Source organism: Metopolophium dirhodum, chromosome 6, assembly GCF_019925205.1.
Source record: "Metopolophium dirhodum isolate CAU chromosome 6, ASM1992520v1, whole genome shotgun sequence".
In the NCBI taxonomy this organism is placed as follows: domain Eukaryota; kingdom Metazoa; phylum Arthropoda; class Insecta; order Hemiptera; family Aphididae; genus Metopolophium; species Metopolophium dirhodum.
The window spans coordinates 7,975,122-8,036,546 of record NC_083565.1 but is presented as its reverse complement, the minus strand read 5'-3'; the positions used below and the strand labels follow the sequence as shown (position 1 = coordinate 8,036,546).

General features: G+C 29.2%; 4 protein-coding genes across 6 annotated transcripts; 2 read left to right on the top strand and 2 right to left on the bottom strand.

The window, feature by feature from the left end:
* The first annotated feature begins 917 nt into the window (after positions 1-917).
* LOC132946792 (WD repeat-containing protein 82) lies at positions 918-7,173 on the top strand. Its single transcript, XM_061016869.1, has 3 exons — positions 918-1,802; positions 3,652-3,912; positions 3,984-7,173. The coding sequence occupies exons 1-3, from the start codon at positions 1,339-1,341 to the stop codon at positions 4,408-4,410; spliced, it is 1,152 nt and encodes a 383-aa protein (XP_060872852.1). The 5' UTR covers positions 918-1,338; the 3' UTR covers positions 4,411-7,173.
* Positions 7,174-8,060: 887 nt separating this feature from the next.
* LOC132946694 (zinc finger MYM-type protein 1-like) lies at positions 8,061-10,294 on the top strand. Its single transcript, XM_061016751.1, has 4 exons — positions 8,061-9,433; positions 9,488-9,708; positions 9,912-10,121; positions 10,170-10,294. The coding sequence occupies exons 1-4, from the start codon at positions 8,061-8,063 to the stop codon at positions 10,292-10,294; spliced, it is 1,929 nt and encodes a 642-aa protein (XP_060872734.1).
* A 4,085-nt stretch (positions 10,295-14,379) lies between these two features.
* LOC132946426 (ATP-dependent RNA helicase A-like) lies at positions 14,380-27,641 on the bottom strand. The gene is made up of 22 exons (XM_061016422.1): positions 27,220-27,641; positions 24,412-24,572; positions 24,276-24,332; positions 24,046-24,170; positions 23,929-23,975; positions 23,627-23,865; positions 23,375-23,530; positions 23,048-23,245; positions 22,768-22,981; positions 22,182-22,421; positions 20,957-21,147; positions 20,775-20,892; positions 19,446-19,537; positions 18,732-18,938; positions 18,430-18,604; positions 17,322-17,504; positions 17,079-17,251; positions 16,842-17,015; positions 15,637-15,747; positions 14,964-15,070; positions 14,687-14,893; positions 14,380-14,626 (listed from the first exon to the last, which is right to left on the bottom strand). The coding sequence occupies exons 1-22, from the start codon at positions 27,356-27,358 to the stop codon at positions 14,605-14,607; spliced, it is 3,336 nt and encodes a 1,111-aa protein (XP_060872405.1). The 5' UTR covers positions 27,359-27,641; the 3' UTR covers positions 14,380-14,604.
* Positions 27,642-38,301: 10,660 nt separating this feature from the next.
* LOC132946382 (ankyrin repeat domain-containing protein 12-like) lies at positions 38,302-59,900 on the bottom strand. 3 transcript variants are annotated; one of them, XM_061016370.1, is made up of 7 exons: positions 59,573-59,900; positions 41,940-42,096; positions 41,568-41,857; positions 39,471-40,240; positions 39,180-39,392; positions 38,836-39,090; positions 38,302-38,765 (listed from the first exon to the last, which is right to left on the bottom strand). In XM_061016370.1, the coding sequence occupies exons 1-7, from the start codon at positions 59,607-59,609 to the stop codon at positions 38,586-38,588; spliced, it is 1,902 nt and encodes a 633-aa protein (XP_060872353.1). In that variant the 5' UTR covers positions 59,610-59,900; the 3' UTR covers positions 38,302-38,585. The 3 variants fall into 3 exon arrangements, with proteins under 3 accessions (XP_060872353.1, XP_060872354.1, XP_060872352.1); XM_061016371.1 differs by lacking the exon at positions 59,573-59,900 and adding an exon at positions 45,733-45,981; XM_061016369.1 differs by lacking the exon at positions 59,573-59,900 and adding an exon at positions 44,612-45,685.
* Between the last annotated feature and the right edge of the window lie 1,525 nt (positions 59,901-61,425).

Sequence of the window (61,425 nt, the reverse complement as noted above, 5' to 3'; positions counted from 1 at the left end):
AAAGACGATTTATTGTGAATTTTCAATATTGGAATATGACCTGGCAGGAACGTAGAGTTTTCATATTGAGTACGTGTCAATGCATGGATGTTAAAACACGTAAAAATACCGAACTGTCTAACTGTCTAAAAATGTATAATGACTAGGTATAACTTTGATTTCAAGATAAAGATACTGTTATTACTTTCAAATTGTGTTATAAATTATAACTAAAAATTAGTATTCATAATATACGGCGTTATTTTTTCAATCGTTGGTGATTAATACATTTTGGTATGCTACGTAAAAAAGCCGTAACCAGAATCACGGCATTTTTGCCAAGTAAACTATTCTAAATAATTAATAACATACTTAGTATGAATATCAAAACAAGCATATCTTGGTGAAATATAAATTTTAAATAAAATTGAATAGTTCCATTGCATTCATGGAGTATATTTCCATAAGAAATTATGTATTTTAGTTTGAAAAATGTTATATTTATGAAAATAGAACTACCAAAAACCACTAAACATAAAAACTCATTTTTCTCGAAATGTCATGAAGGAAACTTACGGCATTCTTCCTTAGGACGGTACGGGTATTTAATTATCATTTGAATTTATGGACGTATAAGGAAAAAAATTGTACAAGCCAGGAATGTATCACTGCTGCCAAAAAAATATTGTCCCAGTAAACAATTCTCCAAAATTTGATTAAATGTTCTGTGTATGGTGTATCTGTAGTATTACATTATTCTGTAGTAGACGGTAGTGCGTATTTCATACAAACATACAATAATAATATACATAATAATATGTGCCATGTACATGTGGTAGTACCATATTATTCGGAGTTCACGCGCGTCTAACGCTAACGAAGGTTGGCTGCACTGGTCATCGTGCCGGGAAGACGCGACTGGCGCCCGGGCGCTACAAGCATACAGCTGCTGCGTGTGAGCCGCGCTTGGTGCGCATTGTCAGTACTCAGTTCGCCAGTTGCCGCCGTTTGGATTCCTGCATCCTCATACATCGCCCCCACCGGACACAACCAACAGACAACAGTCCGTTCCCACAAGTCACAACCGCCATAATATTGTTTACTGTTCGCGCAATACCAACTGCAACCGCCCGCGTCCCGTCGTGGCGTCGTGTTTCAAATAACTTCCAGACCGAAAGCCCCACCGCCGTCTCTTCGTCGAGGTACGAGGCACAGTCAGACGTCAATTAATTGTCGCCGGCCGCCAATTGATAACCGCTACGGCAACGACGAATATTATTGTTGTCAATAATAATCAATCGTCCCGCTCACTACCCCGTTTGTGTGGGTAATGTGTATGCGTGTGTGTGTGTGATTTGTATGCACCTATACATATTTACATCAACAGTCGACATATGCAATGATGATCAGTATACGCATCTAGCCGTCCAAAACCGTGAGTCTCTCCAGGTCGTTTTCACGTCTCCATTGATCCCGCCGTTGCAGATAAGCGTTGGCGCGCACTCTCGTCGTCTGTCATTCGTTGATTATTATATTATATTTATGGTCGCGAAGATGAAGCTGGTCGACAACGTCGTGCGCAGCTTCAAGGTGGCTAAGGTGTTCCGCGAGAACACGGATAAGATCAACAGCTTTGACTTCTCGCCTGCCGGCGATTACATCATATCATGCAGTGAAGACGACCAGATCGTCATTTACGACAGTCAGAAGGGTGAGCTGTCCAAGACCATCAACAGTAAGAAGTATGGTGTTGATCTCATACATTTCGCGCATACTAAGACTACTGCCATACACAGTTCGACCAAAGTCGACGACACCATCAGGTATAATATCCTGGCCAGCCAGCCAGCTTCTTACAGTCTGTGTCTTGCTTACTTAAGTTATATTTTTGACCAATTATTATGCTTTGCTTGATTGTATTAGGCAACGGACAATCGCTTGAGTGGTTGAATATTATTATTACCGGTCAACACCAATAGCGACTATGTCTCGTCCGTAATGTTTTAATATAGAAAATAATTTAGTAGGTGTCTGTTGTATATAAAGTATTTCACTTTGATTACCTAGTACTTATACAGTATCATCTACCTATTTAGTTTTAATCATATCTGCAAACAATGTTAGTCAGATGTGAATTAGTAACTATGTATGTGCTGTTAAAGTAAACACTATTGAAAAGCGTATACATTTTGAATGATAAACATGTATGCTTTACTAGCATAAATTCCTTACATGTTGCTGTTCCTATTGTAATCATTCAGTTTCTGCTTTGATATCTATAATAACAAACATGACCGAAAATACCAGTATTAAACTCCATGCCACGAGAGAAGTAACCCGTGTCCTGACCTAATCGCGGTCAAATCTGCGCATCCCCTACCATTTTGACATGTCGACGTTGCACAATGACGACTCAACAGTAGGCAATGTTATATAGTAATACTATTAGTATGTATAATGTTGTAGAGTGGGGGAAACGGAGCCTCAGAACGGTTTCTGCCGTCAGTCTGCATTCGCGTAGCGGGTTACTTCTCTCGTGGCACGGAGTTTAGGCCTATCATAATCAGTCATCTTATAGAACATAGTTAATAAATAATAATACTATGGTTTATATTAGGTAGGCATAATAATTCTTTATTTTTTATCAAGGTAGTTCAATCCAAAAGTTAAAGCATACTTAATAAATATGTTATAGGTAGCTTATTTTAAATCAAGGTATTGAACATAATGAGGTATTAGGTATACGATGCTGCTGGTTTTAGTTTAGGAGGAAAAGGACAAAGGGGGTTCATAGTTATTGTCAATATGATAATAATAGGTACAGTTTGTTTCTACCATACCGTCTAATTCTCAATTCAAACAAATCATTTTTTCCTAATGTAAAATATTATTAATTACAAAATAATATTATTTCTCAATTAAAATTCTAATATTATTTAATTGTGACTAATGTAATATTACCTCAAATATTACTATTATATTCAGTGTTCAAAATAATGTATTCATCTACATTACTTTTATTTAAAAAAAAAACACTTATGTTCGATTTCCTTAGATATTAACGTATTCATATTATGGTCGTTAATTATAATTAATCATTGGTACTTATTCATTGACCATTCATTACATACCCATAATAACATTTATGACTTATATTTATAAAAATACTTTGTTAGAATTTTTTATATATATTTTATAAAATCTTATAACTTTGTCTTATAAAAAAACAGGTTAAATGTATTATTAGCCTAAATCTTTTTAACTTTAGTAGTTTTAGCAAACTCTTATACAAAGGATATTTTCTATAAATATTATTTATTATAATGGTTTTTTTTTAACCTTTTGTGTCCTTTTTTTTTATCTGTCTAATTATTCCTTTCAGCTCGTAATTCATTGATAAGTTGACTGATTTAATAAATGAAAAAAAGGGGTATGTTTGTCATTAATAATTAAGGATAAATGTTAATCCTTGGATTAATATCCAAGGATATCCGTTAAGTTAGATCTAAAAGAAAAAACCATAAATTATAAAAAGGAGTTGCGATCAACTTATAATCATGTCGTAATTGAATGTGTGGCCATCCCTGCTGTAAATACTTTGAAATTTAACAATATTTCAAATAAATTGGACTAATGATTTTTTTTAAACCATCACATTTTTTTAATTTTTAGATATTTATCATTGCATGATAATAAGTACATTCGCTATTTCACGGGACATGCCAAAAAAGTTGTGTCATTATGTGTGTCCCCCATTGAGGACATGTTTGTTTCTGGATCATTGGATAAAAGTCTCAGATTATGGGATTTGAGGTCGCCAAATTGTCAAGGTTATATCAATGTTATGGGAAGACCAGTAGCAGCTTTTGATCCAGAAGGTTTAGTGTTGGCTGCTGGCATTAATTCTGAAACTCTCAAACTGTTTGACGTTAGGTAAATGTAATTTGTGTTTATTTTCATTGAATAAAATTAATAACTACCTCTGACTAACACTTTAATTTTAGATCATTTGACAAAGGGCCATTCATAACTGTGAAACTTCCTCAAGAGAAAGAATGTGACTGGACTGACCTCAAATTTAGTCAGGATGGCCGAACCATACTTATTCCTACTAATGGATCTTTAATTAGATTGATAAATGCATTTAATGGTACTCCGATTCAGACTTTTACTGGTCACCTGAATAATAAAGGCATTCCTATTGAAGCATCATTCAGTCCAGATTCTCAATACATATTCAGTGGGTCAACAGATGGTCGCATTCATGTATGGAACGCAGTTACTGGCTATAAAGTTTGTGTTCTCAATGGTGATCATCCAGGTCCAGTACATTGTGTTAAATTTAATCCTAAATACATGATGATGGCCTCCGCATGTACAAATATGGCGTTTTGGTTACCTACAGTTGATGATGTAGCCAATTTGGCATAAGTCAAATATTATTTATTTGTGTGTGCAATGTGCATTAGACTTACATTACTTAAGTACAATGTACTTATTTAAAGTTAAAACATTTTAATTATTGATTTTCCTATAATTTAAGTTAACTTATTAACTTTTATTCAATTATTTGAAAAAAATAAATCTATTTATTTTTTATTTGTAATTATTTTTAGTTATTGAGTAAACACTCATTGATGTAAAAGTCAGTTATCATTTTGTTTTATTACTCCTTTGGAATGCTTTAATGCATTCGACAAATTTTGATTTTTATACTTCATTTAAGGTTATTTATTAATTAAGTTATGAAATGTTTAGAATCAATTGATGTTTATTAGTCCTGATCTTATATATTATATTATTATATGTGTTTTATATTTAAGGTTAAGAGTTTTCTTGTAAATGTCTATTTCTTTCTAAATTACTGCTGAGCGTCATACTGTTACAACATAGGTATTAATTGATTATTGGTGATATTTTATTGAGCAAGGTCAAATTTAATAAAATAAAATATAAATGTATAATTTTTATCTCTTTGACAGATATCTTTTTAACCGAGAATCTTGAAAAGAATTTGACAGGATTATCAGTTAGCGGTTTGACATTCAGCAGTATTAGCAGTGTTTTGATACTTGCTATTTTCCAAATTGTCATATTTTTTAAAACATAATGCTCATTGACATTTATGACCAGTCAGTACCCTAACTAATGGTGCTTTAAAACATTTACTTTTAATTCAGACACATAATACCTACACTTAATTGAATCGTTTTTAAATGTATTAAAAAAATCATAATTTATTATGTTTTAAATAACTAAAAGTAAAATTGAATATTTATATGATTACTTATATCCAATGATTAACCAAAAACCTTGATTAGCAGATGATTAAAGTTTTGAATAAATTACATATTTTATTTTATTAAATAAATAACTGTTGAATTTATGATTACTTAAGAGAATGTTACCATAATATTTGTTTTCTTTCTCAGACACACGCGCGACATAGATAAAACGCATTCACGTAAAAATGTTTTTGTGATTATTAAGTAATTTTAGAGTAAAGTCGCCTACTGCAAAAGTTAAATAATTAATATGTTATACTGTCAAAATCATAATTCCCTATAATTTTTGTGATTGGTAATTTAATTCATAAGATTATTCTAAAACATAAAAATTTATTGTGTGAACACATTTTGTCTATGTCAGAGAGAAAAAACAATCAGTGCACTAACGTCTAACAACTTCATAAGTAATTTTGATGTTAAAACAAATAAAATTTGACTATGAAAAAAAACCTAGTTTGTGAATTTAATCAGTATCACACTCTGTGACTAATTTTTTTTATTATTTATAACATATATTTTAAATTATTATATTATAACAATTCATAAAATAAATAACATTTCAAATGAAATTTAATGAAATTTAAATTATCAAGTAAAAACTTTAATCATAGAGTTTGTTTTATCCTTCACTGCTTATGTCGTTTAAAATTGTAAATAATCTAAACACCATTCTAAATTGTATGTTGTATTTAATATGTATTTTGTTAAGAAGACGCCACGCATCGATTTGCTATCTGTCAGTCAGGATCTTTTATATATCATTATAAATTTAATTTTTTTAGACAACACTGAGGCTGTTAGGTAGGTTGGATGCTATTGAACCATCTACTTTTTATCTAATGTTAAACTATTGTGTATTAATTATATTAATACTTAAAAGATAATACTCTTCCCTATAAATTAAATCATAGATCGGTTTCACGGACTAAGATATATATTATATCTTAGTCCGTGGTCAGTTTATAACTATAATATACTGAGTTGCCAGTGTATTATACCCGTCGTAGATAACAAGTTGATATGTGGCTGTCCTCTGAAGTAATAAAAGTTACTATTATTTTAATATACAACTACTATTATTTATTAATTTAAAACTATTTATCAAAGTTTAAGAGTTAAAAAATTATATTGACTGCAGAAATTGTGGAACATCAGCGTTGTAATAATTAACTTGTGTTAATATTATAATAATAGTTTAGTACTTATGTTTTAATTGATATTTATTTTGTCAATTATTTATTTTAAAGATTTTACTGTATTTATTAATGCAAGAAAGGAAAATCTTCGTGTTGAATTATATTTGAATGAAAACCATTTTTTTAAAATATTTTTTTATGGTATGTTGAATTTTAAATTCTGAATAGTTTATCATTAGAAGTATAATCATTTTTAGGCCTACAATTTTATACAATACTTTAATTTTATAAGTTAATATTAAATATGTATACCAGATAATATTACCTAATTATTTAAAGGTATGGATGTTAAAGTTTATTATTTTTGAAAGTTTTTTTATTTATTTAAAACCAATTTTCTTGGATGTTGTAATTTCCCATTAAATTAAATAAAAAAATGTATACATTAATATATCATATCATGTTCTTAACATAATATAAATAATAAAATAATTTTATGTTATACAAGCAAAAAAGAACATATTTGCTAAAGCTTATAAAAGTTATAATGTAATAACTAATAATCATTTTCTTTGCTGTTCAAATTATTTTCAATGTTTTTAATTTAAAGTTGTCCTATGAATAGGCACTATTTTGATAACTCGCTGTTATTCAAATGAATACAATATTATATGTAATCAGTTGATGTAAAACTTTTCCAAATTTCCGTTGGAACGTAATATTACTGGTCGTTTATTATTAATTAATATTCACCAAAAACAAAAATAATATACATACCTATACCTTTCATGTTCTATAATTGTGAATTTTAGAATCTATAAAGATCATTATATAACTTTAGATAATATAAAGTAAAAATTAAACAATATACAATAATTACATAATAATTTGTGAAATTTGTTTGTGTAACGTAAAATACTAATATACAAAACCTATATAATCTAAGATAAGTTTTAAAAATGAGTATTGTTGAAATGTATTTATGGAAATATTATCATATTAAAAGAAAATTTATTATATTCTTTTTAATTATTTGTTTTGACGAATAGCTGTAAGATTTTGTTGATGAATTTGTCGAAAAGACTGATTAATCAAAAGTGGCGTATTTAGGTCTATGCCTGGACATAATACGCCATATTGTGAAAAATTTTATTTAGTTATTTTGTATGTACGTCAAGGAAAGACATCCACTCAGCTATTTTATTAAACTTCTAAAGTTCTACAACTGAATTATCATACCTGTATATTTAGTCTTCTAGTTTGTCATGGACCCGGGTCGGATTAGACGATTGTCTGGTATCCGTGGACTCGTGGTTGGTGGACCGTTATTTCATCGACGCGTGATTGGCGGTTGCTGATGTGTATAGGCGGGGCCCGTATTGTTGACGCCCAAATGTTGCTTACGTAGGACAAATAAGGAAAGGTTTATTGGTGCGGAGATTAATTTATCCCGCCGAAACAGTGCCGCAACTACCGGGTGTGCAAGGTGTGCATTGCACGTCGGCCCCCAAGGCCCCAAGCCCTTATAGGCCCCACATCACCTATAACAGCCAAACTGTTAACTTGTTAAAATGTTAGAAATGGCCAAAGCCAAACTTAATACGCTAATACTAGTTCTAATAAGTGTCCCATACGGCCATACCGCCATACGTATAATATGTACGGGCCATACACGATACAATTAATCGTACGAAATACCTTCTACAGAATAATAATAATAAGAAATAAGATTTTGTTATTCGGACAATGCAAACCATCAATCAAATTTCCTAGGAACCATGTTAATAGATGTTTTTCTCCTGGTTATTACTATATAACAACTAAAACAGGTATCAAAATTCCACGGCAATGGTTATGTTATTCTTTAATATTAGATAAAGCATATTGTGAGTTTTGTTGGCTTTTTGCTAACCGGCAATATGAGCATTTTAAATATGAATGGATTTCTGGCGTTGACGACTGGCAACATTTATCACAACAAATTTCTAAACATGAAAATTCTATTCAACATATAAATGCAACAGAAATTAGAAGATATTGGGAAAAAAATAAAACATTAGATACAGATTTAGAGAAACAAATATCTGAAGAAGCAGAGTATTGGAGGAATGTTCTTCGTCGAGTTATTCATGTAATTTTAACTCTTACATCTGGTAATACTGCCCTCCGAGGAAACGAAGGGAAGAAAGGTAATCTTCAAGAAATTGAAGGTAACTTTATGCGTACTATTAGATTACTTGCAAAATTTGATCCTTTTGTTCATAATTTATTAAATGATTCAAAAAAACATGTAAAATACTTAAGTTGGAAAATTCAAGACGAGCTTATAGAAATTTTAGCATCAGATGTACGTAATAGTATATGTGATGAGGTTAAAAAGTGTTCTTGGTTTTCAATTATACTTGATTCTACCCAAGATATAACTAAAATTGATCAAGTGAGCGTGATTATTAGGTATGTCTTTGTTGAATATGAAAATCACACATTAGATATAAGGGAATCTTTTTTAGGATTTTTTGCATTACAAAATCATGGTTCATCTGATTATGCTGAACTGTTGCTAAAAATACTGACTAAGTTTGGTTTAGATATAAAAAAATGTCGTGGTCAGGGTTATGACAGCGCTTCTGTAATAAGTGGTGCCCATTTTGGAGTACAAAAACGAATTATTAATATTGTGCCTACAGCTCTTTACGTCCATTGTTGTGCACATAATTTAAACCTAGTAATTTCTGATGCTGCTAAAACTTCACAAAAGATTGTTTCATTTTTTAGTATAGTGCAAGATGTTTTTAATTTCTTTGGGTCTAGTGCACCAAGGTGGGCATTATTAGCTCTTGGTGATGAACAAGCATGTAAAGTTTCTAAGAAAACATTAAAAAAAGTATGCCCAACAAGATGGGAAGCAAGGCATGATGCAGTATTCAGTTTACAAGAGAGGTTCATAGATGTTGTTAAGTGCTTAACTAAAATATCATTAACTACCAAGAAAACAGATGAAAGAAACTCAAGTTTAACTTTAAAAAAAAAGTTGGAATCAAGTGAATTTATTTTAATTTTATGTTTATGGGAAAATATTTTGAGAATCTTAAATGTTGTATCAAAATTATTACAAGGAGTTAATTATTCCATTGAGAAGGCTTCTACACTTATGAATCAATCAATTACTCAAATCAATGAATTAAGGAACAATTATGATGGGATATTAAGTAAATCAAAAGAATTATGTGCTAAATGGAACATAACAGTGCCATTCCATTTAGTACGTAAACAATTTGCAAATAAAAGGTTTGATGATTTTGATGGTGACTTGATATTAATGAAGAAAATTTTAAAATAAAAGTATTTTTACCTGTGTTGGATACTATACTGTTTCAATTACATAGTCGATTTGAAGGAATGGTTACTATAGTAAATAATTTTAAATTTCTATCGCCATTAACCATTATTGAACAAAATGAAGATTATATTATAAAATCATCATATGATTTTATAAATTTGTATACAGAAGATGTTTCATGTGATCTTACAAGACAATTATTATGTCTTAAGTTACATATTACAAAAATTGATAAAACTATTGTATCGGAACTTAAGACCATACAGAATTTGGCTTTTTATATAATTGATATGGATTTATCAACAAGTTTTCCTGATGTTTTAGCTGCATGTCTTATATTTTTAACCATTCCTGTTACGGTAGCATCTGCAGAAAGGAGTTTTTCTAAGCTTAAATTAATTAAAAATTATTTGCGCAATTCCATAGGTCAAGAACGGCTATGTGGAATTTCTATACTAAACATAGAAAGAAGAAGAACTTCAGATATAGATATAGAGAAAATAATTGACAACTTCGCATATGCAACAGCGAGAAAAAAACAATTCTTTTAACTTAAGTTTCAAATGTGTTAAAATTATACTATAATTTTACAAATGTTTTATGTTTATAACCATTATAAATGTAATTATACAACATTATACAACCATTATCTGTATAATTTAATAATTTCCATAATATTCCTTATAATATTAACCTTTCATAATATAAACGCCGGCTATCATATTTTATTAACAATAGGTAAATTCATTTTGAAAAAATATTTAGGCCCCCAAATTAAGATTTGCACACCAGCCCCGTAATGTGTAGTTGCGGCACTGCGCCGAAATACCTTGTTTTAAAAAACTGTAAATATCGATTCCGCTGGCAACTGTTCTTAATAGATATCAATCTATCGATTACGCTGGGCCACGGACTAAGACTGGAAACGACATGGTCGGCGAAGGTCGAGGGACGGCCACGAAAAGGTGTCACTTAGCTGATAAGAATACTGTTCTTGAAGTTTTCAGCGATACCGGTGGTTTGAATTGGCTACACAATTTGTATCTTAGTCTGTGTTAAATGCAGAGGGCGCTGTGAACTCCAGGAACACATAGCGACCCCCCCGCACTTTGCTTCTTCTACATACATTCGTGGCCGTGATAAACTGCTCGTTTCCAGTCCATTATATCTTAGTCCGTGCTCTGGGCTTATATAAATGGTAGAAATGCATTCATAAGTTTTAAACACGGTTATATACTAAGGTTGTAGCACGTCACGTTATCATATGTTGAAGCGGCAGAAATAGTGAACTAAAAGCACTAATAGTAACTACTGTACCATAGTAAGAACTGTTGTCGACCCGATTTTTATATGTAAAACATACAGCATAGGTATTGTAGTTTTGTACTTAGACATAAAAGCAGTTAAGTTCATTGAACAATTATTTTAAGTAAATATATTGAATATTAAATTGTTCATCTATGCATCTTGGTTAAAATTATTTAATTAACAGATAAGTCTGTGAATTAATTTTTATAACCCTTTCATAGGGAAACATCTCTTGAATGAAATGTGTTTAAAATGTTCCATTCTGAAAATAAATAATTTTAATTTTATAACATTTTTAACAGATTTAATCATGTTTTTATTATACATCTCAATATCCAGTTACAAATGTAATTATTTACATTTGTTTACGTCTAGATTATATTTTTTTTTTTTGGTAGACAACTGAGGTCATTAGGTTGTGGAACTGTGGGGCCTGGTACTGTAGGTTTTTGAACAAGTGTTTGTTTATTTTGGCAGAATTTTCAAGTGGGCACCCGTACTCCGTAGGTATCTGCCAATTACGGCGTTTTTGCTAAGCACCGATTGTATTTTATTACTTTGCGGCAATATTGTTTTCTTATGAACATAAAATTCTGGATAAATAATCATAGTTACGGCATTTTTGTTTAGGAAAAACACGTAAAACTATAATATAAAACGTAATACAGTATTATCTCATTTTTTTTCGATTTACGGCGTTTTTTCTTACGACGTTAGTATACCAAACCAGCGTTTTTTAAACTGTGTTCCGCGAAACTCACTAAAATTGAAATTTAGAAGTCCTGTTTGTCTGTTATTTAAAATATTTTTCTACGTTATTAATATATTATGAAATTATTATTATTATTTTTATTTTTATTTTAACATATTTTTTGGATTAAATACAGTATACACATTGCTATAATTTTTATTGCAAATAATCCTTACACACAATTACGCTAAAAATGACAATTGAAACAAAGTAGGGGTTCTAATTGTCGAGCTGTAATTACTTTATGTTGAAGGCTAAATAAAAAATTCTAAAAAGCTAAAAGTAAATAAATATAGGGGTTCCACGATACAAGCAACAAGCGGCCATAAAAAAGGGTTCCACGGATAAAAAAGTTTAAAAAACGCTGTAATATGGCCATTATATGGGAGACCGCCGTTTTCAAAATGATGTATACGTCTGCAGGAAATACTAAAAAGGAATGATCCAATCACTTCGTGCTTTTCCTGTTTCCGGTATCGACTAGAATGTATATAAAGAATTAAGAACGGGTTGATATGATTTTCTCACGTTTTTATATACTACACACGAGTACACGAGGAAATCGCAAAAAATAACCATTTAAACCATTCAAACTATGAACCCCCGCCCCCCCCCCCCACATATTTACTGCCACTAAGTGCAGTTGATCAATCGTACTCAATTATAGTTTTATATTACATTTTTATAAAAAAAATCAAGTGTAATAGAAATAATTATAAATGTGTATGTTTTGTTATGTCTACTCGTGTAATTTGTATTATAAAATAATTATTACATTTTTTATTACGATAGCGAGATGTTTTTTTTTTTAATAAAAAGGGTATTCGAAAAAAAATTGGTAAGGTGGTCCGCGATTTCCAAAAATCTTTCATCAAGGGTCCGTGATCTACAAAAGGTTAAGAACCGCTGGTCCAAAGTTCCAAACAATTTACCATAGTGACTGCGTTTAATGTTTGAAGTGGATTGATATAAGCTAAATTAAAACGTGCTATTAATATTTAACTACAGTTTAAAATAAAATTTAATTATAATGCACATTTTTACATATACCTGTAGATTTATCAATGCCCTACAATTCAAGCTCACAAACAATTATGTTGGCCCATCATTTAAAACTTATCCAAAACTAAAAGGTGCTAACTATTAAATAAAGCATATCGTCGTTCACCGCGGGAACAAACGTCCTATGTGAAAAAAGTGTAGTTTTCACTTTTCAGGAAACACAAAAAACGTTTTGAATAAAAAAAAATCACATAATTGTTATTTCATAAGCGATTTATAGTAGGTAACACAAAGGAGAATTTTTCTACGGTGGAGATAGCTCATAGGAAATTATATCAATAAATAGCTATTTTATTTCTGAATACAGCCTCCAGGGATACCAAAACCCCAAGATCATAAATTTGGCACATAGAAGGTGTTCCCGTGAACGACGATATTATATTAAGCTATTTCATACTGGATAAAATGTGTACATTTGTAAACCTTTCAGGTTTTATTATGCTTTTAACTAATTATGACCATTTTCCCTTAAAACCAGGATCGGTGATAAAAAAGAAATTCGTTTTACCAAACCCACGGACCAAGATAATATATATATTAGATCTTCGTCCGTGACCAAACCGATCACTTTGAAAAAACCGGTCACACTTTTTTGTGACCATCTCCACAATGGACGGTTACAATTGACAATCCCCTCTCCCAATAAATGGCACATTTTATTATCAATATTAATTTAACAAACAATGTTAACATGATAAAAGATAATTATTTTATATTTTTGTTGTAGCCCCCCCCCTCCGGCTTAGCTATTAATATAATATGTACTGTTTCTAATTCTTTGCATTGTGTCAACCATACAATTAATCAAAACTCATAAGGAAGTAAAATTTTAATAATTGCCATACATACATCAACAAAATAAATAATAGCACCATTGGCGCAAATAGTCCCCCCCAGTTAAAAATCTAGTAATTAGTACTAATTTTTATATTCCGTGGTACTAAGCAATATTGCCTATGTGGAGGGGGGCTTGAGTTCCCCCAAAAAATTTAGCCAATTCGCGCTTATGAATAGCACCATCAATCTACATTGGTTTAACATTACAACACATACTTTTTTATTAACCAAATTTAGTTATCCAGAAAACATACATTTTATTCAGAACAAAAAAATTCTAAGCAAAGAAATAGATTAACAACCAAAAGGTTATTTTTTGGTTTTGAACTGAGATTTTTTATATATATATTTTTTTTTTAAATTTTGATTAGACTTAAACAAATCAAGACAACACAGAATAATTTAGTTAATCTTTAGAAATGAAAAAATCATTCATCATGAAAGAATATATTTGTTTGAAGTATTTCACTCATGTACAAGTCAATAATTTTTGAGATAGTAACTTTTGTCTTTGTACACAATCAAATAAATAAATTATGCCGCAGGTTAAATCGGGTCATGTATACCACACGTAACGTTATTGGTTTTTTTTTAAGGGGCATAATATAACTTAATACTTATTTTATATTAGAATAATAGGAACATACTAATAATAGGTAGGTGCATAACATAATATAATCAAGATTATAAAAACAATTTAATAATTACTAAAATTAATAACATAATAATAAGTGAAGTACATATAAATGTATATACTTGTTTTAACAATAAGTTGCAAAAATAAAATAATAATTAAAATTAATAATCTTTGAAAAAAACAATAAAAATTGTTTTGGTTAATACATTTTTTATATTATTAGAATCTATTAGTGTTTTCTTAATATGATTCATTTTTGTTTAGTCTTATTCTTCCTTTTTATCCTCGCTAAATATGCAACAAAATTAGTTTTATTTAATCATGTAACTTATATATTATTTTTCTTACCTAGTATCAAATGTTATAGGGAGTAAATTATCCCTTCCTGCATTAAAGTTACACAAATCTCTCAACATTTTGATTAGCTTATTATCAGTTATAGAAGGTTTTTTAATCAGTTCTGGATCCTCAACAGCTCTTAAAATTAAATCTTCAATTGCTGGCCGCAAAGCGACAATTGCTGCAGCAACTTTAGCATCCATATTCAAATATATCCTGTAACAAAAAATATGATTATACATGACTTCATCACAATTTTTATAGCATAGTTTTTAATTTCACGAACCAATCATCAAGTACAATTAAACCATCAGTATAATCAACTTTCTGAGCACCAAACAGTAAGATGTGTATAGGACTCACCATAGTTGAGTTCATACATAGTACACTTATCTAAAATTATATTTAAAACAGTAATTAGTGTCAATTGTACCTATAAAAGATTTTTTGAATTACAAATTAATAATTATTAATACATTGGCATTTTTAGAAAGTATTCTACTTCCAATGATGACATTAAATGAAAATTAATAAGCCAATTAAATGGATAATTTTATGTATATAAACGGATATAGCCCATTTGTCTCCCGTTTTACAAAATGGTTAATTTCCAAACGACTCCTGATGTACAAATACGTCAATTCCCAAAACAGCTCTCATTTTTGACAACACAAATTCTTTTACACTTCAAACATACTTTAAACTGTCTCAAAAGTGGTGTAGTTAAACGTTAGTGAAATGGTTTAGTATGATTTTTTTTAATTTAATATTATGCAAAGTAAATTATGAAGATTATTTGTTACGAAGAACTAGCATTTTGGGAATTTACGTATTTATGAAACATTTTTAAACAGGAGCCGTTTAAGTTACACCGATATAAACGTGGGTTGAGGAGGTTAAGGATTAGATCCTTAGATTATGCATGTAGATATACTATTTTTTTTATCTTTACAGCTTACTTGTTGTTCAAATACAAAGAATGGCAACTGAAATTGAGCCCCTGATCCCACTAAAGGACTATTTACAGAAGATTTACCAACAACAGCAAAATCCTTTGACTTTAAATTTACCTTAATAAAAAAAAAATATGTTATAAGCTATAAAGTAATTCAACAATATAAAATAAATAAACAAAATATACAGTTAATTATTATGAATATATTTTGTCAACGTTAAAATATTTGAAAAATAGTTTCTAAAATGTCCTTTTGTAAAATGTTTATAAGTTACAGATAAAATATTTATATCTTTCAACACTAACATTTAAACATATCAATTATCAAACATATTGACCATAGGCGAAAATAGGGTGGGACTTGGGGGGGGGGGGTTAAGCCCCCTATTGTGAATTCAGCCCCCTGGATTTATTATCGTATTAATGTAATTTTTGTAAAGATAAAAATTTAAATATTTAAACGTTGTAAGTTTAATACATAAAAAAAAATTCAAAAAATCAAGGGTATACTCGTATTTTATAAAAATTGTTCTGAGATTTTGAATGTTTTGTACAGTGTATACATAATTACATATAAATGATAAACCTATTACTATTATCGGAAATAATATTAATAATTTTAGTTTTATATTTATGTTTAGCACGATAATGTAGACAATAGATATCAATTTCGTTTTAGTAGTTTGGGCTTATTTATAGTATAGAAAGACATAAATGTTGATGTGGAATCGGTCTTAAATAATTTAGCAAAAACTCAAAGACAAATTAATTTAATTTTGTAAATATTAATTAAAATAAAATTGTGTAAATTTATTATTTTATATGATTGTGATTTTTTAAATTTAATTAAGCTTTTATCTTGCAACATTACAGCTGTTAGTGATTATAACTAAAAATAATAATTCAATGATTATTTTGGATCATTTAAAGGTATGGGGACAAAGCCTCAACTTATAATTTTTAGTTAATAAATGGTAGGGCTGAATCCCCCGCTCCACTATTGGAATTCCCATTTTGCGCCTATGCATGTGACATAATTATATAGTTGAAATAATGTTTTTTCTTATTTTATAAATTGATTGTAACTTGTTAACAATATAAATATTAATAATAATTAAGAGTACACGATAAGATAAAACTTGAAATTTTAAGTAAAATAAGTTTTTATGGTTGTATTATAATTTATTATTATTATATGGTTAAGGTTACCTTACGCTTTTCCTTATGAACATAAATATTAGGATAAAATGCCATTACAAGGAGTGCTGAAACCATATCCAACTTTGGCTCATCAAAGATTCCAGTTTTACCAAAATCAAAATTTTCTGTTTTAAAACAACATTGAGGAAAACCAAACTTCAGAAACCTGTTAATTATTTGTTTCTAACAAAAAAATTAATATATTCTATTAATATATTTACAAACCGAAATATTAAATTAAATTACTTTTATATTGTGTGTTGCTTTTAATACAGAAGTAGATACATTGTTGTCTCCAAAAGCATCAGCCGCATCTGAATAATAACCATGTGTTGAGTCCCACTGCATAAAAGCATTTAAAAAAGCCAACTGATCTGAACAACGGTTGCCAGAATAATAATGCTTAGCAGTGTTTTCGCCTTAACATATATTAAAATAGACTATAGAGTAATATTGTTTTTCTTAAATACGTCATGTGGTTTGACATACTATATTCGCCCACAAATAAATCATAATTAGTTGAAGAACCAGCTGCTATTATACTCAATGATTCACCAAGCATTAGTATATTACCCAAAATCATCATTCGCCCAAGCTGTGGTTCTACAGGTAACTCTGCCAAAATAATTCCAAGATTTGTGAGGTTTCCATTCCCATCAAGACATTTCATTTCTGGAAAAATAACAAAAAAAAATTTCCTGAATAAAAAGATCTTTATTGCATGATATGGAAAGATTAAAAATGACGGAGGGGCACATGCTCTTGGGTGCAAGTTTTTTTAAAAATACATACAATTTTATGGTATAAGCTATATTATATTTTATTAGAAATAGTTTTTAACAGAAGCATGTAAGGCCATCAATAATTGTTTAAATTATTTACGAATAATATTATTATAAAAATTATTATTAGAAATTATTATAGAATATTAGTAATATTATATTACTATTATAATTATTTTGAAGTGAAATTTAGATAATTCAGTATTTTTATTATACAAATTATCATTTTTATTTAATTTTTTTAAAGGCAGGAAACCCAGGGGTAAAATCTGTCCTAGTGCATGATCAATAGAAGTTAAAATATTTTAAGTTAAATTTAGATATTTTGAGGTTTTAATCGGTGCAACCAATGCTCCAGTGTTTGTTGGTTCCCAAACGGCTTCTGCAAGCACAACACCAAGGGAGGGCTTTTGATGGGCCTGGCTTGGCCCCCTAAGTAAAATCAGTGGCCTCAAACTGGCCTTCTCAATTTTGTTTTTAAATATTAAGACGTTTAATTGTCTCAATCCAGGATGTATATTATAGGTACTTTTTTTGAATATATAAATATCCAATGTTTCAAACTGAATGTCCAAGTTTACAATATCAATTAATTTAACCAAACATAAAATAAACTTAACTATAGGTTTAACTATTAAATTAATAAAACTATTATTCAACTAAAATACATGAGACTACCTCTAGTTTCTAGTACATTATAGTAATTGTAACAAGTTGATATTTTTATGTTGATTGTTCTTATAGATATTCAAAATAATGGTGAAATAATGTGTTTTTATAAGTTTTTATTCTTAATAAATAATTTACATATTTACCTGTAAGAGTATCAATAACATTATATACAGATTTAACAGGTGGTGGATCAATAGCTTTTTTCAAAAATGTATAAATATCACCCAAATTTAATAATTTGATAGTTAACCCAATTTTATTCAAAGAACAATGGTTTAGTTCTGGCAATATGTTATCATCCATTTTTTTGAATCGTTCCTAAAAAATAAATAAATAATTTTACATTATGTCCCATACAAAATTATACTACTTCTCAATTTCCATTTGATGTTTACTAATTATTTGAAATTTAAATCAATATCCCAAGTATTTATGCCTTTGTTACCTTTGTATATAAACTAAAACAGTAACCCTCTTGAACACGGCCAGCACGTCCTCTTCTTTGTACCACATTTACTTTGGATGCCCAAACTGTTTCAAATATAGTTACATTATTAGTACACCTAACTATCTTAGATTTTCCATAATCAATAACAAACACAACATCATCTATAGTAATTGATGTTTCAGCAATATTTGTAGATAAAATAACCTGGAACATATAACTTAGTCATTATACTGTGTATTATTCAAAATCTAATCAAATTCAAGTACTCAAAAATAGAAAAACAAAAATAAATAAAAGTATAAAATTAAAATTTGAAATGATTATTATTGATGAGCAGGGCTAGGATTTATATGCAAAAGCATGTTTTTTTTGCGACTTCTGACTATTGATTTTGTCTATCTTGCTGAATAAAACAGAAAACTATGTATTACAGAATTTTTTAAGTAACAGACTTCAGACAATAAATATTCTAGTTCTAGAAAAATTAAGTGCTCTAGCTGGCTACAAATTAGATTAGAGTATCATTTGATATAAAATTTAGTCAAATTCAATTTTTCCATTATATTAAATAAAGCAAAAAACTGCTAATTTATGGTTGGTTCCATCCGATTCTACTTTTGTCAGTTTTCACTGTATATAAAAATAAATATCAAATAGACATGAAAAGAATCAGTATGTGATTATAACTTTGTTTATTTACATCTAACTTACTTTACGCTTTTCAAGTGGAACAGGCTTAAATACTTTATGTTGTTGTGCATGAGATAATGATGAATGAAGAAGCAAAATGGAACAGTTTTGAGCTAGATCAAATTTAATTCATAAACTAATGATTAGATTTAAATTAATAAATTATGTGCATGATAAATGAAATAACTAGGGCACGGATGTTGATGACTTTTGCATATTATTTTGGAACAACATAAACGACGGTGCTTTCCTAGCTTAAAATATATTTTAATAAAATACAAATGTATGTAACTAATTTTGGTTTTAAATTGTAGGTCATTTTTTTAAAATTTTATTGCATTTTTTACATATCTTTTAACAATTGAGAGAAAAATTATGAGTTATTTATTTATCATTGTTATATTTGTATTCATTATGATTACTAGGGAACAATAATCAGGTAGTTTACGTTGCCTTTCTGATGGAATTTTAAATTTGGAGATGCCTTCTCCTATCCTTTGAGGATCCCTCCTCATCATGCAAGGCAGCATGTTAAAAGATATTGTTAATTATAAGGCGAGTTACTTCATCCCACGATAACAATACCTTTTTCCCACAGGAATCACCCGCCTGGGGCTTTCCACCAGTAAGAGCTTGGCTCCATGGGTAAGCTAAACCAACTATGTGCCCCCCTGAGGTAAAAAATAAGAAAATTAAGGCATTTTAAATGTAGCTGTACCGTCATATTTTAAGTTTAAGTAGGTGAAGTATAACAACAATTGAACTATTTTGATCATCATTAGAAAGAGAAGCAATATTCAATATGGTTTCCAACATAGGAACTTCAAGAAGAAGAATATTGTTATATTTTCCACAAACCGAAAAAAAACCAACAACTCTAATATTTTTACGTATCACGTATGTTTATAAATTGTAAATCAATAAATAATTGTATTAACAGTTTTATGAGTGGTTTTTAAGTATTTAGGTAATTATAAATTAACATATACAATTTGTATTTAGCATCAACATCCGGTCACTAGAGATAACTTACTGAATAAATAAAACTTTTTACTTATATTTCTTAATACTTAGCTATTGATAGACAAAGTCAGTGGCGTATATAGGGGTGGGAGTTCAAATACCCCCCCTTCCCGAAATATATTGTTTTACACCCCCTCCAAAATTAATTTCTATATACACCACTGGTCAAAGCACTCAAATATAAATAAAAAATATAAAATGCATAAAAAAAATATTGTTAGTTGTTAATTACATCATACATAAATAAGTAGTATAAACAGCTTTCACTCAAGTTATTTTTTGATTCACTATTATTCATAGTAATACTAAAAGAAAAAAGTTATTTACCAATTGTTTCGTTCTGTTGTAAATGATTATTGAGTTCTGAAATCCAAGCCCATCCAGGTAAAAATATTAAGACAGCACCTTTTATTTTTAAACTATTTTCAATATGTGTCAACAACAGCTACAATTATAATAGTTATTAATTAGTTTTAAATGGTTACTTACAAAATACACACAGATCTTACTTCAATAATTTTTAAATGTTGACTTTCCTCACTGATCTTTGCAACTATATTTTTAACTTTTGTGGGATATTCATCAGAAACGAATAAATTACAATTAACTGTGGTTTGTATATTTTTTTTCTTTGTGATTTTTATTTCTTCTAAAGATGGTTTATAGTCTAACATTTGAACAATATCTTCTAAGAAAAAATCTACAACCAAATAAGTTGAAATAAAATTATACAATATTTAATAAAAATAAATATAGAAATAATGTATAATAAATCATTTAATAGTTAACACTTAATTAATATGAAATGCATTTTTCCATGCACAACATTGTAATAACCATAAGGTTAATATAGTGGAATAGTGGAACACTATAAATACTTTGTAACCTATGTATGCTACATAAAATTAAATTTTTAAATTTTTTTTAGTTTAAATTTCGAGATCTTAGTATATAATCTAATTATTTAATTTTAAAATAATGAGAACCAGGGTTTCCTAAGGTTGTAAGGTTACCAACAAATTATATTACAAAATACAGGCACGTAATAGTACGTGTAGAGCGTCAGTGAATAGTCTAAAAGTTTTGGATGTATAAATACTTCTGGAGCAGTTAAAGGGTTAACCCACATTGTTGACTTGTTTACGAGTAACATGGCAAATATTTTATGCTCAGGAGTTCATGTTTAGTATCATTAGTTTAAAAATGAGAATGAATCAATCTATCATGAAACTTGACGGTATAAATATTATCTGTGATTTAAGTTAGTTCTTTGTGATAATTCAGTTTTTAAGTGAGTGATGAGCATTTTTAAATTGCGCTATTTTATTCATGTAAAACTCACTAGAAAATTTACCTAATTATCGTAAAAAATGAAATAAAAACACAGATAATGTTCTTACCAGTTTCATAATAGGTCAATCCACTCTAACTTTTTCAATTAACAAACCCAAAATATGAACTTCTGAGCATAAATTGTCTATATGCACTTGTAAGACAAAACAACAAATGAGGGTTTAGTATCCTTTTAACAGTTATGATTAATGTTTATTATTTCCAGGTACAAAAATATTAATTACAATTCACAACTCATAATACAATGAAATAATAAACCTGAAATAATAAAAAATATTAAATTTAAGAAAACATTTTTAAAAAAAATGGCTTCTATTTTATAAAATGACCAAATTTACTAAATGGCTGCAAAATGTAAATTATTTAATATGTAATCTTAACCTTTAACAGGGTAGCAATTTCCTTCCACATCAATAATTGGACAGTTGTTGAAATATTTACTGAATATATTTAAATTAGCATTTGCAGACATGAGAATAACTTTAAGATCCAGATATTTTTGCACCATGTCCTTCAGAATAATCAACAACAGTTCACAGCCAGCACGCCGTTCGTGTATCTCATCCACAATAACATGTGTTACACCAAACAAACCAGTCTTTAATTTCCGTATCAAAATTTCTAAAGATAAAATAATAAATTTACTAATATGTCTTAACATACTTATAATTAGGACTAGGAACAATCTATTTTTTTTAAATATTTTTTGATAATACATATATTTGAAATCTAATTAGAAATAAAATCACTTTATGATTGTGACAATGCATATTATATTTGTAGGAAATTTTAATTTTAATGGTAAGTATAGTTTGAATATTAAAAATAAAGGTAATTTTTTTGTTTTAAAAAATACATTTAAAAAAAGTAAAATTAAAATAAAATTGTACAAGTACTCAAGTATTTTTAAGTGAATTTTAGTTTTGTACTCAAGCTTAAAATATGCAATGTGATTAATATCATTTACCAACTGTACAGAATAGAATCGCTCCAAAAGACTGTGGTACCATACTATCAAATCTAACTGTATATCCAACACTTTTCCCAATAGCTTCAGCTCTTTCAAAACTCACTCGGTTTGCGATAGAGATTGCTGATACCTTTCTTGGTTGAGTGCAGATAATGTTACAATTTGCTCCTTTATTTGCGTCAATAAACTCTTCAAGTATGAATTGACAAACCTATTTGTTTTAACAATTATGTGAAAAAATGGATATTAAAAATTCCAAGACATTAAGTTAACTGACCTGAGTGGTTTTTCCACAACCAGTACCCCCATGTACAATAATTACAGAATTGTCTTTAATTATATTCAAAATAGCATCTTTTTTTTTGAATATTGGCAAACTAGATCTGTCTTTTATCCTATTTTGAAATGTGAGTGAATGTTGTTTTTTTTCATCAAATTCTTTCTTTAACTTACAACTTATATCAAATAAAGATTTCTAAAAATATAATATATAAAATATTATAATACATTTGTGAACTAAATAATATGTTAAAAATATCTAAGTATGTTTCTCAGTAAATATAAAAACTACAAACAACAAATTAGCGAAATTGACAGCACTTACAGGATTATAAATCTTAACAGCTAACCACGGATTCCAATTTGACTGAGGAGGGCCCCATTGCACCACTTTAGAAGCATTAAATTGATATAAAGGTACAAATGGTTCAACAACTTTGTCAAGAAGCAATGTTGTATTATTTAAAATGCCAGCATAATTCTAACATAATGATTGATGATGACAAACATTACAAAATACATTGATTATTATAATAATTATATTATTTTAATAAAACTTAAATGTAATAATTATTACCTCATCAATCATTGGCTTAACCTTAAGATCTTTTAATAAGCCATATAAATCTTTCATCAGTTTTTCATTAACATTGACATTATTCAACATATTATGGATACATTTTAGTTTATCTTTTTTCACTCTATCACTTGAGTAAGGTTCAATTAGCCCTAATTTACAAAGATTATTAACTAAAGTAAGTTCGCATTTTTGCATTACTTTTTTCTTTGATTTTCCGGTTTCACGAGTAGAAATTGCTAAATTTAAAAATTATTTGATAAGACAATGGAACTTAAGTATACTTAAATTGTTTAATTTACTTTTATTTAGTTGTTCAATAAATATTGACATGCTAACAACAAAACTCCTAAAACAAATTAATATTTGATAAAACAATAGCATAAAATTAAAAAAAAATTAACTAGAAGTAAATTTACCTTCCAATAGTTACAATATTTGACTTAAGATTTGCTTTGTCATTAGATTGAATGTATTGTTGTAATCTTATATAAGCAGTATCAATAGTCCAATTACCACAAGCAACTGGTTCTAAACTATTTAGCTAAGAAAAAATATTTTGGGATTAAAAAATTATGTTTAATACTTTTATTCTTGACTATATATTAGCACAATACTACCTAATGTTTATATTCTTATATTTACCTACCTTTTTATTTTTAGTTGAATCTATTTTAGAGTCCTCGTTTTTCTTATTTTTTTTTATCTAATTAAACAAATATAATTAATCAGTAAAGTAAACAAATAAACTCATATAATATTACAAATAAAGAATTTTTTATTACCTTTGGAATAGCTGGTATTTCATTTTTATCTGCTAAATATAATAAGATATCTTTTAATGCTTTTTGTCGAGCAATTTCTTCAGTTTTTGCATTTCCAACTCCTATGAAGGTATAATTAGGTACTCTGATTTCAAATTTTACATTTTGATCTTCATTAATATCTAATAAACCAACAGATATTCAGTAGTTTATAAGCAATTCATTTACATTACAATTTATATACTTTAAAAATATAAAAGTTTTAAAAATTGTATTTCTTTTATAATTATCTAATTATTCAAAAACAAAAAACACCTTTATAAAATAACTTAATAATAAATAATTGCATTGAAGTTAGTTATAAATAAATTTAAAAATAATAATAAGAGTGCATGAAAAAAACAGTACTACATTTAAATACCTATTTACCTATAAAAATTAATTTTATTAGGTAGTAGGTTAGTAGTTACTAGTACCATTTTTTATTTCTTAAAATTTAGAAGTAACCTACAATATTAATACATAGATTTAATAATTTTACACTGCAATTATATTTTAATACAATATATCCAGGTGTAAATTGGCAAATTAGAAAATCGAGGACTTTACCTATTGAGTACTATTAATGTTATATGACAAAAACAATTTTTAGTTAGAAGCTTAAAGCTTTTATGTTTATGTTAACCCGTGTTTACCAATAAGTAAAACCTATTAATTATAATGAAGTTATCGAAGAATTGAAAAGTAAAAGTAAATTACTTCACAGGAAGCTTAGGTATTAAGTGTCGTATATTTATCATTGTATTTATCACTTAGGTGATAATCTCTAGTACAAAATATCAGCCACATAGTGAATAAGAACTAGAATTTTCTGAAGCAGTATATATGTTGTGTAATTTGGTAGGAATTTTTAACAAAATTAAAGAAAAGACGAGTAATAGGTTAGAATGGAGAATTGGAGTTGTAAACCAACCTTCGGGATGAAAAAAAATTTGGTACTTATATAAAAATTGAATTTCAATCAAGTATTTAATTAATTATAAGAACCTACTTATTTCTAACTATTTTAGATACTTAAGTGGAGAAGTGGAACAACATTTTACGGGATACTCTGTGACATTTACTAAATACATTTCACTCTGCTTCAGTGGCAAAAATAATCCCGAAATCTTAACAATACTACACTAGTACGGTATCCATTTCACTTAAAGCGTTATAAAACAAATATAAGGGGACTGAAGTCTCCTGAGAATTTCTCCTACAAGAATCTCTACTGCGCATCTAAACTTAAAATGTTAAATATTAGTTATCTACCCACTCCTTTGATATTAGATTTTTACAGTAAAAAAAATGTACTTATCTGTTGTCATTCTAAAAAGCAAGTTTTAAAAATAATAACATTAAAAAGACGTAAAAATATAATTTTTTTTCAAAAAAAACTAACTGTCAAAGAATATGTCAAAAAATGTTTTTAAAAACTTATATTATTATACTCAAGTATTATTTTTCTAGATAATGAGTGTTTTATGTTAAAAGAATAAGAAAATAAGGCAATACACTAAAAAGCAATAAAAAATAAATAAATTAATATTATGTGCATTCCAAATTATATGTGGAATTTATAGAACAATTTTTTGCATTTTTAGGGAATTTATTGCTTTGTGGTAATTTTTTAGTATTTTTGTACTTTTTTTACATATATTTGCATTTTTCTTGTTGAAAGTAACATTTTATTTTAACACGTTTGTTGTCGCAATCTACGATTATTTAATTAACTATAGGCAGAAACAATTTTAGGCCTGGACAATTAGAAAAAGTTTCCCAAAAGTAAATTAACTTATTTCAAACTGCAAAACAATATTTTTGAAGGCTTCTTCGAGAGTAAAAATTTTTAAAGAACTAGCACCTATAATAATAACAATTTATGATACATAAATTGTATAAAACGTAAATTTTAAAAATTTTAAGTCATTATTAGGTAATTTTTGGTATTTTTGTGGTAATTTTTGACGTTTATAAGTCATGTAAAAATTAATTTTTGTGTGCAGTTTATAAAAAATGTTAGGTCATTAAAAGTTCTGGACCCTAATTATAATATTAAGCACCCTATTTGTAATGCTATCTATAATCAGTGGCGGTACCGGGTACAATGGTATAATTTCAGAGGCAATTACCTTTGAGATTTTTCTTAAATAGAGGGATGGGTGGTAGCTGGTGGGTCCCCTAGTAAATGTAATAGGTATGACATACACAATAGGAAGTCAATAATGATCTGAAATATAATTAGGTGTATTATATTATAGTCAGTCACACAGAGAGCGGGCTGCCATGGTGTACGGGTATGCAGACCGGTTGTATTATTTTACAGTGCCCGTGCATGCAACCCGCTTTCTGTTTGACTGAACCCTTAATACTTGGGATATTTGTAACTTTTCTCTGTAAAATGTCCAGTTTGCCATGCCGCTGGTTATAATTAATGATAGTAAGTAAGGTAGTAGTATATTATATTTAGTGTTTAGCACTTTGGCATATTAAATATTGATGAAATCAGTGTTATTTACAATAGGTAGGTATTTTTCTCTCAGTGCATTTATCAAATAACACTTGATCTTGACGAGACCAAAAACAAAAATGAGTTATTTAGAGTTAGTCGTTAATAGAAGTTCTGTACCTAATATTTAAATATTATATTTATATTTAATATTTTAATTTAATTTACTCAACATTGTATTTATTACAAATATTAATAATAGGTAGTAGGTAGGTATCTAGGTATATAATAATAACAATATATATTTGTAATTTAGTATATTATGTGTTATAGAATACCAGTTATTTTGTACTGTGGCATTAAGTTATTTTCTGAACACCATTTCATAAAGACATCATACAGCTTGTCCACTGTCGAAGAATGTGCAGTCCTACTTCCGGTGGATAGTTTAGCCATGGCAGACTGCAAGTCCGTCATATTGAACAATATACACCTTTAAACTATAGATATGTACACTTTTGTATAGGACTAAAGTGCAATGCCGAAACAGAACGATCGAAATATGAAACGACGAACTTGGTAATTATAATATAATATTTCACCAATAATAACGTATTTCTTTGGAACCGTGATCCGATAATCAGTGGTTTGACGAAATCGAAACGAATCGATCACAATTCGTAACACCGACTGGTAGCGTACTAACACGGGATAAATTAATAACGTACTCTACTGATAATAGTAATACTACTAATATTGTGAGTATGTGACATTAGTTTTGTAGCACAGATTAATGATTATATGATTAATTTATGATTATTAATCCGTGGTATGACGTAGTCTTGTAGATATAGTTGGGAATTACCCGCAAAACGAGTAAAGTAAAACAATTTTCGAACTATATATAATATTATGAATATGATATAAGCACACTATACAGGTACCAACGTACTGACGTAAATAATGTAATTTATAGTGGACTCCGCGAAAAATGTATCGCCGTGGTTTGGAAAACGACGGCTAAATAAAATAAAATTAGAATGGCAGAAAGGCAGAATGGCCTCAAATAAAGACGATATCTGGTTAGTGGTTTGTCACTCACTACGAATATTGAATAATAAAAATAGTTAGCACTCGACAATAATACTTATTGACACAGTCTTAGATAATAATATTAATCATTAATAGGGCGCACTATAGTAGACAAAATATGGCATAAAAACATGGTTTCGTAATTCCAGGAATACAATTTATTGAAGCGATTTACAGCATAAATACCTATTAAAAAAAATTGTAGAGGAGAATTTTTTCTAGAAACGTAAGAAGCCCGATTTTCGATAATTTTATTAATTAGTTAAATAATTAATTGATAAAAAGTTTAAAAAAACGTGTTAATTTACCATGCGATATTGGACGATAGGAACAAGATATCAAAAATCGGGTGTCTTACGTTTCTATAGGAAAAATTTTCCTCGACAATTTTTGTAATAGGTATTTATACTGTTAAACGCTTCAAGAAGCCGTATTCCTGGAATTACGAAACCATGTTTTTCGGTAAGAAAACGTTTAATTACGCTCGTCATGTATTGCGCCCATTATAGGCAGGTACTGGGTGTTCATACCACCACCCCGCGCGCGATAACGGCAGTACCGCACCATAGGTCAAAACGGGTTTTCTATGGCAGCCGTAAGCCCATACATAGTTTATAAATACCCAGACAAGAAAATGATTATTATATTATTATATTTTGTGACAAATATTATTTAATTTTGTTCGGTTTTATATTTTGTATTCGTATCCGAATTTTATACCTACTAATAAAAACTATACTTTTGTTCTTCAAGTAATGCGGCTTATTGAAGCGGTTTACAACAAAACTACCTATTATAAAAATTGTAGACGAGAACTTTTTTAACAATCGTAAGGAATCCGATTTTTGATATCGTATTCCAATCGTCCAATATCACATGGTAAATTAACAAGGTTTTTAACTTTTTATCGATTAGTTATTCAACTAATTAATACAAATATCGAAATTCGGGCTTCTTGCGATTATTAAAAAAGTTCTTCTCCGCAATTTTTATAATAGGTAGTTTTGCTGTAAATCACTTCAATAAGCCGTATTACTTGAATTATCGAACTATTTGGGTAGGTATTATAAAAAATACTAATTATTACGATATCGGAATAATTAATAATTATATAAAAAAAAAATCAAAATTAATTCAAGTGTTATTCCATTTAGTGTACATTATAGTTTATTTTTAATTAAATGTCATATAATAATTCAATTATAATCGTTTGAATGAAAAAAATATTATTACAATAATTAAAATATCAACTATGGTATAGGAATATTTATGTAAGAAAAAAGTAAACAAAATTAATTCAAATGTTATAACATTTATTGTATGTATTGTACACAAATTACAAATATTTAATTATTACGATTTACGAACGAAATGTCATATTATAATCGTTTAAATTACTAAATAATTATATAATTATTAACTGTACAAATAACTATAAATTATTATATAAATATTAAAATATTAAATAAATTAAATATTAAATATACATAAATCATAATTTAAATTTCAAAGACTTACATTTAACAAATGCGTAGATACGATAAAATATGTATTTTTAAAAAATAAAGTATAACACTAGGTATAACTACCTACTATTAGTATGAAAAAATGTATAAGAGATTTAAATTTACATGTATAAAATGTAATTCTGAATTATAAAGTAAAGTTTATTGTTTTGGTGGAGCAATGGGCACAAGACAATAACCTAAATTTATATTTCTAAAGCTGAAATATTTTTTTTTATACAAAATTTTAGATTCGCGTATAATATTGAAACAACTATTATAATGATTAAATATGTGTTTGTATATATACAAATTCATACGTCTTATTTAATAATATTGAATGTAGTAATTTATCTTGTGTATTTAACTTTGAAATGATTTTTATAAAAACTTCTTTGTCGAATTTTTTTTTTTTATTTCATCTAAATTTATGGGTTTTGGATAACGTTGATTAAGTGTAATATTGCAACATGAATCATTTAAAATACTTAACTCTAAAGGTAGTGTTGCAAAAGACGATTCTACTGTTTGCTCTGTTATTAATATACGCCTTTAGAAGTATGAGCTTGACATCCATCTTTCAGAAATAATTTGTCAGAACTTTTCAATGTAATTTTACGTATAAAAGATCGATTGTTACAAATTATTGTAATTGTTGTGGGCTTTTCACACACAAAGTATCAATTATTTTTGAAAAACGATGGGTACCATAATTATTTTTTAAATTCCTTGATATAAGTATCACATTGCGTAGGTTTAGTTAAAGAATTTTTTAATATTTCTGTTACACAAATGGGATCAGTATCACTATTGTGTACAATTTCATTGAAACCACAAACAAAAATGTCGGAACTATTAAACAGTTATTGATATTTGATCAAATAAAATATTTTGACACCACATCATCTGTTAATAAGTACGTTGGATTTTCAGCGATATGTATAAACTGTCCGTGTTGGAATGTATATTGGTATAATCATAATGTAATACAATTTGAAAATTTCGCCGATACATAGTGGAATTTTTATTGAAAATATTATTCTATGGTTCATTAGGTGAAGGTCTATATGTAATATTTTGTATATTTCTTGTATATTATTTTCATTCAATTTGATAGGGATTTGTACATTTTCAGGTAAAATTTTTTGTACTTGTTTTATTTCTGACAACAACTGATCTGGTGTAATTATAAAAACATCTAATTTATTTGTTTGAACGTTTGATATCATTCTTTGTAACGCAACTAGAAAAATTAGTTAGCTGCATAATAAGAATATTATTTTTATGATATTTCAAAGATATTGAAACCTGAGTCACATAAACCTTAGGATGTCAGCGCACTACCTATTTGTTTTCTCTCTATGACCTACGCGCAACATAGACAAAACGCATTTTCGCAGAATCGTTTTTTCTATGTTTTTAAGTAATTTTAGAATAAAATCACCCATTACAAAAAATATAGAGAATAATATTTTAGTATTTTATATTTTATTGTTATTTGACCTTGTATTTAACTTTCAAAATAAACCAAAAAATGTTGTAAATTTAAATTATGTTTAAATCGTTTTAAAACAATAATTAGAGGAATCGATTCCTCTCAATTCCCTCAAAAATATTATTCTCTATCTTTTTTGTAATGAGTGATTTAACTCTGAAAAAATATTACTTAAAAACATAGAAAAAATGATTCTGCGCAAATGAATTTTGTCTATGTTGCGCGTGGACTAGAGAGAGAAACAAATAGTGCGCTGACATCCTCTTAAGAGGACGTGATACCCAAAGTGAAACGTATAAGGGCCCGTTTTACAATCGTTAAACCTAAGGTTAAACCACTGAATTCGGCTGGTAAAATCAGTGGTTTAGTCGTAACCGAGGTTTAAACTATGATTGTAAAACGGACCCTAAAACGGCTAAGACGGCTAATAGAATGCACTGTCTTAAGTGTTTTCGCGATCCGCAAAAGCACGCGACATTTAAGCCACGCTCACTACACGTAATCGGCGGTCCGCCGACGAGTCTCGTTCGGGAGCACCGTTGTCCGTTTACAATTGTATGAACATTCGTCAAAGGGCCCGTTTTACAATCATAGTTTAAACCTTGGTTGCGCTTAACCCACGGATTTTACCGGCCGAATTCGGAGGTTTAACCTTAGTTTAACGATTGTAATACGGGCGCTAAGACGTTTCGCGTCATTATACAATTCACACACGTAATAATGCTGCCGTAATATTTTAAATAACCGCGCGTACCCATAAAATAACAATCATAATAATTTAAGTCACTGCTTATCTAAATTTATGCACCAATATATAGATCGTATAAACTGCATTATAACATAGCTCGATTTGTATTTATTGCATTATTACTTATTGATATAATATAATACCGACCGTACCGAACGTTTTTCTTTAGGCGGCTGTGTATCTGTATGTTTACTTTTACGTACGTGCTTACGTCGCGACATGCGTATATATTATGATGAGTATTTTGAAATACGTTTTCTACCAAAACCTCGAATTATATCAATTACTATACTTATTACTTACTAGTTAGGTACTTGAACATTTGTTTATTTGTACAAACAATTTAATTTACAGCTACTAGTAGTTTAAACTCCCGCTATCATAATTCGTAATAAGATAACTAATGACTAAGAAATAGTGTGTAGATTTATACCTTTTTTTTAATTGTTACCTATAATTATTGATATTTTATGAAGAAAAATAGTTTAGAAATAATTGTATTTATTTTTCTTATTTACATAACAAATATTATTGGTTATTTTTTTTCTTGAATTTTTCAATATTTTGTACGATATGTGGAGATTCAATTATATCATTTTTTAATAAGCGTTTACTAAATTGAGAGTCAATTAGCTCTCTTAATAAGCATATCTAAAATAATATAAATAATCTATTAATAATCTAAAATAAAATAAGTTTGTATGTAATTGTAAAATGTAAATAAAGTAATATTATATAAACCAATAGACTAATAGGTAGTACCTATTATTATGAGTATTCAATAGATTATTGATTTGAGAATAATACTGTACAGCTTACAACTTTAGATGTGGTTCCATTTTTAACGTCTAAAAGTCGTCATTATATTTTATTACTTCCAAGTGATTCCATTTTGGAACGTATATATAAAAATAACAAATTTTACGTCCAGTCACATGTAATAATATTTATTGTCCTTGGATTTGGTAAAAATAATGACTTTCGTCTTTCAAAGTTGGTACATTATTTTTAATTTTCATATAAGGAAGCTGGAACGGAAATATACGATATCAATACAAAACAATCTTGGTGTTACACATCTATTATGTAATAAATAATAATTAATATGTGTAGGTACGACTGTATTCATTTAAGTTATTTCCAAAAAATATATTCATATTATTTTAATCCGTTAGTTATTAAAGTTTTAATAAACTAATATAGATTACCTTTTTATCCAAAAAAGCTTTTTCTAAACTACAGTAATCTTTAACAGAATAAGGACATTTTATTTCACATAGTTTATCGTCCTCTATTAAACCATCTGCAATTGAAAAATATTTGTATATATTTAGTTATATATCCAATGCTCATAAGTCATAATAGTGTAGATAAAACTGATGCTTTTCCAAGGTATATATAAATATATATTAATATAATATGTATTCACAATAAACAATGAAAACGATATAATATATTTTCAATTAAAATAAAAATGTTTCCAAACATAATTATTTTTAATTAATTATATTATTTATAAGTAGCTAGTTTATTTTTAAAGGGAGACGCAGTCTCGAAGTTTTCCCTGACGAGCCGCCCCTGGCAATTTTTTGGTAAAAATTAATGCAACCCACCTGCGAAAACGGTCTGTCAGCCTATATTACTATAAGTATGTTTCATGGTATTATATTGCTATTAGAGTAATTTATTTTAGTCATTACTCATTACTAATTAATGTATAATAAAATAAATTACTTTGATAACAATATAATATCATAAAACATACTTATAGTAATATAGGCTGACAGACTGTTTTCGCTCAGAATCATTTTTTGTATAGACATACGGTATACAATGATTTTATTATATCCATTACAGTGACCCTTTCTAGTTTCGAGACACCTATTTAGTATCTACAGCAAAGCGGTACCCACTTTTCAATTATCAACTTACGAATGTACACTATCTCTGGCGTCTTCTTCTGTTGTCATATTTTCTGACGTGGGCGTTAGTGACGAAAAAATTACATTATTATACTCACTAAAATTAATTTTAAAATTCAAAGCAATTATTCATTACATATTATCATAAAATGTTAATTTTCTTTCAAACTTACAAATTGTTACTATCCTCTATCGTTACTTGTGTACATACTAGTGCTGTGGATATAGTCGAAACATTTATTCTATTCTCACTAAAATTAATATGACTTTAAATTAATTTTAGTTGAAAATTTTTGAAAATGTATATTTTTTTAATTTACAAATTGACTTGTCTAAATGAACAGGTATTACTATTAAAGTATTAAATCTAAAAACAAAGACATAGAAAAAGAGAACGATGGTTTAGAAGGCAATTAGAGGACAGATATCAAGTATAATGTATATTTAAATATATAATTGTTAAATATTTAATACTTATATTATCCAGGGTGTATACTGTGTCAAAAATCTATGTAAATACTAATGATTGAAATGAGGTGTACCTGTATAAAATATAAACATAAATAATATTATATCGTTTTAAACAGGTACTTCACGGCTCACACGAATATAAAGTGTTGCCCGGCGTATAGTATAGGCAAAATAGGTACATTACTGCGGTGTTCATTATTGCCCATTAATTACTCGCAACGCCGTTTGCCGAGGGAATTTGGGTAATCAACCCAAAACGTTTCATACCACTCTGTACTCGTACACCGCTGTAAACGCCCTACAAACGCCCTACTTAAAAAAAAATGAGCTATAGACACTATATAGTGCATTTTATTATTAATAATTTTAAGCAACAATAAACAAAAATAACAATACTTAGGTATGTTTGTTCAATTACCAATTTTTCAGAAAGAACATGTTTTAATTTTATTAACAGTGTTTCTTACTTAAAAGAAGTTCTTACACGTAATACAAATGCACATGACGCGTGATTAGTCAAATCAATAAACGTCTATAAAATACACAATACATACAATGTATATGTGGTGATTATTGTTATATTTTAAATTATAACATTAAATATTATACGATAACTCTCTATATTTACATAATATACTAGAAAATAGAAACATTTTAAATTCAAAAGTATTACTTTTTTTAAATATTTTATATGAGAATTTTTTACCTAAGAAATTAATTTATTTTTGAAAACTGAGATATTGAATATGGCGTTTATTCAACAGTTTATTGAGATACAACTATCAGATCCGACCGTTCTTCTAAAATGTACAATATTTAAATATTAGAAAGTAGGTAAGTATTTATTTATAACAAGCTACTGTTTTGACCTGGTGATAACTGGTAAACAGGAACCTTGATTTATTTGTTACAAAAGTGTTTATTAATTATAGTATGAAGTATGGCGTGTACCTACACTGGCTATAGCTTATAAGGTGGATGGGTGGAAATAAGTATGATACGTATAACTGACTTAAGAAAATTACATACTAGACTTGGCATGCAGCGGGTACCTAAAATCTTGACGGTAATTGACAACATAAGAGACCTCATGTAGTTCATTATATAGACTCTAGAGTAAAGGCGATGTCGGGTAAAAACCAATCGGCAAATAACATAGTATCACACGAGTCGAAAAATTGAATATCATTGAATAAATTAAATAAGAGCGGTGAAATAAGATGTGACCTGGTTGTAATATTATAGTGCCAAATTTTTTTTCATAATAGTGAGCCGAACGGGTCTCAGTCTACCCCTGCTGCCTGTATAGAATGTCGTTAGTAAAACAACTTCCAGAAGATATTTTATTCTTCCGCGAAAATATCATTCTATACGGAAGACTGCTCGTTATAAGTTTCATACGGATCAGTAGATCATGATTAATAATATTATATAGGTACATATATATTATTTATGATATAGATCTACCTAATTATTTATGTACACCACGTTCACAACTCTGAAAATCTTAAGCACCGTATAAGCCGTGCCCCCTCACCCCTAAATAAATCATGGTTTTGTGTTGTAATTTAAAAATGCAACCCTGACCCAACAGACCGGTACAGCGGTGGTACACATATAGTTAAACCGGCTGACGTCATCGTGAAACACACACTGATCGCATTTTCGCCTGTTCATTATTTTCAATTATTTGAAATCACCAAACATGGCCACCCAATTATGACACAAATTATGTACAAAGCGGCAAAAATAATTGCACAGAGAGGACCCACGTATGTCGTCGCTGTTGTCGTCGTGGTCGACATTATATAATAATGCCTAAATCTGCAATTTATCAAATTGCATTTAACATGTATTTTAGACTCCAAGTGGACTAGTGGAGCGATGATCGATGATTTACCATGATATGTGTTCATCATTAATACTTCAATTTTTTCTTTCAGCATTTTTTCTAGTAGGAAACTAAATTTAGTTGTTATTTTGGGGAGTCGAAAGTATTTTTCACAATAATTTCACGTCAAGAAAAACAAAAAAGAAATACTGAGATTTTTATACAAATCAAGTTTTTGATAAATTCTAAATTGGTTTTTTTTATAATATTTTTATACACCATTCAATTTTCAACGTGTTTTGAATCTTTTGAAGCTATTTATAGGCATAAGAAAATTCCGACATTTATTAGGTTTTTTAATCAATGCGTTGATAAAAACAATTTCATTTAGTTAAAAAAACTTGAAAATATAATACAAAGTTCCTCGTAAGTTGATGGAGATTAAAAATAAAGTTGGATGTAAATCCACAATATTTTTGTTAAAAGCGTCTGAAGTAAGAATTTTGACAAAATTCGTCACAATCACGAACTTTTGCAAATTATTTTGAAATAGAAAATTATAAAACTGTTTCTATTTAAATCTAAGATTTAAAAATGTATTACAAGGTTCTTTATTAGTTTTCCTACATTTAACAACAAAAAAAAAAGTTTTATAGAATGTTAAGCTAATTTTTTTTAGCGTATGAAGTTAAAATTTTTTTGACATAGTATTTTTACCCTTAAATTAATGGATTTCGAACGATTTTATTATTTTGTTAAAATTCATAAACAAATAATCGTAGATACCTGCAATTGTCATCAAATGTTTATTTTATGATGACATTTTCAAAATATAGTAACTCGATTTGAGCTACCTATATGTAGACAATATAAATTTGTATGTTTTTTTCTAAAAATGTCAATAACATTTTTTTGGTTGTTCCAAAATTTGAAAATGTAATACAAGGTTCCTCATAAGCTGTTCTAGTACCAGTTAAAACCATTTTAAGATACACTAGTAGAGTGGCACGGTCTTTTTATAAGGATTCAAAGTTTAAAATTTCACAAAATTCATCAAAATCACAGTAATGTATAAATTTATAAAATGTTTAGTGTTTAATTTCCATAGCCAAAGATCTAAAATATAAAACAAAGTATCTCGTTAATAGTTGAGTTACATACTGGCAACAAAAAATCTAAAAAAATATATGAACACAGTTTTTCTATTGCTGTTTTAAGTTTTTAAGGGATTTAATATAGGCAACTACAATGACATTTTGGAGAATAATATTAATATGTTTAATCTTAAATATATTTAAATGTTAATTTAATGTATTTTTATTATTTTTGAATGTGGTTCCATAAAGTCACCAGGGTAGGAATTTGCCCCCCTCCTTTTCATTAGCATGCCACTGTCGGGCCGGGTATAGGCTAGTTTCGGGCTTTCATACAGTAGCTAATAGGTAATATATTTAGGTATTCCTCTAAAAAATTATATTATATAATATTAATTATTTAGTCATTGTTATTTCCCGAAAAAAATGGGTTATTTATGCCTATGATAGTAATCACAGTTATCTCAGATAACTGTGATAATATCTAGTAAGTATAAAATTATGTAAGAAGGCTATTTGTATTGAGATAAAAATGCAACTGTATTATAATGTAATGTTATTGTTTGCGAACGGTTTTTATCGGTTTTTATTTAACTGTAAAAATTTTTAAAAAAGTACTCGGTATGCTAACAAATTTTTTTTGCATTTTTAAACGTTTTTAGGGTATTATTTTTTTTAGCTCATATTTTAACCTACTTCAAGTAATATTATGAAAAAAAATTAAAATATAATATTTCCATAAATACACATATTTTATTAAGATTTTAAACAACATAAGGTAAACCGGTTTTTTAATAAAACGATTCACAAATTTATCTTGATTTCTGAAGAAAGCCAAGGTTTATTTTAGAGTTTTTAGGTCATAAATGCATTTTTTGAAAGAGAATTTTTTTCGATTTGTTTAAGAGCATTTAAATCTGAGCCCTTATCATTACAATAATATACCAATACCTATTTTAACCAAGAGACCTTTTAGATAGCTGTTAATTTTAGAGTATTTAAACATAAGACACAATTTTAAGCAGTGCCCTCATTAAATTTGTGGTGCTTATCTAAACTTAGTGCTTATTAATAAAAATTAAAAAATATTTTAGGTTAAAATTTAAAACCAAGTCTATATAAATTTAACAACAAACATAAAGATGAAAAAAATTATGTAGTATAAAATGTTAGAATTGATCATTTCTTAAGTTTTCCAAGAGACAGTTCTTAAAACATTGGTGTTTTGTTAAAATAATCATCTGGTATAAAAAAGTAAACAATTGGTTTGAGAAAACATTTATTATCACCATAAAAGTATCTGCCAAGAAATTACAAATTTTATTAAAAGAATGATAGTAACAAACAATTTTTGGGCAAGCACACAATATTGTTATTAATATATTATTGATAAAATGGCACGAAAGTGACTAACATTCCAAAGTTGTCAAGTAAAATATTTAACTTTATCCATAACAATAATAATATCAACTATAGCTTAGTCACTTAAACAAACATCACTAAACAGTTGACACTGTACCGATATGTTAATAATAACAAATTTAGGTTAGGCAGGCAAGAGATCGAAATCATCACTGACTAGAACCATCGGTACATGCTCTTCATCGATATTGGGCTCTGAGCTATAGGTACATAACTGTAATTCTTTCAACTTCCATCCCCAGTCCATTTTCTGTACGGCATGTAAACTCTCTGCCTCATTGTGATGTCTCAGTAACATTGATTCCTTTAGAGATCATAAAAATCATTAATTTAAATATTTTTTCATAGATAGTTATAATTTATGAAATTATTACCTTAATCTTTTCCCATTTATCATCTACATCTTGTAGCCATGACAAAAAAAGACGACCATTGTAACGGGATCGTGCATGTCTATCTTTCTCTTCTTCTTGCTCGGGTGTCATAATGTTATATACTTCATCGTCCTTAAGTATAGTACATACAGAAAATGGTAAAAGCTGATTAGCTAATGCACGAGCTGCCCGTCCATGAACCCTGAGTATCTCTTGTTCAACACTCAACACCAATTTTTCTTTTTCTACGATGTGCTATACAAATTATAAATGTATGGTGGTCATGACATTATATCATATTCTTTTTTTCTCTCTTTTTTTTTAAAGGTTAACAAAAAACCAACCTGTACACGAAGTCTTTGTCTCTCCTTCTCTTGTTCAACAAACAGCTTTTTCAACTGCTCATGTAAATTGGCTGGTGATGGGGTTTGTGTATTTACAACGCGGCTATTAGAGTTACCAGCTAAAACGTATGTGCACCTGTTCATAAGATAGTCTTTAAATCCAGATGGTGGTTTTGGTTGCACAGGAAACAAATTCTTACGTCTCTTATCAATCTATAAAAAATAAATATATAATAATAATAACCTATAAAAATAAAAACAGCTAAACATATAATTATTTAACCAATTTACTTGTTTTCTAATGTTTAAAAACATTTGATAGCAATTGGTAACTGGAGCAGGTTCACTGGTTGTGCCGGACGGATTAGTTTCTACAGCAGTAACATTGGCGGCAGATGAAGTATCACTAGTTTCAGATTCAGTACGGCTTGCTTTTAATTTGCGTCGTCTAGGATGTAGTTCCATACCTGACAGTTCAGCAGTCACAGTAGATTCAGACGTTGTAGTTGTAGTAGCTGCAGCAGTAGTAGTTGCCTGTTTGTCATCTCCAGAAACGATTGCGGATACATTTTCAGTCTGTTCTGAACGAGCAGCAGATGGTGACGGATTACCTGATCCTGCATCCACTGTCACAGCAGCTGGTGAAGTAGTTTGAGCCAACTGTTCATCGGGAACAATTGGAGAAGTACCACGACTTGGTGCACCACTACTGTTACTTCCGCATCTGTTAGATGACCGTAATACTCTGGTTTGAGGAGACTTTTGCTCTTCTACAGCAATTGTATCAGTGGTCGCTTTTTGAGGAGACTTCGGCGAGTTAGGCTGATTAGATGCCGGTGGTGATTCTTCAGATGGCACTACATATGGTAATGCTGTATGATGTGATCGATTACCATTCTTGCCATTTGTTCTTGTACCTGTATCAGCATCGGTAGTAGGTATCACAATTTTTAATGGAGGTACTTTAGGGCCACCTCCAGGACTGTCAGCATTAGAAGGCCCAGAACCACCAGACTTGTCCTCATCACTATCAGGTTTCGGACTAGAAGCCTCAGTTTTACCTAAAATAATTCAAACATTTAATAATTTTAGTAACTTTTTATTTAATAAAATAGGGATCTGTGATAAGTTAAATTATGACTGTCTGATCATTTTTAGGTTCCATTAACAAATCAACAATTTAGTTTAATACAACAATAATATAATAAACCACATATTATGATAATATGTTACATATTAATACATTATTATTAAATCAAAATACCAACATAATTCTACGTTTCTACATTCTATCCGTTTCTTTTAAGTACATTTTACAGATCAATAAATACTGCATGTGTATGCATAATATTCAATTTTTATATTAATATTAATTTAAATGTACACTGTATTTATTATAACTTACTAAAATCAGATATTGCATATTATTTTTTTTTTTAAATCTCAAAATTCCTATATTATTTACTAAGTTATATATATATTTTTTTTTTAACTGAACTTAAGCCTGGCGACTGTATATTAGTTGTTGTAGGGTTTATAAACTGTGGTTGGTAAGATTGGCACGGTAAAGTGTTGTTACGGTTGGTAAGCAACATGTGTATGAGTGGCAAGGTTTTTACTACCTACTACAAACCCGGGTGGTCACCCATCCAGTAACTAGTAGTAGCTGGCTTTACTTACTCTCATTGGAATTAAACGACTAATAGCAGCCAACGCATCAAGCCAAGTCACAGTTATACATTTATAATATGCAAAAATACATTTTAATAAAAAAAATATTAAGCTCTTTTTAAGTTTTTTTTTTTCAATTAGTTCAATATTTTTCTTCTGTAAAAGAAAGTCAAATCGACACAAATTATATAATTTAATTTTGCATTATGTTTTTTATAGCCATTCCTACATATTTTTTTCACAAATGATTTAAGATAATGTTGAGGTAAGTGTAACCATTTTAAGTACATCAAAATTAAGGATGAATTTTAATCATTTTAAAAGTCCAAATGTTTGATATGTAGCTCCAATTTGGGTAACAATTATATTTAATTCGAGATTTAATTGAATAAAATTTAAAAAAAAATATTATGACTCATATCATTTTATATTTAATCAAATAAGTTTATAATTAACAGATCCTACAATTGTTCAGTAATTGTGTAGTCCAAATACTAACTATTATTCAGTATTCAGTTTTAAGTACAATAATAAATCTACAGCTCTAACTACTGTAAGAAATATTATTGATTTTAAATTTAACAAATTACTATTTGATAAATTTAAGAGATTTAAAGTTGAATGCTGAAGTATCATTTTAAACCTATTGATATTACCTAACCATAAACATATAAAGTGACTTATTAAATCTTATTAAACCTAAAAAGAGTAAGTCACCTTTAGAACTTTGGCTATGATCTTCTTTGCGTTTTTTTGGTTTAACTTCTTCGTCTTCTTCAATTAGAGACCGTTTTAGGTTATCTGTTTCTTTTAATGGTTTTACAGCTGATTCGTTTGATGAGCTATTTACAGTATCAGTTGCTTCAACCGAGCCACCATCTTTGGATTCAGTTTCTTTAGAAGTACTAGCTGATGTACTCTCTGCTGGTGCACTAGTCGATACATTTGCAGATTGAGAAACCGACTGGGTGGGTGTTTCTGGTTTTTCTTCAGTCTCAACAGTTTTCCTATAAGTGAAAAAGATTGGTTGTATAATATGTTGTGTATGCTAAAAAAAAAATGTATCGTTTTCTTTTGTATAATACTTACGTATCGTTCGTCATGCTGGCGTTCTGTTCCTCAGCTATTTTCTTGTTCTTCTCATCCTGTCGAGCAGACGAACTCTTAAATTGATTATTACCCGTGTTGGTAAGTCTTAGTGTCACTCTAGGTGATGCATGTTGTTGTTTATCACTGTTCGCAGCATCTAAAATAAAAAATTAAAACTATTAATAACAGTATAGAAATTAGCAAAGTTGTCCAATAGTTTTTTAATAATTATTATTATTTAATACAATACACAATACATTATGTTATATACTACTCAGTATTCTCCAAAAATTAAAAACCAATATTTTATTTGATTAGCTATAAATTATTTAAGTACCTATTATTTTATATTTATTCAACATAGAAACTGATAAATATTGAATAGTGAAATACCTACTGAAATACCACAGACTTATAATATCAAGCAAATCAAGCAATTTGATAAAACATAAGCATAGAAATTTGATAAGAGACTAATGACATTATACAACTGATACCAATCAATTAATCACAAAAATAATAAATATACCACAAAATGATACATTAATTTACATACACTGCATGACACTGCAAGTCTGGACAAAAATATTCAAATTGTAATATCGTATACCTAGAAACCTCCAGGAGTTACTAACTGGAAGTTTTAAAATTATTTATATCTAAGATAATACCGAATAAAATCAAGTGGAAAAAATTGAAAATTTACAACATTATTATTGTTTCCTTTGACATCATCTATAAAAATATCATAAATATAAACCAACTATACGGGGCAATTCACCAACCATGCTGCTCTCCACCATTTTTTTTATTTAGTAATGAATTTTTTTGTTCTACTTAATGAGTGTCCTGTGGCTAACTTCTGTTTATCAAATGAAAATGCCCCTTTTTTAGTTTAAATTATATAGTGGACTATTTTTTTGTAAGTACTTTGGTAATTCAAGATTAGAATGAGTAGTTCCTTAGTTCTTAAAATGTTTGTACTAAGACTTAAGAGTAATAATTATTATAAATTAATAGATTGATATTATTAATGACTAACATTTTCAAATCACCAATAGCTTCTAAATCCATTAACGTGGGCCTTTTATCCTTAGAACACAAAGTAAAATAACTCAAAAACTACTCGTACATTGATTAAAATATATATTAATATATATTATATTAAATATATTTAATCAATGACTCGTACAAATTTTGATTCTGATCAGTCAAATAATTCATAAAAATTATCTACTGAATAATTTACGGTTAAAACGGGGAGTTCTCATTTGAAAAATATAAGTTTATATCTCCACAGAACACACCTTAAGTAGTAAAAAAATCTCAAGAATTTGAAAATATGGTCTTTAACTGGAGACTTCAGAACCAGAAGTAATTAAATTCCAAAAATTATATTTAAAATAACAGCATTATTAAAGAAATAAAGGGGGTGCTGCTTATGCTTGGTGAATCACTCTGTCTCTGTATATAATTTTATAAGCAAATGGTAGGTAGATATTCATAATTAAAAATTAATATCATAAAACTGTACGTTGAAACGTGAGAGTAAATTATTTCATTTCAAATTGCATTTACAAATTACAAGTAATAGGTACATATTTTTAAAGCGTCAACTTGAACACATAACATATATTTTTCTCACTATTCTCTTTGTTTGATCGCACAATTTATAAGTCATAATTGCAGAAATTATTATTGCCATAACTAATTACTAGAAAATACCAATAAAGAATAAAGATGAAATTAAGTTAGAACCTACCAACCTACATATTGATAATATGCAAATTAGGTCAACCAGAAAACTTGTACTCAATATTATAAACAAAACAATGTAAGTTAAACAAAAATCACAACTAAGTCCAATCGGAGTGTATAGTGTTGTTTTTTGAACAAAAAATAAGTCAATGTAAAAAATATCTTGGTATATATTATAATATTATATAGTACTATAACTTATTATATAATTACATACAATTTGATGGAAACTAAAAATTTGTTAAATGAGGAACCAGTTTAAAAAATAGATAAAAATATTAATCTCATCAATCAATAAGTCATAAACTAGTAACTCGATGACGACATTATTTTGTTTAGCCTCTTGAATAATAATAAAAAGTAATATCTAATAGGTACTCGGATACTTGTCAAGTTGTAATTTTGTAAATAATATTACAAATTACACTTCCCTTTAAAATACATTAATTTATTGTAGGTTCTCAGATCCAGACAAATTATTCGATATTCCTTATTTTACAAACGGTGACAAAAAACTATATTTTATTTTCAACGTAGGCATTCATCACGTTTGTGATGCACTACCAGCTACAGAATAATGAATAGGTACTAGCTAGTCTGCAAGTTTTGTGTTTCCAAACAATATCATAATATTATTATTTATGTAATTATGTATTATGTACGTTTAAATCGAAAACGATTTGCGTGATTCAGACGAAGTACGGTACTAGAGTGTTCACACCATGTCGTGAATAACACAATATTCCATTCGTTTCGTATTTGGAGTTTTTTTTTTCATTATCTAGAATCGGTTGGTGTACGGACGACGGTAAACTGTTGTGTTTACGCTTCTGAAAACTGAGATGTCGATAACCGGCAGAAAATGTCTAGATATTATTAATGATGGACAAAAATTAAAATACAAGCGCTCTAACCCCGTTCGTTTCTCAACCCGTGGCTATCTCCGCAGTCCGTCGTATAACCTCCTCCTAATGCAACGGTAACAGCTGAATGCCGTTTGCCCGCAAGTCTCGTACTGCGCTTCACCGGATTCACGGACGTCATGATGTCCGTCGTCTCAGAGGCCGGGAGACGAAACGTGCTGCCAAGTCACTGAACGCAATTCGATTCGATTTCGGAGCCGACAAGACAAGGTCCATTGGGGCAAAAATAGGGGACACAAAGGTCGACCGTCGACTGAAGACGCGTACGGTGGTAACAGCAGGGGGGGTATGGGGACCATACATTATATTGTGAAAAATGTTGGACGGTATTATAATGGTATGTTATATCTTATATATTTCATAATGATGATACACAGAGTGATCGTAATCTTATCGTCGGCGACAATCAGCCGGCCGACGCGTTTCGTTTCGCCTTACATTTCCGAAATTGTCGGGACTGGTTCAGTTGTGGAGCGCAGACATTTCCCCGTCTTCGAGGCCCACGGGAACGTTATCAGAACTATTATTTATATAATTGTATTGTGTAAATATAATAGGCGGCCGTTCGAAAAAAAAATATGGGTTTTGACGATTGTATGGAACGAATGAAGAAAAGAAAAAAATTACGATAAAACGATCACGCTGTAGACGATCATGTTGCCACACGAGTAGTGTCGAGTACAGGACCATTACACGCGGACCTTACACAAAAGGCGGTTGGCTTGGGCGGCAGGAAAACGTGACAACGTCGCTTCGACAAATCGAAATATTCTGCTCCCCACCCCCGGGTTGAAGCCGCAACAGCACAGACACCGCCACTACCCGCTGGTGTTCCGTACAACACGCGGCACGTAAACATAGGCTCTTTTTTGTGCCCAGGACGTGTGAACGTGTAGCGTGTGTGTGCGTGTGTGAACCCGTCTCGGTATCGTTTCCAATTTTGTACACGTGAAAAGAAAAAAAAACGGAACCGACAGGGAACGAACAACAAAACGATCGGGCATAATAATATTATGAAGTATGAACGTCGGAATGATAATATTATTGTTAATATTGTACAATAAATTTGTACTATTGTCAATTGCATATTAAAAGAAAAATCTAGCTCTAACCTCAGCTCATTCTGTCGTATCGGCGGGGGGTAATGCCCCGACACTGGATTTCGAAAGCTCAAAACTCGAAAAACGCGAGACGGACCTCCGAACAGCGTTTTAGGAGTGTTTAGAGTAGTAGATGTAATGCCGGAGAGACGAAAACGACGCGGCGACGACTCGTGGACCCGGACGACGCACTATCGTTGTAGCAATAGGCTGATGGTTGTACCCGGACGCGTTCGCCTACACTGGCGAGCGCGTCTCCTCGTGGTCCGCTTGCGCTGCAGAGCCACCGATCGTACGCCGTGTCGAGTTCGGCGACGGCGTTCAAGGTCAGCGGCTGCGGCAACGACTACAACTATAATATTATACCTGTACGAGCACTTGACGTTCACTGTATCGTACATGGTACATCAGATTATACGCGAGTGATAGTAACTATATCGTAGGTATTGTCTAGTATCGTAGTGCGTCGACGGTTCGGCCTTCAGCGTTTTAGATTTTCATGGGGGTGACGAAATTCCACGCAAAATAAGCATTTATTTTTGCAACTCATGCGCGCCAAAACGCAATGTTGTATGATTGGCCTTACCAAAGAAGGTTCAAGTAGGGAATAAACAACGCCGGTGTGCCTCGAAAGAACCCTTTGATATACATATAGAAGATCCACGGTGTTGAGGGAACCATCAGCTCTCATTCAAAAGAAATTCGGGATGCGTGTTGCCCAGCGGGTGGGTTTTAGGGGTCTCATACTCTCCTCATATTATATTAGTAAATTTTATGTGCGACGGTGGTTTTTTTCCCCGCGGTGATCTCTTCGGAGTTCGAGCGTACCTGTATGCAAAAACGCCAACGCGTACCTATATCCGTCGAATTGGAAATTGCACTTTTAGATAGTTTTTTTTTATTTTCACTTGTGTGTGTACAATTCCATTTTTTATAAATGAGCGCGATAAAATAAAAGTGTCAAAATTAATCATTATAATATATTTATATTTAAATACGATGATTTATAATGTACGTATGTAATAACAATTACACCGTCACTATCATAACCCGGTGGTTCGGTATCATTTCCGGCTTTTCATCATACTTTCAACTTCGTAGTGGTATTGTTGTTAGTATAATATATTTACAATTTTATTTCTGATTAGCTATATTTATATATTATGATTCATAAATTATGGACTTTCCACTTCTTCATTATAGAAACGTAATTCAGAATGCTTATCTGATTTATAGGTTAGTACCTATACCTACCTATAAGTATATTAAAAATCTATACAATAAATTTGAACTTCCGCCAATAATAACTGGTCCATAATATGACGATACAGAGATTATGATGATAAAGGACATTTAAGGTCATTCGTATACTTATTTTCTTCAAATGAGAGTTAGAATGCCAATCTATAAGTGACCATTAAGGTTACGTTTATAATATGGTTAATTATAAAATAATTATAAATATTTAAAATATTATTAATATTAAATTATTATTTTAATGAATCGAAATGATAAATAAATTAACGTTACGTCATAAGCTGTAGGGTTCATTTTTTAAAATTACATTTAATTTGATTGGAAATATTTAGGAAGTAAACGTTCATGATGACATTATGTTATTTAAATTTTAAATAAGAGAACAATTATTATAGTATATATTATATAATGTTTACTAGTTTTTCCACAAAGAAAATGTCAAATAATATATCTATTTTTTATACTATAATTTATTATTCTAAAAAGTTAACACATATAAATGGAAAAATAAAAAAGCCAAGTAAAAAAAAAATAAATATTGGCAAGCGGATGTCGCTCTGCAGTACAGTAGGTTACAAGTGCGTCACTCTATAATGGATGGTATTGAATTTGAATTCAAAGATATAATATAATTTTATGCGTAAAACGATACTGAGCGGAGACGGTTTGTCAGTGTGGATATTTTATAATATATTTATATTGTTATTACTTATACGGTATACCTAGCCGGTAAATATAATTAATATTATAAAATTACAAAAAAATAACTAAAATCGTTATTCTTGGTTATTTAATATGTAATTTCGTAAAATCATAAAATAACTATAAAAAAAAACTGCATCTTTATATTTTTGAAATTTATTGGTTACAGAATAACCTACTTAATTACGTGGAACCTTCGTTTAAGTTTTCAATCCTTAACTATAAAAGTTGAACATTTTATAAACATTTTATAAACTACAAAATCATTTTTAAATTTTAAATTTAATAAATGTTGTCAAAACTCAAACTCCAAATGCTTCTAAAAAAAAAATTGTGCATACGTTTCTTTAATATTTTTTAACTACTATTGTAATAACATATCAGGAGCCTTGTATTCAATTTTAATGCTTTTTGATCCAACGAATAAAATATTATTGACATTTATAGAAAAAAAAACTGAAAAACTGCAAACACAGTAATATGATTATTAATTAATATAATTGTTGGTAAAAATATAGTTAAGAGCGAGGATTTGATACTCTCATGTGTTATCTTCGTCTTACAAGTGCGTAACATAGCAAATCGTACGTTCAGCAGAACACGTGTAGATCTGTTAATTGACCTCTAATAAAATCTAAAAGTAAGATTATTATCTAGGAAACCTCATGGACTTTTTATTATATTTTAATTTTAAAGCAAGTTATGAGTATTTTAAAATTGAAAATTGTTTGTACATCTTAAAATACTCTTAACTCGCTTTAAAATTAAAATATAATAAAATGCCCATAAGGTTGCCTAGATAATAATTCCAATTATCGCCTCGCTCCCCCTCCCCACCCCTAAGGACGGCGACAACACATGCGGGTATCACGTCCTCTTATACCTCTATACCGCATATATTACTATAGTAAATTTAGTCTTGCCATTCATAACACAAGTTATAAAATATTAAAATATTGTCATTATAGTAAGAAAATTTAGTAAGAATATGATTCACAAGCAATATCAATTTGTTTTATCGATATATTTTAATCATTATTATTTTTTAATATTATTATATTAAAATTTAAAACACTATAGGTAAGTTATTATAAAAATACAATGGATTTTAACTGTTGTCTGATATTTGTTTTAAAATCTTAAATGGTAAGCCTGGTATAATATAGGTATAAATGATAAAATATTTTTAAAAAAACAACATGGCTTTTAGTATAGCCAAAAAACCAGTATTTCACAATTATATAGATATAATTTCAAACAATGAAATACCAAACAATAATTCGATATTAAACATTTTAAGACATACACGTCTTAAACTGTGTAAGTAAGGCACTGTAATGAATAATAATAGTATGTATGTATATTATTATATATTAGGTATTTCATAATATATAACATTTAATTTTAAGAAAACTAAAATTGATCTTAGCCATTTAATATAAATACCGAAATAATTATTCGTTAAATAAGTATGATAGAAAAAAAATTGTGACATCACCAGGTCAACAATCATTGAAAAGAATAACTATACAAATTAAAAACTCATCCACATACCAAGAGTGCTCACATGCTCAGTCATGGATCTATTATTTCTCTGTAATTTTATTTGTTTTACTATACAATTGTAAGTATTATTTATTTTTACGAATTTTCATTCTCTGAGTTTACATCCATATTTTTGATATTTTCAACTTATAACAGCGTACTAATAGGTTCATAAAATTTACAAAAAATACATAAATATCAATAAATCAATAAATATAAATAAATGCATTCATTGCCACGAAATATATAGCCAAGAAAATAAACATCGTTATGCGCTAAAAATAAAATTTGCATATAATTCTCGTATTTATGTCTATGTTTTATCATAATGTGATGATTTTTTATCAAATTTTTTATTCAGGTACTCGTATTAAAAGTAGAGGGTCCCAATCATAATACACAATAAATAATTATAAAATTACTACAAATTATAACATAATGGTTCGAATGCGAATAAAACTAAATTTAATTATTTAATTCACAATATTGTGTAACTTAATTATACAACGTCGTCACATACCTATGTACTAGTAAAATTTTAATTTCATAAAAAAAGTCACAATATATTTTAAATCATTCATATTTTCATAAGTCTTAACAAATTTCCAAACGAATTTATTTGTGTAATGTTTGGGAGGGTATGACCCCCATCCCCCTCACACGTAGATACGCCACTCATTGAGACCAAATGAAACGAAACAGACAAATACTTAAATTGTTTTATCTATGTCACATAGCCTACAGGTAGGTACCTAAACTATACTTTTTTTAAATACGTATATGTTTGCTTTGTTTTGTAATAGTAAATATATCATGTTAAATTGTCAACAATACTGTACAATTTGCAGTAAAAAAAAACTAAATTAATGATATATTTTGAACAGCTATTTTCCGAGCTACAAAAGCATACAAGTGGCAAGCATACTATATAATAATATATGCACGAAAAAACAAAAGTTTAAATTTAAATACAACCAAAAATTAATGTTAAATTGCCAAATTAAATGAGTAATATTATATTATATTAACTTATTCAAATATACATCTTTAATGCGAATCGCACAGTCAAAACACAAAATATAATAGGTAGTATCTAATAAAAAATAAAACGGTACATTTAATAAATTTTACGTCAACTCAATCAATATATTATAAATACTCTAGAAGCTATTATATTCTAAAATATATAGTCAAATAATATTTTTCATAAAATCCATAATGGCATTTGGCAGGTAGGTAACTATGACAACGGAAGTTGGCGGACGAATGGACACAGTAAAAATATAGTGTACGTGCATACCTATCATAATTTATAAACGTAGTATAATATTCTAACATATAGAAACATACAATTTATTATAACTAATTGTTTAAATCAAGTAGGTACCATTTGGGTATAAGCCTTTTAATGAAGTGTTCTTATCAAGTTTATTAGATTAGTTGAGCATACAATTTCAGAGGCGACATGAGGGGTATACAATAGCTTGGCAGTAGTCCCCAACGCGGTATTGACATGTTAATAATTGATTAATATTTAAAATAATATAAAAATAAAGGTATATCATGTTAAATATTAATCAACATATACTTTTTAAGCTTCGACATGATTCCTGTTTGTATTTAGTGCCAGCTTTATTATGCTAGGGTACTGCAGTTGTAGTTGTATCGTAAACATTATAGCCTCTAAATAATAGAACTTGATGCCCGCATGTGTTCTCCCATCTTACAAATGTATATTTGTATATACAAGTACAGTGTACACAATATTGAAAATTTGCGTTCAGCTGAATGCCTTATGTGATATTAGATTTTTATTTAAATAAACCCGCGGCAACAGTGGCCATATGGTGATATTAATATCAATTGTCAATTGACTAGATGACATTATGAAATTATTATATATTGTAATTGTATAATATAGATAATATAGAAGTATAACGATGTACAAAATATAATCATAAAAATTTAAAAGGCAATTTCAATACTAAATGACACGCGGTTGGAAGTTATACAATATACATCTATTGTGGCCCTGCTGCATCTCATCATAATATAAATGTTCATAAAAATAAAAATGTTCTATTTTTTCATGAAAGTTATAGAAACAAATGCAATCAATCAATCAATAATAAATTTATATGAGTAAATTAGTTTAATGCCTTCGTATAAAATAATGTATGATAAGTAAAACAACTACCAACTAGACGTTTTAATACTTTGTTTATATTTCTTATCTTTGTGACTATTTGTTTTGTAGAATGAGGGGGCTATCAGTTAAGGTTTTTTCGAGGGTTTTTTAAAATTGAAATTGTATTGAATATCATTAATACTGATACCTACTGATTAAATACAATTATTAATTTCGTCATTGCCCAATTTAAGTGAAAAATATATATTAGAAAGCATAAAGGTAGGTACATTTAAGTTCACTTAAAAACGTATAGGTACTATATTTATTATTTACATTTCAAACCAATAAGCAATGACACATTAAACTTTTACTTATAATATAGGTACTATTAAATTTATATATTATTAATACTGTCCCGCCCGGCGTTGCCGTGCAAAAGATTTGTATTATTTTATAAATACATTTGTCAAAAAATGTATATGCCACTAGCTGATCCCGTGCACTTCGTTTCCCGTTAAGCTTTGTTCAATTTGTTATTTAATATTCGGTGTATGGTATTCAAAATTTATCTTAACTTTTCTGTTGCCTGGAATAAAAATTCTGATTCACAGCAGTATATTATCAGGTAGGCAATCTACCTGCGGTAGATCGCGGACCTCATGTTGTTTGTACGTAACTTTATAATTTAACTCTCAAGTATCAAAGTTATATCTAGTATGTCACTGAACTCATCCTAAACGGCTGGACTAATTATGAATGCCGAGTCTGTCGAACAATATTTCCTCCTCGTCCACTAAGACGTGGCATTGTTTTACGTACGTAACTTATATATAAGTGAGTATAATACGCTCAATATTTACGTAATTGCGATACATATAATATCAAAACACAGCATACAAAAAAATTAAATGCATTGAACGAATACACTGATTTCACGGCAACCAATAATTATTATTATAATAGCTTTAAAACCCATGGCAACCATTTATAAATAAAAATTTCCACCGTAAATCTCTAAATCCCCGTTTGAGCACATCCCCTGGTTGGACCTACGGGGATGATTTGTGAATCTAAACCATCCGGGACGTCACCCAAACGCATACAAAAGAATTCATTCAAATCGGTCCAACCGTTTAGGAGGAGTTCAATCACAACATACGTACAGTAGAATTATATATATATTAAGATATTATACTAATTATAATAGTAATATTAAATATGGTATTATGTAACTAATGGCAACCATTTAAATAAAAAAAAAAACAATATTCTTTTTTTCGTGGAAAAAAAATCATATGCCAGCTACCCTTTAGTTCCACATATATAGTCTCAAGAAATCTATTGATATAACTTTTATTGAAAACGGTTCAGTATAGTTTTCGAAAAACCAACATGCATTTTTAGCTGTATAACCTAACTTCGCTCGTGACAAAATGAACAAATATAAAATATAGCGCCGAGTACGCCTATAATAGGTGTGTCTTGGTTTTAGTAATCCTCAGTTCACGAGTAAATCGGCGTCGGTGTATCTCGCTTTGTGAACTAATTGTACCGAGATGTGGACAATTCGGCTATGGCACTTGGTATAAATCGAATGTATAAAACAATTTGAAATTTTCACACAATCGGTCAAGTAGGTGCTTATAGGTTTTGAATGTATAAGCTACAAACATAAATTCAACTCTCATATTTGTACTATGATATAATTTCATTATTCGAGGCCATAAACTATTTGAATATTTGATACACGCTTTTACCTCATCCATCCGAGTAACCAATGACAACCCTATATATAAACAAAAAAATACTAATTTCTACTAAGTATTACTATTTACTATTATAATCTATAAGATATAATCAATGGAAACCATTTAAAACAAAAAAAAAATTTCAAAATCTTTGTGTGAGCTGAGTTAAAATGTGAATTTTGGAAATTCCTTCTTAGTGCACCAAGGCACCCTTCATAATGGCTATCATAAATCATAATGTAGGCTCTACGTTGATCAAAGTCAGTCAGAAAAGCACTATCTACAGTTTTTATCGTATTTTCCGATTTTCCTTTAAGTAAAAACCTTATTCAAACTATTTCGAATATTTAAACAAAAAATGTAGACAAATCGGTCAAGTCGTTTTTAAGTGATGCAATTACCAACGATCAGTATTTAATTTTAATTTATATACAGATTATTATTTACATTTTTATTATTTTTGGCAACCCAATTAATTTTTGTAAGACATATATTATACATCAAAACTTTTCCCAAGACTAGGTCAATCCATTACAGTCGCGTTATTTGGTCATGTTTATGGTGGGGGGGAAATAAAATATATTTACCCCCCCCCCCCTCACCACCAAAAAAAATTGTTATGTAAGTAGGTACATGTATACATTAAAATAAATAATTATGTACTATTTAATTAAGTTTTAAAATGTACTTTTTCGAGTAGATTCATGGAATTATATCTGCATAGACGTAAAATATTAAATGTTTTATAATACAACATTATTTGTATTGGTTCAATAACTCTATAATATGTTGTCTAATCAACAAAATATAGTGATACCGACGTTTATAAAGAAATGAGTTTTTATTTTTTATCTGTGGGTAATATATTAAACACCTGAAAAGATGATTAATCTAAAATAAATACAAAATACAAATTATGAAACATTAAAACAATTAAATAGTAAATACCATATGTTAATTGGATAGTTGATAATAGATCAATGTCAAAGGTAACAAATTATTTAATAAATAATAATTTATTTTATATCTGTAGTGGGTATGATAATTTACTAAAAAAAAAAATATGGAAACTAACTTCACTATTTGAATTTATATAAATTAAATTTTAGATATTTAATCGACGATTGACGATTTACGTCAGAATCAATAATAACTGAATAAGAAGTAACAAGACGATGACCTTCAATCTTTGGTATGTATGTGAAACGTTTACAATACATCAAAAGAAGGGTCAACAAAATACTTAGAAATTTAGTCAGATAAAAAGTAATAACATCCATAGATGGTGTATATTATCATTTAAATAAATCGGTTGTATTATAGTAGTAAATTATACTATAGTATGATGTATATTATGATTATTATGGTATACTACGTGTAATATATCTGTAAAAAACAAGATTGCTACATCAAAATTAGTTCATAAAAGTCCCAAAAATATTCAATGAAGATAACCCTAAAACTTACAAATTAAAAATAATTATTTTATCTAGTAATGATTTTATAATTGTTGATAAAAACGTGGGACTAACTCGCTCAGACAACTTTTAATCGAAATAGTATCGGAGGCCAGTTAAAAATAATAATTACCCAGGTAAATTACAAGGTAAAAAAATATTTTAAATTGTGTAAATTATATTTGCAAATGTGGGTTGTTTAAAGAGATTGATAGTTTTGAGTAGGTATCTTCGGACGCCGATACTTTACTATGGTAAGAATGTAAGATATCATAATAATATAATCCCAGATAGAATTCAATAAATGTCTGTGCAGGGCTTGGTTTGGCATGCTATAATGCTGTAACTAGCACCGGACCACCTGTCCTAACTCCTAGTTTATTTGAAAATGACAGAAATAACTCTTAAAGCTGTCATGTCAGAGTTGAATGACATTAACTACAAAAATCAAGTGAAAAACGTAAAAAAAAATATATATAATATTTCATAATGTCTATATTTTAAACTAACTTTATATTTTACTTTTACTTTGGTTTATATTTTGTAACTGCCAACTGGGTATATAAATAAATAATATAATAGGCATAGTTTATCGTGCTAAGATAGTTTAGACCTCTATGATGCACAAACAAATAGATGTAATTTACGTATAAGTACATTAAAAAACGAACAACATTAGCAAAGAAAAATCTAGTGCTCTAGAATAATTTTGGTTAGTTTTAGTTCAAAAATTAATATTATTTTATTAGTGTTACATATATGATAACCAAATGGTATAGAAACATTAGTGATTTAGTGTTTGGCATAATAAAACAGATAAATGATAATTTAGATAAACTTTATGCCTGAAAAAAATCTAATAATATGAGTATATGACGTATTATTTAAAATTACTATGGTAGTATGATTTAATATTAGGTATATACCATATAGGTACCTACTCGTATATTATACAAAATATGATTATATAATCAATATTGTGGAAATAGGTACATGTTTTAAATTTTTATCAATACAATTAAAAAAATATAAATTATAAACACAATGTCTTAAAACAGTATTTATTTAGTATAGACCTATACCTACAGGTTTTTAATAAACATATATTTATTTAATTATATGTTTAATTATCGCTTGAGAAATTTTACGAATACTTTTTAATTAAGAATGTTTATTACTTGAACAAAAAATAAAGTAATTTAACTAACTTCATTGGTATATTAAACAATATAATATTTTTGTTTTAGCAAATTTAGAGTATAATTGCTATTTGCTATTGATGGGACAGTGTTATTACAAATTTTTTAAAGACCTTTTTAAAATTATTTAATATTAAATGATTGCGATTAGGTTATATATTAAACTTGTTACTACGTACTATTTTAATGTTTAAGTTATCGATTTTATTTTGTTTGTTCTTTTATCTATCTACACGAAAAATAAATTTAATTGGTGTATAATATATACATTTTTTAGTTACATACTTAATATACAACACTTATTATTTTATGTAACCTTGTTTAGTTAGAATACTTTACTATATTTTATTTACTAATTTGTATAAATTCCGAAGTTAAATAAATATAAAAGATCGGGTATGTGAATGTTGCTCTGTTGTACAGTAGGTTACAAGTGGATCACTGTAATGGATCGTGTTACATATTTCGAATTCAATGATATATAATATTATCATTATACATTTGTACCTATACGAAAAAAAATTCTGAGTGGAGACGGTCAGCCAAGGTTATATATTTTAATATTATATTTATATTGTTATTATTACGGTACCCGGTAAGTTGAATTAATATTAATTGCATATTTAATTATTTAAATATTGTTACATCACAACAAAAACACTTTGTCGAACTCCGTGAACAAAAAATTGCTAAGTAAAAAAAAAAACCCTACGATTTCAATGATTTTCGGAAAAGGGTCATCTCCTCATTGCACAATTTATCGGATTTTTTCCAATTTATTAGGTATTAATTTATTCAGTAGATAATAAGTTAGGACTGGTTAAAAAAAACACCAACATTTACACAGTTTAAATGGGCAACTCTTGTTTCGAGATAATATACAGTATTATACACTGTCGTGCCGCCGCTATTTTACTTAGCTCGCTGGATTATAATATACTTAAGAAATACAACAAAATAACTAAAAGTTATTCTGGTAATTTCGTAATTTAAAAATCGTAATTTGGTCTATATTTGAACTTAAAATAACTATAAAAAAACTGTGTTTATGTATTTTTAAGGTTTTTCGGTTACAGAATTTACTAACGTGGATCTTTTAACATTTTTAATTAATTTTTATACTTAAAAATAAATTGTGACTGTATTTTTAATATTTTTCAACTGCCATTGTAATAATATATCAAGAGCCTTGTATTACATTTTCAAACTTTTTGACACAACAAGTACAAATTTATTGACATTTATTGAAAAAAAAACTAAAAAAATTGGAAACTGAAAATATCATAAACACCTCAAAACAAGTCAAAATATTCTGAAAATTGTATGAAGTATAGAAAATGCTAATATAAATATATAGTAAAAATTGCATGTACCTACAGTTATTTGTTTTAGAATTATACCTTACATCAAAAACCAAAATAGATTTTTCGTTAAAATTCCCGTTTTTCCTTAATTTTTTTTTGGTTTTTCCCGTCTGGGAAACTACTGGAAATTTTAAATGTTGACCTCCCAAATGCACTAACTAGATTCACTTTCGACTACTTATCGAGTACTCAGATATAAAAAAAAATATCATTGTAAAATGAATACATTCATCGCTCCGCTGGGCAACTAAAATGTATTAACTTCTTATTTGCTTTTTTGAATTTCCAATAAATCCGGGAAAAATAGTTTAAAAACTACTAATATTTACATTATGAAACGATTAAAGTAATTTATTTATAATACCAACAGAGAGTAGAGACTAATAATATAATTATCGCATTAAGTTTCAAGCAAAAATTGAAATCAAGATTGTAAACATAAAAGCATTCAATTATTCTTATACTTATTATATAATAATGTCTAACATGTTTTAAATTTAAAACTTATATCTAGTGTCTATTCAGATATTCAGATATTTATCTGAATATAAAAATTGTTTATAAACCATTTAATAATTATATTGAAAAACGATTTTGACCATTCTATTATGATTTCCAAAGTATAATCATGACCTAATTATACCGCAAACGTCATGAAATTTAATTTTCTCCACCATAAGTTTATAGTTTGTTTTACAACATTTTTCCGAAAACTATACAAAAAAACAGATATATATTATAATCTACCACAGTCTAGATGGATTTACATTAGTCTGCGATATATTTCTAATCTGTAGAGGTTTCATACGGCCATATTACCTTTTTTACTTCCCTCGAAAAAGTATACCTATACCTAACCATAGAAAAATCATTTAATACCTACAGTTTTTCCTTCACTCCACCCAGGATGTAAAATTGAAAATACCATATTATTATACCACATTGCCAAAGTCATTTATTGTTTCATTGCACATTCGAATTAATGACATATTGACACTGTTAAATTGTTTATTATTACAAATATAAATAAGGTCTAAATAATTATACATTTAATTTGTTGACTGCGATAGTGTGGTATTATAATATTTTAATATGTACCTAATGCATTTTAATTAAAATTGTTTACTATTTTGAAAGCAACTGTGAACTGACTAATAATAGAATATTCCGATTAAATTGTGTGTCTAGAGTCTAATCTCTTTTCTACGGTCTAGACTCTAGACTGACTATCGACAATTTAATACACAGGGAGAATTTATTTGTTTTATTTACCAGTATTTTGTATATTTTTAGTGTCTACGGGCTACGAGTATATTTATAGTAATATAATATTAATACACGCATTGAGTAGTGTGCTCTGTATATTTACCGTTAAATGCCAGCAAAATATGTTTCATGGAACAAATATTTTATAACTCAAGGTTAAAAGAATTATTCAGAGGCAAGGGAAAATTATTTCCAGGTCGACAACGAACAATTTTTATAAATTTCACCTCAAAATAATAACATGTTCTAACTTCTAATAATATTAGGTAATGACTTAATAGTAATTAGGTCTGTTAAAAACCAAATCCTACACATTAATAAAACCAAAAAAAACATTACTTTCCAAATAAATTATAGGACGTTTATGAAATGAAATTCATTCATAATTCGCATACACTGCAAAACAAACTATAATATTTGTCAAACAGTATTCAAACGAGATTGTTTTGACAACATTCAAATTTGTTTCGTCATTCGAATAAAATTTGTTTTTGTGCATACGACGTAATAAGCAACTGAATAATGTATAATCAATCAAGATGGTAGCCGTTTTTTCAAGATGAATCAATTCGTTTCTAAAAGCCACCTGGTTTCGGGAACACAGCTGGACGGCGATACTAACAACTATGGTTTAGAGAAATTCGTATTTCGCCGGAATCATACTGCAATGTATATTATGCAACAAGACGACACAAACAACAAAGTGCAAACATAATGATATCGATAATATAATAACGGGCATTATATTACGCCGTTGCGACTAGGAATTCGAATACCTGCGTGATGATATTATGAGCAAAGCCGGTTTTTGCCGAAAAAACAGATGGAAAACACGTGATTCATCGGTACAGCCGGGACAAGTAATACACCTATATGATCTATATTATACAATACAGCTATTATAGCACCCAGCAATAATAAAATGCATCGTCGACGAAAGTCGTCCTGGCAACCGGACCAGCAGTGATACTGGCCGGGAAAGAAATTTGGTGCACGACGCCGTCAGCCAAAGGAGACGTACGCAGGATAAAAAAAATGTCGACGAACAAAGAACAAAGAGAAATTTTTGAATTTAAAAAAAATCGGCAACAGCAAAAATATTATTAAAAACAAAATTTAGCAACATAAGATATTTAAATAATAATAATAATGAAAAACGGTTTAGGACTTTGCCGACACGTACTTGCGGTGGTCTTGTAACGTTTTTTGTACGCGCTCATGTTGCCGGTTTCCTCGACGGTTCACAGCACGGCCATAGCGAAACAACGCAACGTCGCAGCGACGACGGCGAGTAGGTTGGTAGGGCGGTAGGGCGGCGGCAGCGGCGGTGGCGGCGGATGAAATAATAATAATAATAATAGTAATAGTAATAGAAATAATAAAAAAAAAGAGAGTAACGAACGACGGCGGAGCGGGGCGGTGAGCCGGCGGCGGCGACACACTGCAGTGGCGAAGCGAAAGCGCCACCCGGACCGTTTCGGACGACGGCTTCGTCGTTATGTACGCGGCGCGATGCGTATACGTCGTTAACGTTGGTGCTCAGCAACGGCGGTGTCTGCCGGGTGCGCGAGCGCTGCGGCACGACGGCGAGCGACAACAAGCGGCAACCGCGCGGCCAACGACCAACGAAACAAGGCCGTGCGGCGCCCGCGGTTGGCGGCTTGTTCATCGGCCGCCCGTCGTGAGGACCGGAGGGACGGTTCGGCGGCGGCAATAACAACGTTGCAACGGCGCGCGGCCGGGGAGGCGCGGCCTTATGGCCCGCACACCGCATCATCCGACGTCTCAACCACCCGGTGCCTCTCCGCGCACAACCCAGCCATCGCCCACCCCCGGTACCCCTCCACTCGACACTCGAGCACTTCCCCCCGGTACCTCTCCGCCAGACGATCCGGCGTGTTCCCTACCGGTCGCACGAACTGGCAACGTCTATACGGCGACCGCCGCCTCCGCCGCAAACGTTTCGAGAGGGACGTGCACTCTCCTCCGTCCATCATCACCGACCTTGGGGACCGCCGAGACATTGTCGCCGGACGACTCACCCCCGATCACCACCCCTTTCGATGGCTCGTCGTCCAAAGCAATAGACGTGATGATATAATACTACATCTACGTCACGTTACTGGTACTCGCCCTGCAAAAGGCCCGTCGAGAACACAACAGGTCAAAAACGGTTTTCGAATAGTATCTTCGCTGCAGGGGAGGACCTCTACATATCAGAGTGGTGTCTGGATATCGAAAACGCAACCCACGCCGAAATAAGAACGAACCCCGAAGATTTTGGATCGAACAAATACCATTTTCTCACATTCTTCTTCCATTGTTTAACATTATACATTATACACGTTTGCAACGAACCATTTCGAATTCAGGGTTAGAAAAAAGTTTATTCATAACAAAAGTTTTATTCGTTTAAAACGATGTTTTTTTTGTAATGTTTTAAACAATATTTATATTATTTATAAAAAATATTATAAAAGTAACAGCGAGTGCCTAGACATTTTTTTACCCCGCAGTATTTTTAAAACAAATTCAACTAAAATTCTAACGGTCGTATATATAATATTATACCGTGATCTACAGATGAAATGTATATTTTATGGAAAATATGACGATACAATTTTATTTTATTTTAATACACATTCCAAGTTCCAACCCTGAATTCTTAATAAAAGATGATTCACGAGTATATTCACTATATTAATACTTATAGTATTTTGTCATTATACCTACTTTTCGAAACTATTATAACTAAAAACTATAATTTGGAATTTGTTATTGGATAATATTCCTCAAACGTCTTTCTCAGAAATGATTTACGTTGTATAATACTATAATGATTCATTGTAAATTGCAATGATTTGTCTACACTGTAATTACATAACGTTCCCGAGTTAACTAGAGTAGTGACGTAGAGGAGATGACAGTACCTATTTTTTACAGTCAATAAAAACAGTTTAACTATTCGGTAATGCAAGAAGCCCAGAAAATAAAATTTAACTTTAAAGTGTGATGGTGTGAATGTATATATAGACG

What these genes read in the sequence shown, in the direction of transcription:
- LOC132946792 (XM_061016869.1), top strand. Translation starts at nt 1,339, where the DNA reads ATGCACCTATACATATTTACATCAACAGTCGACATATGCAATGATGAT. An exon ending in AAAGTCGACGACACCATCAG is followed by an intron (nt 1,803 to 3,651) that starts GTATAATATCCT and finishes TTTAATTTTTAG; the next exon opens with ATATTTATCATTGCATGATA. An exon ending in CTCAAACTGTTTGACGTTAG is followed by an intron (nt 3,913 to 3,983) that starts GTAAATGTAATT and finishes CTTTAATTTTAG; the next exon opens with ATCATTTGACAAAGGGCCAT.
- LOC132946694 (XM_061016751.1), top strand. Translation starts at nt 8,061, where the DNA reads ATGTACGGGCCATACACGATACAATTAATCGTACGAAATACCTTCTAC. An exon ending in AGTTTAACTTTAAAAAAAAA is followed by an intron (nt 9,434 to 9,487) that starts GTTGGAATCAAG and finishes AAATATTTTGAG; the next exon opens with AATCTTAAATGTTGTATCAA. An exon ending in AAGGTTTGATGATTTTGATG is followed by an intron (nt 9,709 to 9,911) that starts GTGACTTGATAT and finishes ATTTGTATACAG; the next exon opens with AAGATGTTTCATGTGATCTT.
- LOC132946426 (XM_061016422.1), bottom strand. Translation starts at nt 27,358, where the DNA reads ATGACGGACTTGCAGTCTGCCATGGCTAAACTATCCACCGGAAGTAGG. An exon ending in GTTGTGGAAAAACCACTCAG is followed by an intron (nt 22,982 to 23,047) that starts GTCAGTTAACTT and finishes TAAAACAAATAG; the next exon opens with GTTTGTCAATTCATACTTGA. An exon ending in GATTCTATTCTGTACAGTTG is followed by an intron (nt 22,422 to 22,767) that starts GTAAATGATATT and finishes TTTTATCTTTAG; the next exon opens with AAATTTTGATACGGAAATTA.
- LOC132946382 (XM_061016369.1), bottom strand. Translation starts at nt 44,741, where the DNA reads ATGACGTCCGTGAATCCGGTGAAGCGCAGTACGAGACTTGCGGGCAAA. An exon ending in TTTTAAACATTAGAAAACAA is followed by an intron (nt 39,393 to 39,470) that starts GTAAATTGGTTA and finishes TATTTTTTATAG; the next exon opens with ATTGATAAGAGACGTAAGAA. An exon ending in ATAAATGGGAAAAGATTAAG is followed by an intron (nt 38,766 to 38,835) that starts GTAATAATTTCA and finishes TGATCTCTAAAG; the next exon opens with GAATCAATGTTACTGAGACA.